General features: G+C 40.5%; 2 protein-coding genes and 1 pseudogene across 2 annotated transcripts in view; 2 read left to right on the top strand and 1 right to left on the bottom strand.

Annotated features, from left to right (window-relative positions):
- LOC113882891 (periphilin-1-like) overlaps positions 1-4728 on the bottom strand; it is an 8128-nt gene extending 3400 nt beyond the window's left edge. The window contains exon 1 of the mRNA XM_027526078.1: positions 4625-4728. The gene's annotated coding sequence lies outside the window, so the exon portion shown is untranslated. The remainder of the gene's footprint in view (positions 1-4624) is intronic.
- Positions 4729-18578: 13850 nt separating this feature from the next.
- LOC113882720 lies at positions 18579-19023 on the top strand (annotated as a pseudogene).
- A 33073-nt stretch (positions 19024-52096) lies between these two features.
- SERPINB2 (serpin family B member 2) lies at positions 52097-69470 on the top strand. Its single transcript, XM_027525876.1, has 8 exons — positions 52097-52160; positions 56627-56806; positions 61073-61192; positions 62838-62966; positions 63607-63724; positions 66735-66877; positions 67564-67728; positions 68268-69470. The coding sequence occupies exons 2-8, from the start codon at positions 56636-56638 to the stop codon at positions 68670-68672; spliced, it is 1251 nt and encodes a 416-aa protein (XP_027381677.1). The 5' UTR covers positions 52097-52160; positions 56627-56635; the 3' UTR covers positions 68673-69470.
- Positions 69471-72089: the final 2619 nt, after the last annotated feature.

The following is a 72089-nucleotide window of genomic DNA, read 5'->3' as shown; positions in this document are numbered from 1 at the left end:
AAATTTAGCAAAACATGTGAAGGTAAATGATGCAGAATTTGGCCAAAATAATTTCCGATAGCAATCTGCCAATCCTCATCAAACATTAGGAGAGCATCAAGTTGTTCTTTATTATACGGAATTACAATTTCTGCTGGTTCTTTACCAAACAATTCAATGCTACGTTTTCTCCCTTTCAATATCAGTGTAGCTATCAGTCCTGGATAAGAGGCCACTACTTTTTTAGCCTGGGCGGGGAGATGGACCCATTCTAGAGGGCCATTTTGCCATAAAACTCCCGTAGGTGCTGTTGGAGTAGCTAGGCAGAGGAATTGCCAATTTGTTTGTAAATTAACTCTTTTAACATAGCTATCAGATAAAGCTGCTTCCACTTTTTCTAAGGCCTCCTGAGCCTCAGCAGTTAATTGTCTCTTAGAAGTTGGATCGGGATCCCCACGTAAAATGTTAAAAAGAGGTTTTAATTCAGCAGTAGTTAATTTTAAATAAGGCCTGATCCAATTAATGTCGCCTAAAAGTTTTTGATAATCATTTAAAGTAACAAGGTGATCTTTTCTCAATTTTAATGGGGCATGAGTCACAGTTTCTGAATTGATAACCCGTCCTAAGTAAGTTATGGGCGGATTGACTTGAATTTTCTCTGGGGCAATTTTTAAGCCTCTGTCTGTTAAAGCCTGAGTCAGATCCTGGAGAACAGTTTGTAAATGAGCTCTATCAGGGTGAGCTATTAAAATATCATCCATATAGTGAATCATATACAGTTGTTCATATTTAGCCCTAATATCTTCTATAGCTGCATTAACAAATTTCTGACATAAAGTAGGGCTATTTTTCATTCCCTGGGGCAACACTTTCCATTGAAACCTTAAATAAGGCTGTTTAAAATTTTCTGCTGGTAAACTAAAGGCAAATCGCTTTTTATCCTCAGCATTTAAGGGGATGGTGAAAAAACAGTCTTGTAAATCAATTACAATAATATTATATCCTTCTGGGATGGCTACTGGGGAAGGAAGCCCAGGTTGTAAGGCTCCCATATCTTCCATAGTGGCATTAATAGCTCTTAAATCTTGTAAAAGTCGCCACTTGCCAGATTTTTTCTTAATAACAAAAATAGGAGTATTCCAGGGGCTATTGGAGGGCTCAATATGTCCCAATTCTAGTTGTTCAGAAATTAACGCTTTGGCTGCCAGTAGTTTTTCTTTAGTCAGAGGCCATTGTTCTACCCACACAGGGTCCTGAGATTTCCACGTAATGGGGTCGGCAGCAAAAACAATGGCCTCCATCAAAAATTTGGATACCCTAATCCAGCACGGAACTTTAGAGGAGCAGGGCAAATTGGCTCAGTTATTCCTGTCTGCTGTTTACCTAACCCTTTTGAAGGATCATAGCCCATTTGTAGCATTTGCAAAGTTACTTTATCATCAGGGCTAAAAAGTAACATGCCCATTTGAGACAGCACATCTCTCCCCCACAACGAGAAGGGCAGCGAAGGAATCATATACGGTTGGAATGTTCCACGGGTATCCTCAAATTGCCAGTCTAAAATTTTTGCACTTTGAGCTACTGTAGGAGCTCTCCCGATGCCCACTAAGTTATTTGCAGTAGTATGTGTGGGCCAGGAATTGGGCCAGTCTTTCCCAGAAATACAGGAAACATCTGCTCCTGTGTCTAATAGCCCTTCAATAGACTTGCCACTGACAAGAATAGATTTCATAGGACGCTTTTTAGTAATTTCTGTTACCCAAAAACCATGTCACTAGACCCAAATCCTTTGTCCTGTCTTTCATTTTGGGTGGCTGTTTGCCCAATTGCATTATGATAAGGCAAAAGTAAAAGTTGGGCTATTCTCTGTCCCTGATGTATTTGGAAAGTTTTAGTCGGGGGTGAAATCATTATCTGAATTTCTCCTGTATAATCTGAGTCAATTACTCCAGGAATAATTGTAAGACCTTGTATAGCTAAGGAACTTCTGCCTAGTATAATTCCTACCAGGCCTGTCGGTAATGGACCTTTAACTCCTGTAGGGATTTTTATAGTGGGGCTATCTGGTGTTAATATTGTTGAGGTGGTGGAACTGAGGTCCAGTCCTGCGCTGCCTGGGGTTGCTCTGATGAGCTCTGCGACGGGACGAAGGGAATGAATGGGTTCAGTGAGGCTGCCCCAATCGTTGTCGGGGCCTGGGGCTGGCCCCTCAACCCGTTTCCCGACTGCTGGTCGGGGCCTAAAAAGGCTCCATTTCTATGAAATCTTGACCTACAGTCCCTTGCCCAGTGATATCCTCTCTGGCAGCGAGGGCAAAGAGACCTAGGATTAATAGGCAGTGGGGCAGGGTTTTGCGGAGCAGCCACAGCCGGTTGGGCCGGATTAGGCAGATAAGAACCGGGTGGTCTTTGAGGGCACCCATGAAAAGTGTGTCCCGTCTGGCCACAAGAAAAACAAGTTCTAGGGAATGCATTCCTGCCCTGGTTATTGGGATCACCTTGTGATGGCTTGTTTTTGTTAGTAAAAAAGGATTGGACTGCCTGCTGATAAGAGTTTCCTTTTATCGCTGCAGCTATCGCAACACCCTGTAGCACTGATGGTCCTACATCTGCACACTGTTTCATATAATCAATTAGAGTTCCAGTTCTTCTAACAGGGCGCAATATAGCCTGGCAGGTAGAATCAGCATTTTCAAAGGCCAAGTGTTTTGTTAACAGTTTAGCTGCCTCAGAATCAGAAATTATTCTCTGGACAGCTTCTGAGAGTCGTGAGACAAAGTCTTCAAATGGCTCTTCTGACTTTTGTTTAATATCAGATAGAGCGGCACCTGATGCTTTACCATCGGGCAATGAGCGCCAGGCAGTAAAGGCACAATCAGCCACCTGTTGTATAGTAGTCCTATCTAATTTCATCTGTTCATCATACGAGGGGTAGTCGGCCTGACCAAGTAATATAGGTTCAGTGATATGTGTAAAGTCTCCATTTTGGTTAGAAAAAGCATATATACGAGCGAGATCATCATATTCAGATTTCCAAAGTATAAAATGTCCTCCGGACAGGCAGGCCCTAGCAATTGATTTCCATTCTCGAGGTGTTAAGCATTGACCTGCTAGATTTTCTACTAGCTGCATCGTATACGGGGCTTTAGGCCCATATGAAATACATGCATTTTTAAGTTCTTTTACCAATTGAAAAGAAACAGGCTCCCAGTCGATAGCCTTTTGTTCACTTTCATCATTGTCAAAAATTAAAGGGAAACAAGCCTGAAGCTGGGGATCGAATTTCTCGCCAGGGGCAGAAGAGGCCCGTCTCCGTGGGACTGATTTTGGAATTTTCCCACTTCGATAGGGAGGTGGCGGTAATAATGCGGGTTTAATAGGACCTGTACGGCGTGGTATGGGAGGTGGTATGGGGGGAGGTGGTATGGGAGGAGGTATGGGAGGTGGTGGCAATGGCATAGGTTCCACATTCTCTGCTCTGTACTCAGGAGCTCTTTGAACTGTTTGGTATCCAAAGCTTACATATGGATTAAGTGGGACGCTCTCTTGGGAGTCCCTGGGGGCATATGGCCTGATGGGAGACGTTTCCCTTAAGCTCTTTGGAGCGGATGGCCTGACAGGGGAAGCTTCTCTTAAGCCTTTTGGGGCATCTTTGTTTAAGAGATGCCGATCTCCATCAGGGTGATATTTAACTGTGATCTCGCCTAAATTCTCTTTTTCTTTTGGGGAAGGCTGATCTTGTTTTTCATCCCTATCTTTAAGTTGTTCCTGAGTAGTCATGGCTGCTAACATTTTTCTTAATTGCCGATAGTCGGGCGGGTCTTCGTTTTTCTCATTTTCCTCAGGTTTAACTACAGTTTCGACCTCATTTTCCTCTTTAAAAGTTACTCTTTTAGATTCAGGGGCAGGTTTAGCTACAGCATTTTCTTCACTGTCACTTTTAAGATGTACTTTTTCTGAATCAGGGGCAGGGTCTAAGACATCTCTAATGATATTCCATAAGGAAAAGGCGTCATTAGGCACCTTTTCTGAGCCGTGTTCGGCGTGGTAAGTTTTTAGCTGTTTTCCTACTTTTTCCCAGACATCTAAGTTAACAGAGCCTTCGTCTGGAAACCAGGGACAGTGCTCTTGTACAAATGAAAGAAATGATTGAATGGCAGATTTTTTAACTTTGATTCCACTTTTACCTAATAACTGTAAAATTACTCCTATAAAGAGCTGTCTTTCATTTGATTCAGTATTACCCATGTCAGAAAATTAAGTATAGTAAAAGATTTTGCTTTAAGCTATCAAAAGATCAGGCTTTTCTTTGGCCTTTTAACTTCAGAAACTGTTTTCTCTCTCTAAGTCTAACTCTTTAACACTTTCAACACTTCCCACTCCTCTCGCCCTGTCTATCCTACAGGGGGGTCCGCGGCACCCTTGAGTGGGGTCCTAGCCGTCCCGAACACTGGAAGAACAATAGGGCTGGTGACCCAGATTGTCCCGGGGGAGGAACAGTAGGCTGATGGCCCAAACTGTTCCAAGGGAGGAGCAGTAGGGCTGGTCACCCAAACTGCTCCGTGGGGGAACAAGAGGGCTGGTCACCCAGTTGTTCCGAGAACGGGGGGCAATAGGGCTGGTGACCCCAATTGCTGGGAGCTTACCTTCGAAAATCCTGTATCGGGCGCCACCTGCTGGGGACCAGCCCCAGCTGATCCAGGGTATTCGAAGGAGAGACGGCCTAGGCGACTATTTATATGCTAATTAGAGATATAGAGAACAATAGAATGAGGATAGCTCAGTAGGAAAATTCAGTGGAGAAAAGAAGCTGAGTAGCTTGGTTTACGCGGGAGACCAATAAAACTTCAAGACAAGAAGTTTGCACCACTGACGTAGGCCGCAGGCGCCCTCTCGAATAGCGGAAGGTGTCTCACCCTAGACACCTTCTCGAGTGGGTCTTAGAAGCCCAGGCATGATTAGTCAGCGTGGTGGGTTCCGCGCTCCAGATGGAGACTCAGCTGGAAGTTAAAGGGAAGAATGACATGGGGAGACCAAGCGCTGGTAAACAAGGCCCGTAGCTTTATTTTTAACAGGGGCTTTTATACCCTAAGTTACACATAGAGGATAATAGGGGATGCAAAGTCAGCAGTCTTTGGTTCTTATCAAAAACCAAGGTTTCTTTCCTGCAAATGTATCGTATACAAATGGTTTAGGTGATTTACATCATCTTCTGGCCAGAAGGCCTACTAACATTTTATGACTCTTGACAAGGACTTATCAACAAAGACTTACTTTCTCTAAGAGTAATTATTTCAAGGTTTGGCACCATCTTCCAAAGATAAAATTGCATTCCTATAGGGCGGATGTGTAATGGGTTTACAACAAAGAAAGAATTTATTACCTTAAGGGTCTAAAGTTACTAACACCAAGGCCACTACTTATTTTTTCTACATACCCACTATTAATTGATACATATTCAAGGATACAATTCAGGGGATGTGAAAACTTGGCAACAAGCATTGACTCATCAATGAAATCCTTTACTAGTTTATTCTGACAGTTTTTAACTCTCTGAGAGGCTCTAAGCTATTTGAATATCTTAAGCTTCCCATGCCTCTCGAGGCTAGGAGACTGTAAACAATCGTATGCATAGCTGCAGGAGTCCGGGTAAACTTGTCAGGCGAGTTAGAGAGCCATCAGAGGGGTTTGGATTTAAACACTCCTAATTGCCCAGGAACTTTATTAATTGGAGCTGTAAGTTAACTCTTTGACACACACAGAGAGAGATGGTGGTAGGGGACAGCCCCCAGTAAAGTCAGAGGTGAGAGCACAAAGCAATAAAGTAGGCAGACTCTGGTTTTTTGGGGGAAAATGCTCGAGAATATCCGGGGGGACTCCTGAGGCTCGATCCCGCCTTTGCGTATGCCGAGCCTCCTTCCTCATGACCTTTGTCACGAGTGGAATGCCTCACCGGCTCCCCGCATGTGTGAGTGACTTGCAGATGAGATATTCAGCTCCACATAGAAAGTCAGTTCAGACACTGTCTTGACCGAGGCCTTCCCAACAGGGTGATTCCTAAATGACAGAAACGTCTGTCTCCTCATTAGATGTTTGTTTACATAACGAATCGTTGCCTGAGATACTGAACCACCCTGAATCCTTGACATGCTGTTTTTATACAATATAGAAACTCGCAAGTGTTTTCTTATGTGACTGTACAAGCCATCTAAAATATTTTAGCAGGTTCAAGGCCACTTCTGCTTTCACCTGACTCATTCATTTTGGGGAGAGAGATCTGTTTTTAAGGTAGGGTTTTAATGGTACATGAGACCAGAGTCTCTTTTTTCTTTTTTTAAAAAATAAATTCTTGGAGTATAATTGCCTTACAATGTTTTGTTCATTTCTACTGTACAGCAAACATAAAAGTTTGCACATTTCCAAAAAAAAAAGAGGGGATTCAAAATAAAAAAAAGAGAGGATATAGTTATACATACAGCTGAATGTATATGTATAACTATATCCCCTCTTTGTTTGCATTTCAAGGGGGACAGAGGGGTGGGATGATTTGGGAGATTTGGATTGACATATATGCACTACTGATGCTAAGAATAAAATAGATAATTAATGAGAACCTACTGTACAATACAGAATCTTTTAAGTTTTTTTTCTTATTTATTTGTTTATGGCTGTGCTGGGTCTTCATTGCTGTGTGGGCTTTTCTTCTAGGTGTGGGGCATTGTGGCTTCTCTTGTCATGGTTCCCGGACTCCAGAGCCCCGGCTCAATAGTTGTGGCTTACTTGCTCTACAGCATGTGGGATCTTCCTGGACCAGGGATCGAACTCATGTCTCCTGCATTGGCAGGTGGCTTCTTTACCACTGAGCCACCAGAGAAGACCCCAGGATCACTCTAACACTCTTCTCTTGGCCTTTAACACACTCTGGCAATCAGATTGAGACACTGTTTAAATAAATTTAAGTTTCGTTTTCTTTGAGTAGGGGAAGTTGATACTGCTTCAAATATCTTCTGAAGTTAGGCTTTCAATTTCACATTCATATGTCCCAGGAGGTAGGCAGGACTTTCCAATATATGACAGTAAGGGTCAATCACACTTAAATTCATGCTTAATCATAACATGCTTACATTGTGGAAATTTGCATAAATTATTAATTACAGCTCATTAAAATTTTACAAATAGCAACCCACACCAGTATTCTTGCCTGGAGGGCTACAGTCCACAGGTTTACAAAGAGTCAAACACAACTAAGCGACTAACACTTTCACTTTCTCAACTTTTCTCAAGCCAAAAAGAAAAAAATTTAGTTGTCTTTTGTTCATACTCTCATAAATTCAGAGTGTCTTGTTAAGATCTGTTGGGACATACCTTGGTCTTCATGGTCTGAATTTTTGAGGCTTCTTCTCAAAATGCCTCCAGCTGTCACCAAAGCTACTCCTGGTCGCTACTCAAAAACTGCCCCCTCCACTTTTAGCAGGAGTGAGTATACATCTTTAAGTTAAAGGGTCCAGAGATCTCAAGCCAGGCCCCTCAAGAAGTTTATAGATGGTTTTGCAAGGGCCATAAACCTAACCCCAGAACACCAACCAAGATGACACATCCAGAAGACAACTTCTCCAGAAGACCCAGGAAGCAAGCTCCCAATATCAGAGGCAGTTTGTCCTCTTTCAGTCTGCTCTCCCAAGTTATCTCCCTGCATCCTCACTTTCTTCTGCATTTACTTAAGAATCTAGATTATTAACAGATACTCAAAGTTCTTATTTACAATGTGTATGTGTTTCTCATCTTTAATTTTTCTTGTGATGCTTTGAGTCACTCCTTTGTGTGTCTTTTGATTAAGATGCACATTCAGGATAATGTTTTTACTTGTGTTCCTTTGAATGATAACCAGCTGTCTTTGATGCTAGTTCATTGCAGTAAGAAAGGTAGTTTTCTGTGTAATTGGAATCAAGCAATAAGTGCTTTGTAAGTGACAAAACACTGGGTCAAGTGGCCAGAAAAATCAAACTCCCATCAAACCTAGACATGAAGATGTCTGCCTGAACAATAACAACACGTGGCAACTTTGTAGCCCGTGTTTCACAGAAATAGAGCTTGGACACCCTTAGCTCCTGCTGAATACAGGACTACAAACCCCAAGACATGCCTTTCTTCATATTATTCCATGTCGCTTTGCTCAGATCAGTCACCACCAAAGTCCGAAATACTGAGGAATGGACTTTGTCCCTTCAAGTGATCCAACAAGTGATCTTTGAGCAAAAGGAAATAGCAAATCTGACAGTAATAGATTCTGGAAAACTGCCAGCAGAGCCTTATCATACATGCCCAGCTCTCCAAAAAGCAGTGAAGATGGAAATCGCTTGTTTACAGACAATGGTGTTGCAGTTTCCAACCTGAGCTGACAAAGATGTCAAGGGGGAGGAGCTGGGAGCCTAAACCCATGTGGTTTTGGTTTTCCCCATGATTAGAAACTATGCATCCCCAAGATACATTCCTGTCACTATGTGAAGGCTGATGAAAATGAAAGACAGGGCAAGTCTGGCTCTGGGAAATACCTTGCCCTGGAATCAACTGTAAATCAGCAAAAGCACCTGAATTATCAAGACTGTTGAGCAAACCTGGCTCAGAACTTGGTCTCGTATGCACATGAGTATAAAGCTATTGTACCTCACACACTGCCGGGTCCCTAGGAGTTCCCCATCTCACAAGACTCATCTGAGAATCTGTCACCTAGTCAGACCCTGCAAACCCATCACTCCACTCTGCCTGTCTGGGCTGTCAAGATTCTGCCAAAGTATTTTCCAGGATGTTTTTGAGGGTGTTGTGCTAAAGCCTAAAGTTGACAAAAGCTATAAACACAAAATATTATAAGGTAATTAGCCTCCAATCAAAATAAATAAGTTTAAAAAATCAAGTTTATCTATAGGATAGCAAGCATGCCTAGAAATAGAATTGTGAAACAATCTTTCCATGATACATAGAGCAATAATAAAATGCTTATAAACAATGTCCACAAGAACGGCACAGGATCTATATAAATAAATCAATCGAGTCATTCTGAAAGAAGTAATGGAAAATGCCAACAAAATGGAAAAGTGGAAAAAGGATAAAGTATCACTTTCTCCCAAAGTATCATAAAATTCATAGTCTTAAAGGGCCACAATTAAACAACTAGCACCATTCTCAAACTGGTACTTTTAGATGAAATATGAGTGGAGTGTTACATCCATCATTTATTTTGGCAGGTAAACTATATTAAACTAGACAAGCATTAGTTTTATCTTTATAAAAATAAATAAGATTTAATTACATTTTCAAAAGCATTTATATTCAGCTTAGTTTAAGTCATTCTGATCTCTTTATATTGTTCATTCTAATTTATCTTTTAATTTTAAAGATAATGTTGAAGTAATATAATTTTGATTGAACAAATCGAGGTGATCTATTGAAGGGAAAGTAATGTTTAGATCGAAAAAATTGAGTCATATTTTGTAAACTTTTATTACCTTCATTTTAGCAAAATCACTGCTTTCAATTATTTATATAAATATCCCTTCTCTTCAACAGAACACGGAAGCTGTGCAGTGAGAGTCAGCACTCTTGGATATTTTGTCAAATTTCAGTCACATAGTGCTCATAATTTCACATATTTTAAAGTCTCGTCTTGAAGATTCACATACTATTTGATAGTTTATTGGCATTTGTAATTTTCTCTTTTAAAATGTAAGCACAGCACACACTCGCCTCACTTGCACCATTGCTTATAACTGTTCCGAGGGGCTGCAAGAGCGTTCCTGAATTCATCTGAAAAGCTGGCAGGAAGTGAGGAAGCGCGGCGTCCTGAGGATCTGGAGTTGGGCCGGGGCGCAGGTGGAGCCTGGAGGAGCTCTAGTCCAGAGAAACTACGGAGGGACTTGACCACGGTTCTTGACCGTGGTTCTTACTTATTTTATTCTTATTGTGGCATCTTTATGCTTTCATTTATACATTTTACTACTGTAATAGACCCAAAGGAAGACCAGTACTGGACAGTGGTAAATTCAACAATGTCATATCATTTAAGATCTATCTGGTCTTTGGTGAGGATTATTCTCAACATCATACTCTATGAAGCTATAGCATCGATTATTGTAAAACCCATCTTGCATACTGTATGAAAATACAGTATCACGAGTCTGAAATGTTTCTGAAACAATCTCATAAGAAATAAAAATTTTTATTTAATTTTTATTTATTTTTCTGCACCTGGTCTTGTTTGTGACATGTGGGATCTAGTTCCCTGACCAGAGATTGAACCCAAACTCCTTGCACTGGGAGAAGAATTTTTCCCACCTAATTTTTATTTAGTTGTTAGCTCTGAATATGGCAACTAAGGCTCTATATAGAAAGACTAGGACTGGATATGATAAAGAATTTAAGAATAGAAGACTTGGAGAGGAGTTTTGTTGTGGTAAATAAAGCAAAAGAGGGAAAAGGGCAAGTAACACTTGGCTTAAATGTGAGATAAGTGCAAGTTCAAAAAAAAGAAACATGGTGGAAAAGGCCACTCTAGTATTTATTGAGGAAATATTGTGTGGTGAGCCAGGCAGTTTCCCATCCCACGAACTGTACATTCTAGTGGGCAGATAGGACACCCCATTTTCTGAACCTCAAGCATGCCCTTGACGCGCTTGTACTAGACAGGGTTGTTGGACCTATTTGAGTCGTTGTGTAAAACAGCAGAATCCAGTGAGTCAGAAATGTGCAAGTTCTGAGGCCTCACAAATCTGCCAATTCAGGAGACACAGGTTTTAAGAAAAATTCTGAAAGAGATGGGAATACCAGACCACCTGACTTGCCTCCTGAGAAATCTGTATGCAGGTCAGGAAGCAACAGTTAGAACCAGACACGGAACAGACTGGTTCCAAATAGGAAAAGGAGTACATCAAGGCTGTATATTGTCACCCTGCTCATTTAACTTATATGTAGAGTATATCATCAGGAATGTTGGACCAGATGAAGCACAAGCTGGAATCAAGATTGCCAGGAGAAATACCAATAACCTCAGATATGCAGATGACACCACCCTTATGGCAGAAAGTGAAGAAGAACTAAAGAGCCTCTTGATGAACATGAAAATGAAAGAGGAGAGTGAAAATATTGGCTTAAAACTCAACAATCAGAAAACAAAGATCATGGCATCTGGTCCCATCACTTCATGGCAAAGAGATAGGGAAACAGTGGAAAGAGTGACAGACTTTATTTTGGGGGGCTCCAAAATCATTGCAGATGGTGACTGCAGCCATGAAATAAAAAGAAACTTGCTCCTTGGAAGAAAAGCTATGAAAAAACTAGACAGCATATTAAAAAGGAGAGAAATCACTTTGCCAGCAAAGGTCCATCTAGTCAAAGATATGGTTTTCCCAGTAGTTATGTATGGATGTGAGAGTTGGACTATAAAGAAAGCTGAGCACTGAAGAATTGATGCTTTTGAACTGTGGTGTTGGAGAAGACCTTTGAGAGTCTCTTGTGTTGCAAGGAGATCAAACCAGTCAATCCTGAAGGAAAGTAGTCTTGAATAGTCATTGTGTTAGGGGAAGCACACTGATTGAAACTGCCCATCCTGGCCAGGCACCATAGTAACCATTTGCATGAGTTGTTTTATGACAGGAGATCCTGATAAGAAACGGAACTAATAAGCCACCACCAACCGGAAGAGTCCAGGAAAGGTCGAAAGGAGACACCGCATGTCTGTCCACTTCCCAGAATCCCTCTCGCTAGCATCCATCTTGGCTGAGCAATGCGTGCGCCACAAGAAAGACTCTAAATTAGAATGATTGGCCAAAGACCACCCGGAAACTAATCCCATCACCATAAAACCCTATATTGAGAGCCATGCAGCAGAGCAGTTCTCCTGGGTTCCCTTACCCTACTGCTCCACACCCGGGTGCCCTTTCCCAATAAAATCTCTTGCTTTGTCCGTACATGTGTCTCCTTGGATAATTCATTTCCGAGTGTTAGATAAGAGCCCAGTTTCGGGCCCTGGAAGGGGTCCGCCTTCCTTCAACAAACGGCGACTCTGGCGGGGACTCTTCTTCACTGAGACTGACATCCTGACCACTCAGGGTACTCAGGGGCCAGCTTGCCTGCCAATGGACCAGACCCAGCAGCTGCAACTGGGACCCTTTTGTCCCTGGTCTCCTCCTGACGTGGACAACTGGCCAGAGTGCCCCGACCGGTAAGGAACAAGAGACTTTATTGACCCCTCTCCCCTTCCCTCTCTCTTTCCTCCCCTTAACCCTTCCTATCCTTCCCCGTTTTTCTAGTCCCCCGGTCCTGGACGCAAGAATCTGGTCGAACGGCCCTCAGCCTGAGCTGAGGATTGGAGATTGATCACCTCCTCTAGGCAGAGAATTCAAATTCTGGTTCTGGTCTGGTCTGATTTCTGGTAGGGCCAAGTTCCAGTCCTCCCTTCTCTGGAGGCCCAGGGAAAAGTCCCATAACGCCTGGGTATCTGTAGGTGGCAGGAGACATCTGTAAGGCCACCTCTTTTGCCCCCCCTCCTGCCTCCTCCCCCTTCTTCTTTCAACCTGGTTTCCTTTCCTCCCTTTGAAATCTTTGAAGATGTTAGTACTTGGATCTGAAGTTCTGTGTCTCTGTAGGAGGTTTTCTGAGAGACTGTATTCTTGTATTTAAGGGAGTGTCTGATGAGGACTTCCAGGTTTATATGTGTGTGTTTTAACTCTGTGTTCTGTGTTGTGGTTTTTGATGGCCATTTTGCTTTGTCTGGCCACCATTTGGTTTAGACCTGCTGCCATTTTGTTAGAACTTGATTTTCTTTCCATGTGCCTTGAGACAAGGGCTCTCAGGAACACTTATCTAGACCATCTCTAACTCCCTGAGACTGAGGGAAAAGGGGAAAAAGACTTTAAAATTTTTATATATTTCAACTGTTTTTTAAATAAACTAATAAATTTTATATTGTAATATCTAATTCACGACTAAACTTAGATAATGAAGCTAGATCTTGCACTGTGTCTGTCTAAATATGTCTTGGTATGTCTTTGTCTCTGGATAATATTTTTGAGGTTAATTTGTAGATGAGCTCTATTTAATTGGCTTAAAAAAAGGTAAGCACTTACAAATCAAATAATTTTAAATGAATAAATTCCAGGTTCATGTGAACTGGGAAATATTCAGTATTAAATACCTGATATTAATGTTTATTTGTTGACCTATCTAATATAGATATGTCTTAGAGTAATTAACACTAAGTAAAATATTTTCATTGTACCTAGGTTTCAGTTCAGTTCAGTTCAGTCGCTCAGTCGTGTCCGACTCTTCGAGACCCCATGAATCGCAGCACGCCAGGCCTCCCTGTCCATCACCAACTCCCAGAGTTCACTCAGACTCACGCCCATCGAGTCAGTGATGCCATCCAGCCATCTCATCCTCTGTTGTCCCCTTCTCCCCCTGCCCCCAACCCCTCCCAGCATCAGAGTCTTTTCCAATGAGTCAACTCTTCACATGAGGTTGCCAAAGTACTGGAGTTTCAGCTTTAGCATCAGTCCTTCCAAAGAAAGCCCAGGGCTGATCTCCTTCAGAATGGACTGGTTGGATCTCCTTGCAGTCCAAGGGACTCTCAAGAGTCTTCTCCAACGCCACAGTTCAAAAGCATCAGTTCTTCGGTGCTCAGCTTTCTTCACAGTCCAACTTTTACATCCATACATGACCACAGGAAAAACCATAGCCTTGACTAGACGAACCTTTGTTGGCAAAGTAATGTCTCTGCTTTTGAATATGCTATCTAGGTTGGTCATAACTTTCCTTCCAAGGAGTAAGCGTCTTTTAATTTCATGGCTGCAGTCACCATCTGCAGTGATTTTGGAGCCCAAAAAAAGAAAGTCTGATACTGTTTCCACTGTTTCCCCATCTATTTCCCATGAAGTGATGGGACCAGATGCCACGATCTTTGTTTTCTGAATGTTGAGCTTTAAGCCAACTTTTTCACTCTCTTCGTTCACTTTCATCAAGAGGTTCTTTAGTTCTTCTTCACCTTCTGCCATAAGGGTGGTGTCATCTGCATATCTGAGGTTATTGGTATTTCTCCTGGAAATCTTGATTCCAGCTTGTGCTTCTTCCAATAAAAGTTAAATATTGTCTGTTACAAGTTTGTCAACAAGGAAATTACCTCGAGTGAAGAAACTTCTAAAAAATGTAAATGATGTATGAGCTTTTATATAAACTCTATTAAAAATAATTATTCTCTAGAAATATGCCTAAAATAGTTTCTCCAGATTGGCGTAACTTAAATTTCTAAGAGTTGTGCCAAGTGTGTTTAGTGTTGGAAGTCTATTAAATAGTTAGGTCATTTCCAAATAAAATAAGATTTTGAAACATTTACTACTAAACACTAATTTGCTTTTACAGAGAAACTAAAGAGATTTGAGACTATAAATGGATAATGTTTGATGCCATCCTAAAATGTTCTAAGAAAGCAAGGATTTTAGAAATTATCACTGGTATTTATGCTCACCAATGTATGAAATGCTAATATAAAAGTTAATTCTTGGTTGCTAAAGGAAAGTAGGACGTGTGTTTTCAGTAAAAAAAAAAAAAAAAAAGGAAAAGAAAAGAAAAAGTTATTAAAAAAGGTATTAAAAAATACTAAAAAGAGTTATGAATGATCAGGATTTTCTAAAAGTAGATTACAGTTAGTTAGATAAATGGATTTTGTCAGAAATGACACAGCAATAAGAAAACTGGTTAGAGTCAACTAGGTCCAAGATGGCGGAGCTGACTTTCACTAGACCTTGAGCCTTGGTATTTAGGCCTATTATGACATATCAACAAGCTAAATGATACACCCATCAACATTGACTGCTGCTGCTGCTGCTAAGTCACTTCAGTCGTGTCCGACTCTGTGCGACCCCAGAGATGGCAGCCCACCAGGCTCCCCCGTCCCTGGGATTCTCCAGGCAAGAACACTGGAGTGGGTTGCCATTTCCTTCTCCAATGCATGAGAGTGAAAAGTGAAAGTGAAGTCGCTCAGTCGTGTCTGACTCCCAGTGACTCCATTGACTGCAGCCTACTAGGCTCCTCCGTCCATGGGATTTTCCAGGCAAGAGTACTGGAGTGGGGTGCCATTGCCTTCTCCCAACATTGACTAAATCTGACCAAATGTTCTAAACCCTTTTACTTGATCTTTTCGATAAAACTTCCTAAATAGAATTCTTTTGAAGTTTTTTTGACCTCTAGCTAACTTTGGGGTACTTCAGAGGGGCCCTGAAACATCTCAAAAAGAGATATTAAACTGTGTTTATTTGGTTGGTTAAATTACATTAAAAAGATTATCAAATGAGTAATAAATCCACTCATGTTATAATATATGGTAAAATTATTAATACAGATATCCTAGAAATTATATGGAGTTCTTAACATTCTGATATGTCCTGGTATTCTAATGGAAAACCTGATGCCTTCACAAAAGTTAACAAAAAGACTGCATGTACCAACAAATATGCTTATAACTTTTATGATTTCTATCTGAAAAATTACGGGTTTAAATCTTAGGTTTTCAGGGAATAGGGAAAACCGTCCTCTCAAACTAATTATGACAATACTTTGGTAAAATTAAACGTTATAAACAAAACAATTATATTTTCTCTCTATCTGACTCCTCTAAAAATTGGAAATTCTTAGGTTTCCAGTAAGTTTATCAAATGAGTTAAGAAGGTTATCTCATGGGTACAAAAATCTCAAGAAAGTTTTGAGACCTTAAAAAGGGAAAAATTCATCTATATTTGTTAGGCAAAATCTGTGATAAGCCTTTTGTGTGAGTTTCCCAGCCCTGTTTTATTTTAAAAGTTCAGTCTGAGACTCTATAAATCTTTCAGCAAAATAAAAAAGTCTATAATCAATTATGGTTATATAAATCATCAGACCAAAATTAGTGAGAACAGAACTATTTTGCTAGCAAATTAGCCTTATTTTGTTTATATTTGATAAAAATGAGGGTAACTGTAGGGAAAAAAAGATATTTCAAAAAAATATTAAATCCCAGTTTGTTAATGGAGGTCTGCATCTAGTAAGACTCATCTCTTAGATAATTCTTTGCTGTTATGTGATATTAATGTAAAATTTAATTAAATTCTTGGAGAACACCCTAAGTTTGTTTCTGAAGCTTATCTCAGTAATCTATCTTTGGATAAAGATCAGATGCCTCATGACCTGCAACCAGGACTGGAAAAAGACATAATTTAAGGGACTGTCTCCAACCTGGATGGAAGGACTTCTTTATCAGGTACTCTTAACTAGCTCATGCACAATGAAACTGAAGGGAAATTAACTCTTAGATTAATTCCCACTTCCAAAATCCCCTACACTGGATTGGTCTATAGAGAAGACAGCTGACCTGATCTCACCTTAAAATGATGCTCAAGCAAGAGAAACTACACTACACCAGAATGAGAAGATGACGACATCAGAGATAGACAGCTTACCCAAGATGCTGGACCTGATTTGTATGATCATTTATGTTTTCTTGACTTCTTAGACCTTTACATATAAATCAAATGCTTTTCCATCATAGGCCTGAGTCTATGCTAGTTTTAGAAATCAATTCAGTTGTTGGGTTTGTGGCCAATTACCTGTGTCTAGTTCTGGGTTACCTTGGTAAATTTCTCTACTACAAGACTCTAACTGGTTGGCCCTGAGAAAATTTACTTTAAAAAAAAAAATTATAGTCATATTCAGGTCACTGTGATATTACTAGATGGGATCCCCACACCCGGCCAATTAATAATGCCTGCTCTGACTCTGGCCATAAATTTGAGCTTTTTTCTATTACTCAAGCTCAATCAGAACAACAAAAAAGGTTTCAACAAAGGAGGAAAAAATCTCCCACAATTATGGGATAGATTTATATAGATAACACCAGGCTATGGTAATTTAGGTTTAAAGTCTCCTCTGTGTTGGAAACAATTAAATCATACTAAGCCCAATCAGTCTAGTAATACTAGAAAACTGGGCTATGTGCCTTATAGATGGTGCCAATATATAATTTCCTTGGAAAATAAAGATTCTACAAAGCAGACTAAGTCAGATGACCTGAGATCTACTGGGCTACGTCTAATGGAAGCTCTTAAGTCTTACTTGTGACTTTACTAATACTGCTGGGCTATGTTATTTGTATTTCACCTGTTTTACAAAATTGCTGTTTCTTATACTGTCAAATGTGTGTCTGAGGCCTCTAATAAAATAATATATAGTCCCATATGAGATAGATGATAATAACAGTAACTCTAGATATGGGAAGAAACAACAAGAAGAAATATTTTCCTGGACCAAGAGGCTAATAGACAGGTGGTCCAGAAAATTTTGGATACTGTTTTATGGCCTAGTCCAGTAACAGCACATTGAGTGGCCTGTCAACAAAACCTTTGCCAAACCTGAGAATGGACATTCTCAACACCATTGGATAAAATGGTCATGAAATGCCCCCCTCAAAATCATGGCCAAGTTTATGAGCAAAAAGGGGCTCTGCCAACTGAAGACTGACACTTGCCATCTACATCTACAAAGATTAAATCATGGCTGCTGCAACTGCTGACTTTCAACGCCCCTAAAAGGAGTTCAGGGTGATAAACAAGAATCAGACACTCTGTGCTCTGGAAAAAACTGACAGAACAGGTCTTCAGATAGTTAAATCTTTTCAAGAAAAGATGTTATGAGTCCCAATTCTTGCATCTTCTCATACCTAGAAAAACACTGATGTCATTAATGGTGAAATCTGCTTTGGCTATTAGAGTAGCTATGGTTCAGATATCCTGGGAAATAATTAGGTGTTGCTATAGGTGTACTTTCAGATTAGACCTTGTATTGCTAAACACTTGAGTTTTCTGAGTCATGTCAGGCTTGGATGCCACCATTCTCAAAACAATGTCTGCTGGAAGCAAGTAACTGCAACCTTACTTTTTATAAAAACTAGGCAACTGGCTACCTGGCTACAAGTCTCCCTGAAGTGCCAGGTCCAGACTGGGTTTCAGGCCTATTCTTCTTAAAAAAAAAAAAAAAATGAGATTTATTTTGTCTACTAAATTCCAGTTATCACTCCTCCAACTACTTCTAATTGGGTCTGTTACACCAAAATGGCAGACCAAGAGATTGAGATTTTAATCATACAAGACTCAGATCTAAAACTTAGAACTCAGAAATACTTCCAATTCAGTGTCTCTTCTCCAAGCTGAGGCAGTCCTATGCTCCATTTTGACAGGAAGTTATCACAGTCATAGTTGCCTAGTTCCCTAAATTAAAACTGAGTAAAACTCTGTGGGGTTCTGGAGTAGAGATCTGTTCTGTGTTCTCCATTTCTTGTCTGTAAGATATGGGCTTCATTCAACCTCCTTGACCTTCTCTGAGTTCCAAAGGGTGGATTCAGACAATTGCTTGCTGTTCTAGGGGACATTTGCAAGGACTGAATAGTCTTTTTATTTTGTTTTCTCATCTCCCCTCTCATTTCTGACCCATAAAAGACCCTGGCAATCAGGCCCTGACAAGATGGCTATTTCAAGGCACTAGCCTGCCATCTTCTTGGTCAGCCAACTCCTCTATTAAAGTCTCTTCCTGTCTCTTTCCGCCATCTTTCCGTGCCGCCAGAATGGTGCGCATGAATGTCCTGGCTGATGCTCTCAAGAGTATCAACAATGCCGAAAAGAGAGGCAAACGCCAGGTCCTTATTAGGCCATGCTCCAAAGTCATCATCAGGTTTCTAACAGTGATGATGAAACATGGTTATATTGGCGAATTTGAAATCATTGATGATCACAGGGCTGGGAAAATTGTTGTGAACCTCACAGGCAGGCTAAATAAGTGTGGAGTGATCAGCCCTAGATTTGATGTGCAACTCAAAGATCTAGAAAAATGGCAGAATAACCTGCTCTCATCCCGTCAGTTTGGTTTCATTGTACTGACAACCTCAGCTGGCATCATGGACCATGAAGAAGCAAGACGAAAACATACAGGAGGGAAAATCCTTGGATTCTTTTTCTAGGGATGTAATACAAATAAAATGCCTCAGAGGACTCTGATGCTTCCTTAAAAAAAAAAAAAAAAAGTCTCTTCCTTGCCTCAAGCGCTGGTGTCTCTCAAATTCTTTGGACTGTCTTGCAGTGAGCAGAGCGAGCCAGGACTAGGTAACAGAAGCAGTGCTGTAGTGTACCTTGGGTTCATGCACCTTTTCATCAGTGGTTTTCTCAGGATATAGGCCAAGGTGTGGGGATGTCAGATCCTCGTTTTGATCTCTCTGAGAGGTTTTTTTTTTTTTTTTTTTTCAGTCATTAAGAGACTTTCCATTACGCTGACTATTGCCAAAGAATGTTCCCACAGACCGCTTAGAGGCATTCTTTTTCCTCCAGGCTCCCGCCTGCATTTATTGTTTATAAATTTGTGATGATGGTGATTGTAACTGGTGGGATTTATTTCCCACCATCATTTTGATTGGCATTCCGGCAGGAATTTGGGATCCTTAGTTAGCATCTTGTCCTGTTGTGGAGGATTATTTTGTCTTCCCCCCCCCCCCCCCCCCCACCCTTAGAAAGTGTCAGGACACTTTAACTTTGAAAACTGGATTCCTGAAAGTCAGGTGTGCTTGGAATTTATTTCTCCAGTACGCACCCCAGGACATTTCCTGAGGGCATCTGTCATTAACAGAATCTCAGCCCTTGTGAACTGAGGTGCCAGTGACCACCAGAGATAAAGTTTTAGTTACAAGAACTGTCCTCAAGGTGTCACCAGTGTTCAGTCTTACCTTTAGTTTCTGAGATAGGTAGAACCTTCCCTTGTGGCTCAGCTAGTAAAAAATCCGCCTGCAATGTGGGAGACGTGGGTTCGATCCCTGGGTTGATCCCCTGGAGAAGGGAAAGGCTACCCTCCAGTATTCTGGCCTAGAGAATACCAGGGACTTTATAGGCCATGGAGTCACAAAGAGTCAGACCCAACTGAGCGACTTCCACTTTCACTTTAGGGAAAGTTGTGGCAGAAAGCAAAGAGGAATTACAGAGCCTCTTGATGAAAGTGAAAGAGAGTGAAAAAGCTGGCTTAAAACTCAACATTCAGAAAACTAAGATCATGGGATCCTGTCACATCACTTCATGGAAAAGATGGGGAAAAAATGGAAACCGTGACAGACTTTATTTTCTTGGGCTCCAAAATCACTGCAGATGGTGACTGCAGCCATGAAATTAAAAGACACTTGCTTCTTAGAAGAAAAGCTATGACCAACCTAGGCAGCATATTGAAAAGCAGAGACATTACTTTGCCAACAAAGGTCCATCTAGTCAAAGCTATGGTTTTTCCAGTGGTCATGTATGGATGTGAGAGTTGGACCATAAAGAAAGCTGAGTACCCAAGAATTGAGAGTCTCTTGAACTGCAAGGAGATCAAACCAGTCAATCCTAAAGGCAATCAACCATGAATACTCACTGGAAGGACTAATGCTGAAACGTCAATATTTTGGCCACCTGATGCAAAGAACAGATCCTCTGATGCTGGGAAAGATTGAAGGCAGGAGGAGAAGGGGACAACCGAGGATAAGATGGTTGGATGGTATCATCGACTCAATGGACACGAGCTTGAGTAAACTGCAGGAGTTGGTGATGGACAGGGAAGCCAGGCGGGCAGCAGTCCATGAGATTGCAAAGAGTCAGACATGACTGAGCAATTGAACTGAACAATAATAGAAGGATGCAATATTTTTACAGAATCTACTTTATTGAAATATTACCACACTGTAAGCTTTTTGTTGGTTTTGGAGATGAATTGCTTGTGGGTATCTTGGTTTACAAATAGTTCTTTGCATTCCAGGTTGCCTCCTTCATTCCTGAAGATTTCCTTTTTCGAACACCTGCTTTGAAATCATGTTTTCCTAGTTTTGGTTTATTTCTCATTGTCCTAGGAGATGGGCTCCTAAAGACCTTGCAATAAAGTCATCCAAACCCAAAAAGAACTTGTAGTTTATATCCTCACATGCCTTCCCTATATTTTCCTTGAGTTTCATAAAATCCCTCCTGACATTTGAATATTTATGATTTGGATTTCATTTTATATATGGTGTTAGAGTATTCTAACCTCATTCTTGTTTTGTTTGTTTTAATAAGCCTCCCATCAGTTCAGTTCAGTTCAGTCACTCAGTCGTGTCTGACTCTTTGCAACCCCATGAATCGCAGCACGCCAGGCCTCCCTGTCCATCACCAACTCCAGGAGTTCACTCAGACTCATGTCCATCGAGTCAGTGATGCCATCCAGCCATCTCATCCTCTGTCGTCCCCTTCTCCTCCTGCCCCAATCCCTCCCAGCATCAGAGTCTTTTCCAGTGAGTCAACTCTTCGCATGAGGTGGCCAAAGTACTGGAGTTTCAGCTTTAGCATCATTCCTTCCAAAGAAATCCCAGGGCTGATCTCCTTCAGAATGGACTGGTTGGATCTCCTTGCAGTCCAAGGGACTCTCAGGAGTCTTCTCCAACACCACAGTTCAAAAGCATCAATTCTTTGGCACTCAGCTTTCTTTATAGTCCAACTGTCACATCCATACATGACTACTGGACAAGGCATAGCTTTGACTAGATGGACCTTTGTTGACAAAGTAATGTCTCTGCTTTTTAATATGCTGTGTAGGTTGGTCCTAACTTTCCTTCCAAGGAGTAAGTGTCTTTTAATTTCCTGGCTACAATCACCATCCGCAGTGATTTTGGAGGCCCCTCGCCCCCCCGCCAAAAAAAGTCACAAAGAGTTGGACACGACTGAGCGACTTTACTTCTTCACTTCTTCAAAAAAAAAGTCAGCCACTGTTTCTACTGTTTCCCCATCTGTTTGCCATGAAATAATGGGACCAGATGCCATGATCTTAGTTTTCTGAATATTGAACTTTAAGTCAACTTTTTCACTCTCCTCGTTCACTTTCACCAAGAGGCTCTTTAGTTCTTCTTTACTTTCTACCATAAGGGTGGTGTCATCTGCATATCTGAGGTTATTGATATTTCTCCCAGCAATCTGGATTTCAGCTTGTGCTTCTTCCAGCCCAGCGTTTCTCATGATGTACTCTGCATATAAGTTAAATAAGCTGGGTGACAATATACAGCCTTGAGGTACTCCTTTTCCTGTTTGAAACCAGTCTGTTGTTCCATGTCCAGTTCTAACTGTTGCTTCCTGACCTGTATACAGGTTTCTTAAGAGGCAGGTCAGGTGGTCTGGTATTCCCATGTCTTTCAGAATTTTCCACACTTTATTGTGATCCATACAGTCAAAGGCTTTGGCATAGTCAATGAAGCAGAAATAGATGTTTTTCTGGAACTCTCTTGCTTTTTCGATGATCCAGTGGACGTTGGCAATTTGATCTCTGGTTCCTCTGCCTTTTCTAAAACATTTCAGTGTGATTTTATATTGGAATATAAGTGATTTCTGATTTTATGTGTATTTCAGTTGTACAGGAACCTGATACATTCATGAATGAACATTTATCTATTCTCTTTCAAGTTCTTGTTCCCATCTAGGTGATCACAGTGTGTTCAGTAAACTTCTACCTGCTAGTGAGTAGGTCGTTTTGGATCATCTATTGGATACATATATGTGTGTCTACGTTAATTCAAATCTCTTCATTTACTTCACCTGTACTGAAGATTGAGGGTTCCTGCAGAGGGCAAGAGACACTCCAGGAACGTTGTGGGGTCATATTGTCTGCCACATCCTTCCAGGACACTGCACCCCAAAGCAATCAATCCAGCCTGGGACTCAAGCCTACCCAGTCTCCAGAGATATGATACCAGCCAAGGTAACTATGGGATGAGGGGAATAGAGTCAGCATATGTTTCTATATTTATTGTGTTTATCTAGTTATTTGAACTTGAGTGTATAGGTGAATTACAAGCCTTTTTTTTTTTTTTTTTTAATTCATAGGCACTTGATTTACTCATATATTGATGTGTATATGCTGTATTTCAGGGACTGGTCCTGTATACATTATGACAGATAGTGGAGTATCATTCCTAGTGTTACCCAGTAGGTCCTTGGGGCTTATTTTCTAAACAGTAGTGTGCACGTTAGACAAGTAGCTTATTCCTATAGCACATTCCTATGTGCCTTTCTTCTCTGCTAACAGTAAGAGAGGTGAGTTTTTTCTAAGTCTGTGAACTGTTTATCTTGGCTCAAAGAGCTCCTATGTATCAGTTTTTAGATTCTACTTACAAGTGAGATTATGTTCTATTTGTTGCTCCATGTCTCTCTTACTTCACTTGCAATGATCATCTCTACCTTCTTGCCGGTGCCTGAACATGGCATTGTTTCATTCTTCCTGTTGGCTGATTCATATACCTTTGTGTGTATAGAACCCATTTTCTTTATTCATTTCTGTGTCCTTGTCCACTTAGGTTGCAGCCGTGGCCTTCCTTTGGAAATTGATCCAGAGGGGATGGCATGGGTACCCTTGTCTTCGAAAACCTTTCTTTTTCCTGACTGGATGACCAGGCACGCGATTGCTGTTTCCTCAGGCACGTCCATGTTTCATATTTTAAAGGTCCTCCATATTGTGCTTTCTGGTGGGTGAACCAATGGAGTTTTTTTAGTAATCCAATCCAAATTAATTTCTTGATGGGAGTTTCTATTCCTAAACTTTTCCCACTTTTATTTTTGCAAAGCTTCAGTCTTGATTATTTCTTGTGTTTGTAGCCATCCATCCACTCTTTCTTTTTCAATTGAGGTACAGTTGATTCACATTACTCTATTTGCTTTGGGGTACAGCATGATTCAATATTTTCATGGATATATACCACTTAAAGTTACTGCAAAATCATGGCTGTATTTCTCTCTGCTGCACATGATATTCTATTATTTTTCTTAAATTATACATAGTGATTTTTATTTCTTAATTTCTACTTCAGTCTGGCAAGACAGCACAACCAAATCCCCATAGGCATCTTTTGTGTGTGTGTATGTTAGTCACTTAGTCATGTCTGACTCTGTGACCCCATAGACTGTAGGCCACCAGGCTCCTCTGTCCCTGGGATTCTCCAGGAAAGAATACTGCAGTGGATTGTCATTTCCTTCTCCAGGGTATCTTCCTTACCCAGGGATTGAACCTGAATCTCCCACATTGCAGGCAGAATCTTTACCATCTGAGATATAAGGAAGTCCACACACAGCCATCTGTTTCTGGATTTATGAATCTCTTTCTCTTTCATGGATAAGTCCATCTGTGTCTTATTTTAGATGGAAATTAAATGTGATTTCCTATAGCAGTTTTCTCTGAGTTTCTGACAACTTCATAGACACTCCTGCCTCTTGCTGGGCCATGGGGGACCCTGGGGCACAGCCTTCTGCATGCCCCTTCAAGAGTAGGTACTCTGCCTCTTGCTGGGCCATGGGGGACCCTGGGGTCACTCCTCCCCCATGCCTCAGCAAGAGTAGTCAGTCATAATAATAATAATAATAAAAGCATAATTTGCAATTGTGTAAATTTAAAGGAATTTCCTGTTAGATCAGGTGCAAGACAATGATGTCCATTCTCACCATTTTGTTTCAGAATAGTTTTGGAAGTTCTAGTCATGGCAATCGGAGAAGAAAAAGGAATAAAAAGAGTCCAAAATGAAAAATAATAAGTAAAACTATCACTGTATGTAGATGACATGATATTATACATGTGTGTGTATTAGATTACTTCAGTCATGTCTGACTCTTTATGACCCTAGGGACTGTATCCTGCCAGTCTCCCACATCCATGGGATTCTCCAAGCAAGAATATTGGTGTGGATTACTGAATCCTTTTCCAAGGGATGTTGCCAACATAGGGACTGAACCATCTCTCTTACATCTCCTGCATTGGCAGGCAGGCTCTTTAGCACTAGCACCACATGGGAAACTTAACCTACATAGAAAATTACATTTAAAATTCTAAAGACACTTTCATAAAACTAAAAGAGCTGGTCAATGAATTTAGTAAAGTTTCAGGATACAGAATTAATACACAGATTTCTATTGCATTCATATCCACTAAAAATGAAAAATCTGAACAAAATTAAGGTAGCCATTCTATTTACTATCACATCCAAAAGAAAAAGAAAAAAAAAAAAAAACACCTAGGAAACCCTTACCTAATGAGGCAAAAGATCGATACTCAGAAAACTCTAAGATACTGATGAAAGAAATCAAAGATGATACAAATGGAGAAATATAACATGATTTTTAATTAGAAGAATCAATACTGTCAAAGTGACTGTACTACCCAAAGTAATCTACAGATTCAAAGAGATCTCTACAGAATTACTAATGAGATTTTTTTTCAAAACTAGAACAAATGGTTTTAACAATTTATTTTAAAACAGAAAAGACCCCAAATCAACAAATCAATATTGAGAGAGAAAAATGGGCTGAAGGAATCAAGCTTGCTGACTTCCAACTATGCTACAAAGCCAGAGTCATCAAAACTATATGACACTGGCACAAAAACAGACATACAGATCAATAACACAGGATGGGAACCCAGAAATAACCCCACATACTTATTGCCAATTAATCTATGACAAAGAAGGCAAGACTATACAATGGATAAAAGACAGTATCTTCAACAAGTGATGCTGGGAAAACTGGACAACTGTATGTAAAAGAAAAAAATTAGACTAGTCTCTAATATCATATATAAAAATAAATTCAAATTGGATCAAAGATCTATGTATAAGGCTATATACAATAAAGCTCTTAGAGTAAAACATAGGTAGAACATACATTGCAGCAATATCTACATTTATATATGTCTCCTAGAGTAATGAAAATAAAAGAAAAAAGAAAACAGACAATTGGGACCTAATTAAACTTTAAATCTTTTGCAAAGCAAAGGAAATCATAAATTGAAAAGACAAACCAGATAGTGCTAGAAAATATTTGCGAATAAAGTGATTGATAAGATATTAATTTCCAACACATACAAAGAGCACATATAGGGCAGAAAAGGACTGATGATCTAAATAAACATTACTCAAAATAAGACATACAGATGGCCACTAAAAATATGTAAAGATGCTCAACATCACTAATTTTTCAGCAGTTCAGTTGTTCAGTCATGTCCAACTCTTTGTGACCCTAGGGACTGCAGCAAGCCAGGCTTCCCTGTCCATCACCAACTCTCAAAGCTTGCTCAAACTCATGTCCTTCGAGGCAGTAATGCCATCCAACCATCTCATTCTCTGTCGTCCCCTTCTTCAGTCTTCAATCTTTCCCAACATCAAGTTCTCTTACAATGAGTCAGTTCTTCGCATCAGGTGGCCAAAGTACTGGAGCCTCAGCTTCAGCATCAGTCCTTCCCATGAATGTTCAGAGTTGATTTCCTTCAGGATTGACTTGTTTTATCTTGCAGTCCAAGGGACTCTCAGGAGTCTTCTCCAACATCACAGTTCAAAAGCATCAATTCTTCAACACTCAGCCTTCTTTATCATCCAGTTCTGACATCCACACATGACTACTGGTAAAAGCATAGCTTTGACTATATGAACCTTTATAAGCCATGTATGTCTTTGCTTTTTAATATGCTGTCTAGGTTTGTCAGAGCTTTTCTTTCAAGGAGCAAGTGTTCTTTTAAGTTTATGGCTGCAGTCAATACCTGCAGTGATTTCGGAGCCCAAGGAGATAAAGTCTGTCACTATTTCCATTGTTTCTGATTTGCCATGACGTGATGGGGTGGATGCCATGATCTTCATTTTTTGAATGTTAAGTTTTAAGCCAGATTTTTCACTCATCTCTTTCACCTTCATTAAGAGGCTCCTTAGTACCTCTTTACTTTTTGCCATAAGGGTGGTGTCATTTGCATATATGAGGTTATTGATATTTATCCCAGGAAAATTCTAGCATTGACTGTATGGACCTTTGTTGGCAAAGTGATGTCTCTGCTTTTTAATATGCTGTCTACATTCCTCATAGCTTTCCTCCTGGGAACATTTTTTAAATTTAATCTCAGCATTTTTAATGTCGTTAGGCTTTTAGCTGTTTCATTCCTTGTGGAGCTCAAAGTAATTCCCCTCTGCTCTTCCCAAGTAGAATATTGGACAGTATCTGATCTGAGGGGCTCGTCTTCCAGTGTCATGTGTTTTTGCTTTTTCATACTGTTTATAGGGTTCTGGCAGCAAGAATACTGGAGTGGTTTCCCATTTCCTCCTTCAGTGGACCACATTTTGCCAGAACATTTCAAATGACCTGTCCATTTTGGGTGGCCCTGCATAGCATGGCTCGTAGCTCCACTGAGTTATTTATGCAAGACCCATTTCCACGACAAGGCTGTGACCCATGAAGGAGCAGGAAGGTCTTAGAATTACTTTCTTTTTAATGCATTCTATTTATTCCCCTCAGCCTAATTTTAAGTGTAATTTGCCTTTTTATATTCATTGATATATTTTGCACATGTAGAATAGTGACTTTTATTTCTAAAATATTCACAATAATTCTTTATATATTGTCTTTTATACAATAATTATTTATTATATAAATAATTTTATGTTTATTTTATATATATATAGGTATTATAATTTATATTTATTATATAAATAAATAATTCTTTTATATATTGATATATTATGATATATCATGTCTTAATCATTATGACAGTGATGATTTTTTAATACTTTTCAGAATTCACAAAATGACAAATTATTTTACTGTAGAGTACTTGTAATTAAAAGAAATGTCTGCCAATTATGTTCTTTATGATCTCCTCAACTTTCTGTCTATGGGAATCCCAGAAAAGTGCAAAATTTTATCTCAGCATTTCGTATTACATTTCTTCCTTGTGTATAAGTCAATAATATGTGAACTCAGTCAACTACACAAACTGTTCAGTCATCCAAGTACTTATCAGGTGCCTGATACTGCAGTAGGCATAATGGGACACAACACATGTGCATCACACAGGGACACACTAAATATTTCTGACACACATTAAAGGAATGAATTGAAAAATACTGATATAAAGGAAATGGTAAATATGAAATTTATAAAAGATTCTGCATTATCAAATATAGATGTCAATTTCTATAAGCTCAACATATAAAAATGAAGAACAGTGGGCTACAGAGAGAAGAAATATATAAACATTAAAATCATCTAGTGAATGTTATCTGACATTATAAAAAAATACTTTCTGGGTACTAAAGCAATGCACTCACTTTTCATAAACTCCTAAAAATTAAAAGCTTAAACAGAATTGACAAAAGTTAAACCAGACTAATCAAAAAAGAAAGAAAAAAATGGAGGAGGGCCTATAGAATATAATCAGTAATGGAAAAGGAGAAGGTACACAGATTACACAGAAATTCAGTGGACTATAGAGATCACTGCAATCAACTACACACCAATCAAGTATAAAGTCTAGAAGAAATGGACAAATTCTTAGAAATGTACAATATCCCAGTAATAAGGCACTAAGAAATAGAAAACATGAACAGACAAATTACCAGTAAGGAAATTGAATCAATAATTTTAAAACTTACCCCCCAAAAAAAGTCCAAGGTAAGTTGGTTTTATAGGTGAATTCTACCAATTTAGAGAAGAGTTAATACCAATATTTCTGAAATGACTCCAAAAATATGCAGTGGAAGGGATACTTCCAAACTCAATCTAAATGCCACCATCACCTTGATATCAAAATTACAGAAGTCACCCCCCAAAAAAATTACAGTCCAATAACTGTGATGAACATAGACACAGAAACCTCAACATAATACTAGAAAACCAAATCCAATAATATATTAAAAGGACCAGACACCATGATCAAGTGGTCTTTATCTTAGGGACACAAGGCTTTTTCTCTACCTATAAATCAAACATTGTGATACAACACATTAACAAATTGAAGGATAAAAGCAGCGTGATTATCTGAGTAGGTGAGAAAAAAAGAGCTTTTTGACAAAATTCAGCAACCACTTAAGATAAAAACAAAACAGAACAAACTGCTCCAATAAGTGGACATAGATAGAACTTACCTAAACATGATTAAGCTCATATACAACAAACTCAAAGCAAGCATCATTCTCAATGGTGAAAAATAAAGGAATTTCCTTTAAGATCAGGAACAAGACAATGATGTCCAGTCTCACCATTTTTATTCAGCATAGTTTTGGAAGATCTAGTCATGGCAATCAGAGAAGAAAAAGAAATAAAAATAATCCAAACTGAAAAATCATAAATAAAACTATCACTGTTTGTAGATGATATGATTTTATACACGTGTGTGTACGAGGTCACTTCAGTTCAGTCGCTCAGTCATGTCTGACTCTTTGCGACCCCAGGGACTGCAGCAAGCCAGGCCTCCCTGTCCATCACCAACTCCCGGAGTTCACCCAAACTCATGTGCATCAAGCTGGTGATGCCATCCAGCCATCTCATCCTCTGTCATCCCCTGTCCTGCCCTCAATCCCTCCCAGCTTCAGGGTCTTTTCCAATGAGTCAGCTCTTCGCATGAGGTGGCCTAAGTATCGGAGTTTCAGCCTCAGCACCAGTCCTTCCAATGAACATCCAGGACTGGTCTCCTTTAGGATGGACTGGTTGGATCTCCTTGCAGTCCAAGGGACTCGCAAGAGTCTTCTCCAGCACCACAGTTCAAAAGCACCAATTCTTCAGCACTCAGCTTTCTTTATAGTCCAACTCTCACATCCATACATGACCACTGGAAATACCATAGCCTTGACTAGACAGACCTTTGTAATATCTCTGCTTTTTTAATATGCTATCTAGGTTGGTCATAACTTTTCTTCCAAGGAGCAAGCACCTTTTAATTTCCTGCCTGCAATCACCATCTCCAGTGATTTTGGAGTCCAAAAAAATAAAATAAAATAAAATAAAGTCTGACACTGTTTCCACTGTTTCCCCATCTATTTCCCATGAAGTGATGGGACTGGATGCCATGATCTTCATATTCTGAATGTTGAGCTTGAAGCCAACTTTTTCACTCTCCTCGTTCACTTTCATCAAGAGGCTTTTTAGTTGCTCTTCACTTTCTGCCATAAGGGTGGTGTCATCTGCATATCTGAGGTTATTGATATTGATTTCTCCCGGCAATCTTGATTCCAGCTTGTGCTTCTTCTAGCCCAGCGTTTCTCATGATGTACTCTGAATATAAATTAAATAAGCAAGGTGACAATATACAGCCTTGACGTACTCCCTATTTGGAACCAGTCTGTTGTTCCATGTCCAGTTCTAACTGTTGCTTCCTGACCTGAATATAGGTTTCTCAAGAGGCAGGTCAGGTGTTCTGGTATTCCCATCTCTTTCAGAATTTTCCACAGTTTATTGTGATCCACACAGTCAAAGGCTTTGGCATAGTCAATAAAGCAGAAATAGATGTTTTTCTGGAACTCTCTTGCTGTTTTGATGATCCAGTGGATGTTGGCAATTTGATCTCTGGTTCCTCTGCCTTTTCTAAAACTAGCTTGAATATCTGGAAGTTCAATTCACGTATTGCTGAAGCCTGGCTTGGAGAATTTTGAGCATTACTTTACTAGCGTGTGAGATGAGTGCAATTACGCAGTACGTCACTTCAGTCATGTCTAAAGCATTATAACCCTATGGACTTTAAATTGTATAATTTATTGTATACTTTAAATTAGATAATGCTTGCAAACTGCTTTGTACAGTGAATACATGTGGTAGATACTCAACAACTGTCACTATGGTGTTATTATTGTTGTTAATTGAACCAAACCTTGTGCTCTTTTTGCTTAAAAAAGTTACTGTCTGTACATAAGTACAAAACTAGGGGAGCACATATGAGGTGGTTACATTGGCCCAGCATTGATGGAAGAGGGCTGCAGGCATAGGGAGGAGGAAGGAAGAAATGAAACAGTTCCTGGAGGGTGCGCAGAGAAGATGCTCGAATGGGGTGCAAAAAATGTGAAGGATAGCTTTGGGTAGTTGGAGGGCTTGGGTCAGTATGTTGAAAAATAACTCCATGGAATTGAATTCACTCAGCATTCACTGAAGACCTGCTTAACTGAAAGCAAAGATAAATCTGATTTTACTGTAAGGTCATTTCCCAGAGAATAAGACAGACATGTATATTATACCTGTTTGAATTTGGAGTGAAGAATCCAGGTGTGTATGGTGAGGAATTAGGGGACATTCTCATCCCAGGAAGTGGTGTAAAATATCAAAAAGAAGCAGTGAGAAGAACTAGAAGTCAGGTGGGACAATCTGTATATATAAAATAAATAAATAAAACATTAAAAGTGAAATTTAAGAATTGCCAGAGCAAACAAAGGGTAAAAACAAGTATGAAAACTGGGATATGGAACCAGAAACTGGGAATGTGGGAGGTATAAATATGTTTAAACAAGTTGGGAGGAACTGGGCGGGGTAGGGTAGGGAGAGGCAAATATTTTGCACAGTTCTTTGTGCTCATGGAAGAACTTTATGACAAATAGCATCACATTTTTTAATTAACACAATGTACCTTTTCATTATAAGTTGACTTTTAAATTTATAATGTTTTTTATTGAATAAAGTGAATAAATTTGATGAAAGATTTATTACTGAATGATTGTTCACAATCTCCCACCCCTGCTTCCTTCTCTTTCTTTGCTTCTGTTATGTGGGGATGTTTCTTGCTTCTTGGAATGGCTTCCAGGTAGGGAAAGTTGACTAATGCATAGAGGGAAAGAGGAAATGACAAGAAGCCAGAGGGTAAATTAACTGATAACAATCAAGGGCTAAGAAAAGGGAGGGAGAGAGAAAGCAAGATGAATCTCAGAGTGAGGTGTTCCAAAGGTCTGAGAGGGGATGTGAGTAGAGAGAGATGGAGAACAGATGAGCAAAGTCCAGAGTGAGAGGGAAATGCTGGGGGTAGGGCCAGTGCTGAGAGAGTTGCAAAGGGATTGACAAGGCGGCGCTATGTGTTCCCAACTGGAAACCCTTTAGTGTTCTTCCAAGAGACAGAAGTAAAGTGTGGAATTGCCTTTTGATTATTTCTGGTTGCTGCCTATCTGGACAAAAATACACTGTAGGCTACATGTGTCTTTTATACATAGAGAACTCAGGTGGGCTTTATCTGCATGATACTGATAAATGGAATATTTCCTACCATGAGTTCAGTCACTCAGTTGTGTCCAGCTCTTTGCGACCCCATGGACTTCAGCACACCAGGCTTCCTTGTCCATCACCAATTCCCAGGGCTTGCTCAAAAGCTTGTCCATTGAGTTGGTGATGCCATCCAACCATCTCATATCAGTAACCAAAGAACAATCATCAATGATTGTAGCCACCAGGGAAGGTGAGCTGATGAGGCCTAATGAAACTCAGGAAGGAAAGAATACCTGCCATCTAGCAGTCATCAGATAGCAGCCACTCTCCACAGTGAGCCCTGAGGAAACTCAGGATGTGAGTGAAAACACAGGATCCTGGACCCAGATAGCTGAGACATATAACAAAGGAATGATTTCAGTGAGCCCAGGCTCTTGTATCTTCCCACACATAGTGAACCAGTGAAGTTGCTCAGTCCTGTCTGACTCTTTGAGATTCCATGGACTGTAGCCTACCAGGCTCCTCCATCCATGGAGCTTTCCAGGCAAAAGTACTGGAGTGGGTTGCCATTTCCTTCTTCAGGGGACCTTCCCGACCTGGGGATTGAACCCAGGTCTCCTACATTGCAAGCAGACGCTTTACCATCTGAGCTACCAGGGAAGCCCACACATAGAAAAGTGCTAAACTCCTTAACTTGGGATATCTGGTTTTCTTTAATTTACAGTAATCTTTTAGCATTCAAACTACCTGCCTTTTGTTGCAAAACCTCTATATAATCTGTCCCTCCCTCCCATGCCTCCTCAGAGCAATTCTTCCTGGGTTACTTAAGATGCTGACTCCCCGGCTCGAAGTCCTAAAAATTCCTGCCGAATAAAAAATAACTGTCAACTTTTATGTTGTAAATACTCTTTTAATTTCACAATACCATTCACTTTTACTTTCATTTCTTCTTTTGCTATGCAATCATTTAAAGGAACCATAAAAAAAAAAAAAAAAAAAAACAGATGTGTAAAACATTTTCTTCAAAATGGTCTGTGTCAAATAACTTTCCTTAGAATGAGTGTACTTCCTACCACGTACACATTCGCTGGGCCTGCATTCCAAAAATGTTGCAAGAATACGTGCACAGCTGGGTTGCCCCATGACACAGCAGCTGCATGATGTGTTGCCATTATGAATCTGCAGGAAATGGACTTTGCATGTGAAGGGGTCTTCCTGTCTTTCCTCATGAGCAGAAACATATCATTAGGGAGGAGCTGCTGGGTCAGCACTCAGGGTGGATGTGGTGATGACTAGAGGTTCTGGAGCTCTTTCCTGGAGCAGGGCTGGAGGGTGGGAGCAAAGGTACAGGGGCGCCAACAACCAAGTCTTCAGCACAGATCTCTGTTAAAAGAGTGGGGTCTGGGGACATGGTGCTGAGCCTTTTGTACCTCCAGAGATCCTCAACTAGCATTTGAGTGGTCAGAGGTGAGGAGCTAGAGGGCTAGCCCTGCCCAGGCAGATGTTCATATTAACAGGGAAGAGCCAATTCTGACTCCTTGTTCCATCTGTTTCTTTGACTTTAAACTTTGCTTTTTGTTGTTTTAGTTATTGTAATCATACATAATGGCCTGAAGCACCAAAGATTGATGCATTTAAACTGTGGTGCTAGAAAAGACTCTTGAGAATCCCTTGGACTGCAAGGAGATCAAACCAGTCAATCCTAAAGGAAATCAACCCTAAATATTTGTTGGAAGGACTGAATATTTTGGTTACCTGATGTGAAGAGCCAATGCATTGGAAAAGACCCTGAGGCTGGGGAAGATTGAGGGCAGGAGAGAAGGAGGCAACGGAGGATGAGATGGTTGGATGGCATCACCAACTCAATGGACATGAGGTGGGGCAAGCTATGGGAAATAGTGAAGATCAGAGAAGCCTGGTGTGCAGCAGTCTACAGGGTCACAAAGAGTCCGACATGACTTAGGGACTGAGCAACAACAAATAATGGCCTTTCTCAGGGAACCCTGCCCCTCTGCCTGACTGTGGCTTTGTTCAGCTCACACAAAGACAATCTCATTCTGTCCACCTGTGAATGACTGCAGGAAAGAAGACATTAACGCATCCTCTCCTAGTTTACAAAATAAACGGCCTTTATACTTTGTTTCCTCACCTCTCTCCCCATCCCATCTCTGTTCTATAAAAGAAACTGGCATCTAGACCCTAATAAGATGATTATTTTGACACATGGGTCTGCTGTCTTCTGGGTCTGCCAGCTTTCAGAATTATTCCAATAAGTCTGTAGACTCAATGGCCTGATGTATGATAAGCAGAGCAAACTTGGACTTGGTAACATTCAGGCATGCTGAGGAAGGGCTCAGGTTTTGCCCTGACTGCATCATCAAAAATTTAGGTAAGGTTTTTAGGGGCTTCCCTGGTGGCTCATTGGTAAAGAATCCACCTGCCAATGCAAGAGACATGGGTTCAATCCCTGATTCTGGAAGATCCCACATGCCATGGACCAACTAATCCTCAGTAGTCGTGTGCCATGACTACTGAGCCTGTTCTCTAGAGCCTGGGAGCTGCAACTACTGAGCTCACGTGCCCTAGAGCCTGTGCTCTGCAAGGGAGAAGGCCCTGTAATGAGAAGCCCACACACAGCAACCAGAGAGTAGCCCCTTGCTTGCAACTAAAGAAAAGTCCATGCAGCAGCAAAGACCCAACACAGCTGAAAATACATAAATCAATAAAATTATTTTTTAAAATTAGATTAGGTTTTTACATCAAGTCTATCAAGAAATTTGATTCAATCATCCTGTAAATGGAAGAGACAAGGTGAAAAACTGGGCTTTACCAGAGAGGAGGTTAGGGATCTCCTTATAAGGTAGCAGGTCCTATTTTCTAGAGAAAGGTGAGCCAGCTAAGGCTGAGCTGAAGGATGGTGGCTGGGTCTCTTAGTGTGAAATTTTCCTGCTATAATCCTTCTCTGCTTAGGTTTCATGAGAGTTTAAGAACTATGGAGAAAGCCACCTGCATTATTGATAGGTTGCATGCGTGCGTGCTAAGTCACTTCAATTGAGTCCAACTCTTTGCAACCCCATGGACTGTAGCCTGTCAGGTTCCTCTAGCCATGGGATTCTCCAGGCAAGAATACTGGAGTGGGTTTCTATGCCTTCCTCCAGGGGATCTTCCCATTCATTTCAGTTCAGTTCAGTTGCTCAGTTCAGTTTGAGACACCATGGACTACAGCACGCCAGGCCTCCCTGTCCATCACCAACTCCCAGAGTTTACTCAAACTCATGTCCGTTGAATCAGTGATGCCATCCAACCATCTCGTCCCCTGTTGTCCCCTCTCCTCCCACCTTCAATCTTTCCCACCATCAGGGTCTTTTAAAAGGAGTCAGTTCTTCACATCAGGTAGCCAAAGTATTGGAGTTTCAGCTTCAGCGTCAGTCCTACCAATGAATATTTAGGACTTATCTCCTTCAGAATGGAATGGTTGGATCTCCTTCCAGTCCAAGGGACTCTCAAGAATCTTCTCCAACATCACAGTTCAAAAACATCAATTCTTCAGCACTCAGCTTTCTTCACAGTCCAACTCTCACATCCATACATGACTACTGGAAAAGCCATAGCTTTGACTAGAGGGACATTTGTTGGCAAAGAAATGTCTCTCCTTTTTAATATACTCTCTAGGTTGGTCATAACTTTTCTTACAAGGAATAACCATCTTTTAATTTCCTGGCTGCAGTCATCATGTGCACTGATTTTGGAGCCCAAAAAATAAAGTCTGCCACAGTTTCCATTATTTCCCCATCTGTTTGCCATGAAGTGATGGGACCAGATGGCCTCATCTTAGTTTTCTGAATGTTGAGTTCTAAGCCAACTTTTTCACTCTCCTCTTTCACTTTCATCAAGAGGCTCTTTAGTTCTTCTTCACTTTCTGCCATAAGGGTGGTGTCATCTGCGTATCTGAGGTTATTGATATTTCTCCCGGCAATCTTGATTCCATCTTGTGCTTCATCCAGCCCAGCATTTCTCATGATATACTCTGTATATAAGTTAAATAATCAGGTGACAATATACAGCCTTGATGTATTCCTTTCCTGATTTTAAACCAGTCTGTTGTTCCAAGTCCAGTTCTAACTTTTCCTTCCTGACCTGCATTCAGATTTCTAGTCTAGTATTTCCATCTCTTTGGGAATTTTCCACTGTTTGTTGTGATCCACACAGTCAAAGGCTTTGGCATAGTCAATAAAGCAGAAGTAGGTGTTTATCTAGAACTCTCTTCCTTTTCTGATGTTGGCAATTTGACCTGTGATTCCTCTGCCTTTTTTAAATCCAGCTTGAACATGTGGAAGTTCACGGTTCATGTACTGGTGAAGCCTGGCTCAGAGAATTTTGAGCATTCATCTGCTAGCTTGTGAGATGAGTGTAATAGTGTGGTAGTTTGGGCATTCTTTGGCATTTCCGTTCTTTGGGATTGGAATGCAAACTGACCTTTTCCAGTCCTGTGACCACTGCTGAGTTTTCCAAATTTGTTGGCATATTGAGTGCAGCACTTTCACATCATCATCTTTTAGGATTGGAAATAGCTCAACTGGAATTCCATCATCTCCACTAGCTTTGTTTATTCATAGTGATGCTTTCTAAGGCCCACTTGACTTCACATTCCAGGATGTCTGGCTCTAGGTGAGTGATCACACCATCATGGTTATCTGTATCATGAAGATCTTTTTTGTATAGTTCATCTGTGTATTCTTGCCTGCCGAGGTCCAGCCCCGGCTGATCCAGGGTATTCTAAGGAGAGATGGCCTAGGCGACTATTTATATGCTAACTAGAGATATAAGAGTAATAGAATGAGGATAGCTCAGTAGGAAAATTAAGTGGAGAAAAGAGGCTGAGTAGCTTGGTTTACGCGAGAGACCAACAAAACTTCAAAACAGGAAGTTTGCACCACTTACGTAGGCCGCAGGCACCCTCTCGAATAGCGGAAGGTGCCCCACCCTAGACACCTTCTCGAGTGGGTCTTAGAAGCCCAGGCATAATTAGTAAGCATGGTGGGTTCCACACTCCAGATGGAGACTTCAGCCAGAATTTAAAGGGAAGAATGACATGGGGAAACCAAGCGTTGGTGAGCAAGGCCCGTAGCTTTATTTTCAACAGGGGCTTATATACCCTAAGTTACACATAGAGGATAATAGGGGATGCAAAGTCAGCAGTTTTTGATCCTTATCAAAAACCAGGGTTTCTTTCCTGCAAATTTATTGTATACAAATGGTTTAGGTGATTTACATCATCTTCTGGCCAGAAGGCCTACTAACATTTTATGACTCTTGACAAGGACTTATCAACAAAGACTTATTTTCACTAAGAGTAATTATTTTAAGGTTTGGCGCCATCTTCCGAAGATAAAATTGCATTCCTATAGGGCGGATGTGTAATGGGTTTACAACAAAGGAAAGAACTTATTACCTTAAGGGTCTAAAGTTACTAACACCAAGGCCACTACTTATTTTTTCTATATACCAACTATATTAATTAATACACATTCAAGGATACAATTCAGGGGATGTGAAGACTTGGCAACAAGCATTGGCTCATCAATGAAATCCTTTACTAGTTTATTCTGACAGTTTTTAACTCTCTGAGAGGTTCTAAGCTATTTGAATATCTTAAGCTTCCCGTGCCTCTCGAGGCTGGGAGACTGTAAACAATTCTATGCATAGCTGTAGGAGTCCGGGTAAACTTGTCAGGCGAGTTAGAGAGCCATCTGAGGGGTTTGGATTTAAACACTCCTAATTGCCCAGGAACTTTATTAATTGGAGCTGTAAGTTAACTCTTTGACAGAGAGAGCGAGATGGTGGTGGGGGACAGCCCCCAGTAAAGTCAGAGGTGAGAGCACAAAGCATTAAAGTAGGCAGACTCTGGTTTTTGGGGGGTAGATGCTCGAGAATATCCAGGGGGACTCCTGAGGCTCGATCCCACCTTTGCGTATGTGTATGACCTTTGTCACGAGTGGAATGCCTCACCGGCTCCCGGCACTTGCCTCCTCTTCTTAATATCTTCTGCTCTGTTTAGGTCCATACCATTTCTGTCCTTTATTGGGCCCATCTTTGCATGAAATGTTCCCTTGGTATCTCTAATTTTCTTGAAGAGATCTCTAGTCTTTCCCATTCTTTTGTTTTCCTCTATTTCTTTGCATTGATCACTGAGGAAGGCTTTCTTATCTCTCCTTGCTATTCTTTGGAACTCTGCTTTCAAATGGATATATCTTTCCTTTTCTCTTTTGCCTTTCACTTCTCTTCCTTTCACAGCCTCCTCAGACAACCATTTTGCCTTTTTGCATTTCTTTTTTGGGGGGATGGTCTTGATCATTGCCTCCTGTACCATGTCACAAACCTTCATCCATGGTTCTCAGGCACTCTGTCTGTCAGATCTGATTCCTTGAATCTATTTATCACTTTCATTGTATAATCATAAGGGATTTGATTTAGGTCATATCTGAGTGGTCTAGTGGTGTTTCCCTACTTTCTTCAATTTAAGTCTGAATTTGGCAGTAAGGAGTTCATGATCTGAGCCACAGTCAGCTCCCAGTCTTATTTTTGCTGACTGTATAGAGCTTCTCCATATTTGGCTGCAAAGAATATAGTCAGTCTGATTTCAGTATTAACCATCTGGTGATGTCCATGTGTAGAGTCTTCTCTTGTGTCATTGGAAGAGGATATTTGCTATGATTAGCACGTTCTGTTGGCAAAACTCTGTTAGCCTTTGACCTGTTTCCTTTTTTACTCCAAGGCCAAATTTGTCTGTTACTCCAGGAAGTTCTTTACTTCCTACTTTTGCATTCCAGTCCCCTATAATGAAGAAGACATCTTTTTTGGTTGTTAGTTCTAAAAGGTCTTCACAGAGCCCTTCAGTTTCTTCAGCATTACTGGTTGGGGCATAGACTTGGATTACTGTGATATTGAATGGTTTGCCTTGGAAATGAACAGAGATCATTCTGTAGTTTTTGAGATTGCATCCAAGTATTGCATTTTGGATTCTTTTGTTGACTATGAGGGCTACTCCATTTCTTCTAAGCGATTCTTGCCCATCGTAGTAGATATAATGGTCATCTGAGTTAAATTGACCCCTTCCAGTCCATTTTCATTCACTGATTCCTAGAATGTCGATGTTCTCTCTTACCACTACTGTTTGACCACTTCCAATTTGCCTTGATTCATGGACCTGATATTCCAGGTTCCTATGCAATATTGCTCTTTACAACATTGGACTTTACTTCCATCACCCATCACAACCACAACTGGGTGTTGTTTTTGCTTTGGCTCCATTTCTTCATTCTTTCTGGAGTTATTGCTCCACTCTTCTCTAGTAGCATATTGGGCACCTACTGACCTGGGGAGTTCATCTTTCAGTGTCATATCTTTTTTCCTTTTCACCCTGTTCATGGGGTTCTCAAGGCAAGAATACTGAAGTGGTTTGCCATTGCCTTCTCTAGTGGACCACATTTTGTCAGAACCCTCTGCCATGACCCATCCGTCTTGAGTGGCCCTACGTGGCATGGCTCGTAGTTTTATTGAGCTAGACCAGGCTGTGGTCCATGTGGTCAGTTTCATTAGTTTTCTGTGATTGTGGTTTTCATTCTGTCTGCCCTCTGATGGATAAGAATAAGAGGCTTATGGAAGTTTCCTGACAGCATCTAATGTAGAGCTACCCCAGCCATATGTAGGTTGGGATGGTAGACAATGCACTGCCAGAGGTCACTTACCCTGAGAATGTCCCATTTAGCCTATTGACTGAAGACTTCTCATTTGCTAATGACTTTGCCAGGCTCTGGGGAGGTCAAGAATGAATACCACATTGTCTGATGCTGGTGGTCCTGATAGCCCCTTAAATAATCACAGAAATATAGACTCATACATTTCAATAGTGTAAAGAGATTTGACCTAAAACATTTAGATTCAATTTAATGTTGACCATTCATTAACTGTGAGGCACACCCTTTGCTCTCTTATCCTGTTTCCTCAGCTGTAAAGCAATGATTTATCCTGGTTAAACAGTCACTGAACTTATTTAATAAGATAATGTGTATTAATGGGACTTCCCTGGTGGCTCAGATGATAAAGAATCTGCGTGTAATGTGGAGACCCAGGTTCTATCCCTGGATGGGGAAGTTTTCCTGGAGAAGGAAATGGCAATATCATTTCAGTATTCTTGCCAGGAGAGTTCCATGGACAGAGGAGCCTAGTGGGCTACAATCCATGGGGTTACAAAGAGTCAGACACAACTGAGCAATTAACACAATGTACATTAAAATATTTTATAATTTGTGTGGGATCCACAATGTGGAAGAGACAGCCTAAAATGACACAGCCAACTATTATCAGATGTCAATATAATGCTCAAGTGTTATAGTTAAGAGATAATTATATCTTAATTATATCTCTTAATATCTCGAGATAATTACTAATAATACTCTAATAATAATAATGTGATCAGTTGCAGCCAGCTCTTTGCAACCCCATGAACTGTAGCCCACCAGGCTCCTTTGTCCATGGAATTTTCCAGGAAAGAATATTGGAGTGGATTGCCATTTCCTTCTCCAATAATAAAAATATTGAGTGCTTATTATGATTAGACATTCTATTCATGCTTCACCTGCATAATTTCGTTTATAAGAACAGTAGTTTTGAATACAGAACATGCAACTATTTTCAAATTGCTCCTACTTTATAACTTTATCCAAAGCTGTTGGAACTCATGAGTATTATTATATTTTAGATAGCTGTATCAAACATTGGAAATGCAGGATATGTGTGAAAATTTTCACACTGATATAAGAAGGAAGAGGATCTTGTTTCAAGTTTATGATGCCATAAACCTATAATACTTAAATTATACTCATGAGTTCCGTATTAGAAAGTCATGCAAAATGATTTCAATATGAGTCATAGATTCAGGCTAAGAAGTCATGACTGTTAGGCAATTATGATGACCAAAGTTTCTTCCTTGATGGTGGAGTTCTCCAAAAACTTTTTACAATCCGCTTTGATTACAAACTCTTATTCCGTAACCCGTATCTGTTTGCCTGGGCAAGTCCAAGAATTGGTTATGGAATAAGAGTTTATAATCACTATAGAAAAGTTAAATTATTATACTCAATCTCATGTCCTGCCAACGTGTGGACAGATAAACCAACACTTTCATACAGGTTTGGCCAAGAATTTCTCTTGTGTTTTTCCATAACCCAAATGTACTTCTTAGCAAACCCAATATTAAGGCAACAAGCTTGTGGAGGCAAGTATGGAAATTACCAAAAAATAGGATTAAAATAGTGTTGGAAGGGTGATAAGAGCAAAATTCACTGAGACACAATATACTTTGTGTCTTCATTCACTTCATTCACTTCATTCCTTTGATTAAGACTTCAAATCAGCCAGAGCTCCAAAGGAATAGATTAAATAACTAGAAGCAAATGTCAGGGGGGGAAAAAAGTCATCACAAGTCCAGACCTGATGGAAATCTGAGATGTTCTGATCTTTGCATGATTTCATCAGCTTATTCACTTCAGTGCCATTCACATAAATCATTTATTTCTTTCAATGAGACTAATAGTCTTGCCAATCTCACATAATCTATAATGTAAAAAGTGGTGTTTAGAAGCATCTTTAAAAATGCCTTTTTCAGTTGAAAGTTTTACTCACTTCTATTTGGAGTCAAGTGTCCAATACAAAACTTGGAAAATGAAGGCGGATGGAGTAGTCTTCCCCTGTAAAGTCCACTTTCTGTGGCCTTGACCCTTATCATCTTTTAGTTCTTTGCCTCCTTCCTTAGTACTGATACTTACTCACTGCTTAGAACTCTTGGGGTCCCAGCTTCACTCAAACTCTGGAGTAGAGGAGATTACTCCCCTTCCACAGGCCTGATACCCTCCATGCTTGGTGTCCAAGATGAAGGGGTCTGTTCCTTTGCCTACCTGTCCCTGAATTTCCCTGAGCTCCTAGACCCAGGATCCCAGCATTCACCTCATATCCAGTTCATGGGACCCACTCTCAACTATTCTCTGTCCTGGAAGGTTGGGTTTTTGAGAAATGGAGTATTTGCTGCCATATAAGTTAAAAAAAAAAAAGGAGACGTCACAGTCATCAGAGATTGCAGTCATCACAGGTGGTGAGCTGGTGAGCCCTGAGGAAACTCATGAAGAAAGAGTATCGCCATCTAGCAGTGATCAGACTACACCCACTCCCCACAGTGAACCCTGAGGAAACTTGGGTTGTGAAAACAGAATCCTTGCCCCAGACAGCTGAGATACATACCAAAGGAATGATTTCAGTGAGCCCAGACTCTTGCATCTTCCCACATATTAAAAAGTGTTAAATTCCTTAACTTGGGATACTGATTTTCTTTAATTTACAATAATCTTTTGACATGCAGACTATCTCCCCTTTGTTGCCACATTTCTATATAACCTGGCTCTCCCCCATCACCTTGTTTGGAGCAGTTCTCTCGGGGTTACTTGCGATGCTGCCTCCTGGGTGTCAAGTCCTAAAAATTCCCACCAAATAAAATGCAACTCTCAACTTTTAGGTTGTGGGTTTTTTTTTTTTTTTTTTTTTTTAGTTGACATTTTCTATCCTCATAGAAAAGGGGAAAGAATTAAAAAATCACATTTTGGGTAATTCAGCAGTTCTACAGAAGATCAGCATTGAGACACAAAAGTTCACTTTCAGTTTAGGTCAAAAAACAGTAAGTAGGTATCCACAATGAGCACATATTATACCAAATTACGAAATGATACACCCAATTTCTGCCCTGAAAGAGTCTTACTGCAGAAACAAATATGCAAAGATAGCACTTTGATACAATTTCTAAGTATGTAATAGAGGTGATAGTAATCAATGAATGATTAATCAATGAATATGATAGTAATCATTAATTTTGAGTACTTACTATATGCCAGCTATTCGGTTGGCCAAAAAGTTTGTGTGGATTTTTCCATAATATGTTATCAGATCAGATCAGATCAGTTCAGTCACCCAGTCGTGTCTGACTCTTTGCGACCCCATGAATCACAGCACGCCAGGCCTCCCTGTTCATCACCAACTCCCGGAGTTCACTCAGACTCACGTCCATCGAATCAGTGATGCCATCCAGCCTATGTTATAGAAAATCCAAAAAACTTTTTGACCAACTCAATATTATGCTAAAAATGTATCTAGAGTCTTTAATGTGATTGGAGAGGAAGGCAGAGGCTAGATAATAAATGGTCTTGGACTCATGTAAACCCAGTTAGAACTTTACGTGTTTGCATGCTCAGTTGTGTTTGATTCTTTGTGACATTTTTGGACTGTAGACCACCAGATTCTTTTGTCTATGGGATTTCCCAGGCAAGAATGTTGGAGTGGGTTGCATCTCCTTCTTCAGGGGATCTTCCCAACTCATGGATCGAACCCATATGCCCTGTGTCTCCTGCATTTCAGGTATATTCTTTACCACCTGAGCCACCAGGGAAGCCTTACTTGACAGGTAGCATAATGGAGACTCATTGAAGAATTTGAAGAAGAGTCAAGGCTGGGTCAGTTTTACATTGTAAATACAACAAGCTGTGGCTTAAGGGATAAGACATGGAAGACAGGTCAGGGCAGAGATGATGAAGATCTGAGCCAGGGCAATAGTTTAAGAGAAAAAAAAAGAGAAGCTTGTCAACTCAAAATATCTTAAAACTAAAATTAGTGAGATCTATTAAATGATAGATGTGACAGTGGATAAAAATAAAGGCATCAAGGATGTGGCTTTGATTTTGGCTTACTAGTAGATGGGGAGTATATGAGGAGAAACATGTCTGGGAGAATGATGGGGAGATGACGTGTCCAGTTTTGGACACGCTGAAACCAGAGTGGCCATGGTCAAACAGTGGAGATGTCCATAACAAGTTGGATTTGGCATCTCAAGGTCTGGGGGAGGCAAAGGCTGGAGATAGAGTTGTAGAAGTCTGTGTTGTTTCCTTTCCCTCCTCCTTCCTAGTCATCCAGGCATCACACTCATAACCCCATATTGCTGTCGATACATTCCGTGAATTGTGACTAATGGACGAGAAGAACTGAGCAACAGTTTCTTCCCCCTCCTCTTCATTTGACACAAGCCTAAATAAGGCTATCATAATTTGAAGATAATGTGGATTCTCTGGTTCAGTCCTGTGATAAAACACATCCCTGCCTCACACTTCATCTAACTTTTCTCTGCCATGTCCTTCCTTCCCCCTAATCATTTAACATGAGATCAAATCTGAATCTGTATGTGAATCAGGCATGTAATTTAGTAGTGAGTGTCAATTGGTCTCAGGTCTTTTATCTACTCAAAGGAAAAAGAAATACAGAAATTCATAGAAGTGTAAAACAAAAGTAATTGATACCTCGATTTGGAGTAATGAATATGTGGTTATTTATCATCTATGTATGTTTTATGAAGGTTGAAACTAAAATGTGTTACTTTTACTGGGCATATGCCATTGACTGAGATGTAGTAGGAACACACTAGATAAGAGAAAGAGTAAATTAAGGCACGTTAAGTGATATAATGGGCTTCCCTAGTAGCTCAGACAGTAAAGCATCTGCCTACAATGCAAGATGGTTCAATCCCTGGGTCGGGAAGACCCCCTGGAGAAGAAAATGGCAACCCACTTTAGTACTCTTGCCTGGAAAATCCCATGGACTGAGGAGCCTGGTAGTACAACCCATGGGGTCACAAAGAGTCGGACATGACTGAGCAACTTCACTTCATACTTCAGGTGATATAATAATCCATTTATAGGAAAATGATCACAAGGATAATAGAGGGTTGAATGATGCATGCAACTGTGGTTACAGGAGTCCAAGAATATATCACTAGATCCTTGAAGGAAATTCATCACTGTAAGTGTAGAGTTTCACCTGGTGTGTATGGTGAGTGAATTCGTGATTCACGATGCATTCTGAGGCTGCTCTGAAAAAGGAGTCTCTTTGCATGCTTTTGTCATGACAAGTTTTAGGAAGGTTGTTGACTTTCTCAAACAGGTCAACCATAGAACCCTGGATATATGTTCCCACAGTCTTCCAACCACAGCATCCATGTTGGGTTTATCACTTGGCAACAAGATAAATATTCTGATGAGGTGTTACACTCCCTAACAAAGCTCGTTTCATGTACAAACTTTCTCACACTCGTGGCTAGCCCAGGGCAACATCTCAAAATAGACGAGGTTTGCTTTCTATTGTCCTGGATTCTAGAAGTGTCACTCTCTGTGGCCTAGCCTCAATCTCATTAAAAACCTTCTCATTCTCTTGCTTATCTTCTTCACACACCCCAAAACTCCTTCCCTGACCATGTCTCCATCCACTCCATCAAAATCCTCTCTGCAGGAATTTGAAAACATGTATTATCTCTCCAGGAGACATTAACATGCTAAATTTTATTTTTGTTGCTAATTGTAAAAGGAGATGTTTATTCTTTTGTAAAGATACTTCAAGGAATGTATGTTGGAGGGTGTTCTAGTCAAGGTGACCCCAAATTCACACTACAGGGCTAACTACTTCCATATACACTTGGTCCTGCTCCCAGCAACAACTATTTAAATTTCTAAAGTGAATCATGCTATTTAAACACACAGGTTAATTTGTTCTAATGATCTTTGTTATAAAAACAGTGTTGTAATATATTTAACTGAAAGTCTTTTATAAAATAAGATTACTATATGGAGTTTTGTTTTTTTAACAATTTATTCTCCTTAAATTGTTATGGGCTGTCTGGATTTTTTCTTTTTTCATTTTGTTCCAGTGATATTTGTTGGAATAATCTGACATTTGTTGGAAATGTCTGAGTTCAGCTGGTGTTCAAGTTGGGGTGTTCTCCATAGCTTTTCTCTCTCTGGATGATGTCTTATCTTTAAGGGCTGTTTTATTTTTTTGGCTATGCCTTGCATGAGGGATCTTATTTCCTGGACCAGGGATCAAGCCTGTGCCCCGTGAAGTTGAAGTTCAGAGTCCTAACCACTGGATAGCCAGGGAAGTCCCACTATATGGACTTTTGTGTCAAACAGGACTTCCTTTTTGACCTACATTTACATTATCCTTTGGATAACTTCATTAATGACATTACTGCTAGAGGAGATACAGCTTTCTAAATTGTACAGTCCCTAGTTACCAACAAATCACATGGAAAGGGTAATTAAGAAGAGTTAGCATTTGCTCTGGAGAAGGCAATGGCACCCCACTCCAGTACTCTTGCCTGGAAAATCCCATGGATGGAGGAGCCTGGTAGGCTGCAGTCCATGGGGTTACTAAGAGTCAGACACGACTAAGCGACGTCACTTTCACTTTCCACTTTCATGCATTGGAGAAGGAAATGGCAACCCACTCCAGTGTTCTTGCCTGGAGAATCCCAGGGACGGGGGAGCCTGGTGGGCTGCCGTCTACGGGGTTGCACAGAGTCAGACACGACTGAAGTGACTCAGCAGCAGCAGCAGTGTTTGCTCACTCAGCATGGAGAGAAAAGAAAGACATCACAGTGTGTTAAGGATGAATAAGTCACTTAACAAGCATTTAGTGGGAAACTATCTGAGCCAAGTGTCTATCCTGGCCATCAGGAAGATGATTATGGTTGTGGAACTCATGATGTTTACCCATTTGGCAGGAAGACAGACACTGAATAGTTAGCTGCAAGAGCTATTCAATCACAGTTGAATGTCTGTTTTGAAAAAAAGGACACTGTATGTCATCTCTAAATTAGAATATTAGAACCTTATTCATAAAGTTGTTTTCTAATTTTGGGTATTATTTCTATGTATTTTTCTAATTTATGCATAATTTATTGTAGTGCTACTGGAAAGAAAATGAACACTTCAATATACTTTGATAATATATTTCTGATTTTAAAATAAATGCATACCAATTATAGTACATGTGAACATTTCTAAAGTAAATGAAAAAAATTACAAATATCTATAAAGCTGTAACCCAGAGGGATCACTGTTTACATTTTGACATATTTCTTTCAAATCATATTTCTGCACATATTAAATATATATATAGTTGATGTCATACTGTATATTTAATTTTATATCCTTCCTTTTTCCACTTAAGATAATTGCATACACATTTCCTAGAAGATAAGCAAATAAGGTGAAAGATATTCTGCTCATTTTTTTCTTTACTTCTATAGAAATGATCTGTCCTACAACTTTTACATATACTATTTCAGGGTCACTAATCTTACCATAAAGCATTGGAGAAGGAAATGGCAACCCACTCCAGTGTTCTTGCCTGGAGAATCCCAGGGACGGGGGGAGCCTGGTGGGCTGCTGTCTATGGGGTCACATGAAGTCGGACACGACTGAAGCGACTTAGCAGCAGCAGCAGCAATATCACCATAAAACCTAATCAAACATATTTTACAACAGTAAGGAACACTTTGTAGAAGTTGTGCTTTTCAAACTGGTATCCTAAGATGTGTCTCATTCTTTGGGTTCTTTCTCTTCCAGACTTCTCAGATTTTTCTTGCTAAAACACCACTTTTTACAAGTTACTTCCCTTCTCCAGGGTATGCAGTAGGCTGCCTTTAGATTGGGTTTCCCTGGTGACTTAGTGGTAAAGAAACTGCCTGCCAATGCAAGACGCATAGGAGATGACGGTTTGATCCCTAGGTCTGGAAGATTCCCTGGAGAAGGAAACGGCAATCCACTCCAGTGTTCTTGCCTGGAAAATTCTGTGGACAGATGAGCATGGCGGACTATAGTCCATGGAGTTGCAAACAGTTGGACAAGACTTAGCAACTGAGCACCCAAGCACACCTTTAAATTAGCTCTCAACTCCATCTAGCTTTAGAGGGCCCTCTGTAAGATGCTGTCTTCTTTCCTCTCTCCAGCTCCTGTACACTGACTGCTCCAGGCAGACCTCAGCCACAGTCAGTCAGTGTGCTCCCCACTTTGTAATTTTAGTGTCTTTCTTTTTCTATCTCCATTTTTTAAAATTTATCTCAACTCTTTCCTTGAGGTCCTCAAACACAGTTTCAATGCTTTCCCCTCCTCCCTATAACATTTCCTACCTTTGGCCCTATTCAATTTAGCTCTGAATCATATATTGCCTTTTACAACTTTCTCTAATTGCTTGATTGGTGAATGTCGTTTTTTCGGATGCTGAGCTTATCAAATTGCTTTAATCTAGACAGGGCAGTGACTTCCACACCTGGACACCAGCAATCCCTGTTATACCAGCTAACACCATGGGGCACTTGCCATGTGAAGAATAATATGTTAAGTACTTGACAGACAGTAACTCATTCATTCTTCACAAAAGTCTGTGTCTTTTAGGAATGCTTTTGGCTGCTAATGAGGACCCGAGATGGCTCACAATGCCTAAACAATACAGATTTATTTATAATCTATTATGACAGTAACAACCAGAACAAAAACCGGATGTAGGTGGTTTCCAGCATTGGCTAGGAACTCTGATGTCAGGGTTCTGGTTTGGCATCTCTACAAGTCTTTCCGGCTTCCCGTGGTTGCGATATGGCTGTAGCATTTCCCCGTAAAACATCCTCACACAACCCTGCTCAAGGTCGGGCAGGAGGGGTGATGTAGGACAGGGGGTTCTCCTTGCATATCTCCCTCTTATCAGGAGAGAAAAATTTCCCCAGATTTTTCCCAGCAGACTTCTCCCACATCTCATTGACTAGAACTGGGTTATCTCTCCATCCTCTAGATAAGCAACTAGGTCCTTCTTCCCAAGATCAAGAAAGCTCTGAATACTGAAAATCGGGAAGAAAGATGTGAAAAATGAACTGCTCTTGCATTGGCAATGAACACTACCAGCTGTGGAGCATGTTAGGAAATGTAAGCTCAGAGAAGCTGAGGCATTTGCACAAGATTATCCACTCCAGTATTCTTGCCTGGAGAATCCCCACAGACAGAGGAGCCTGGTGGGCTACAGTCCGTGGAGTTGCAAAGAGTCGGACGCAACTGAGCGACTAAGCACGAGGACAGGACATACAACTAGTAAAGAGCATCTTCGTTGTTGTTTAGTCACTAAGTCGTGTCCGATTCTTTTGTAACCCCATGGACTGTAGTCCACCAGGCTCTTCCATCGATGGGATTTCCCAGGCAAGAATACTGGAGTGGGTTGCTATTTCTTACTCCAGGGGATCATCCTGATCCAGGAATCAAACCCGCTTCTCCTGCACAGGCAGGTGGATTCTTTACCGTCTGAGCCACCAGGGCTTCCCACTAAATGGCATGAAGATGTTTCAAATCAGACTTTTGGAGTCTCTCGAAATCCACGTCTTTGCTCACCACACTATAAGGTCTTTCTAGAGAGTTTTAGCATCTTATCAAGTCATCAAAAAATATTCAGTGTCCATTTGATGCTCAACACTGTTCTTACTGCTGAAAGGGAATGAAGTATATAACCTAGTTAGTGACAAAAGCTCAACCCAGATGAAACAGCTGGAACACACAAGGTTAATTAATTAAAATCATACATTTTTATGTTGCAAGTTCAACTTGAAGGGGTATGGTTCTATATCACAGGAGTTCACCAAGTTTTATAGAAGTCAGACTGGACACTATGTTCATAGTGTCCAATCATACATATTTGATTCTGTGGGAATAAATTGGCTTAGGAGACTGTTGCGCTGCCTATGTGTGGTTAAAAAACAGTTGAACAAATTGAAAAAGGAGAAGGACCTAGACCACGAAGCGATAGTACCCGCTGAACGTTCACTGAGTCAGAGAAGTGGCTGAGTGCCAAGGGAAGTGAAAATTTATAAAAGGGTCATTGGCTGTCTGCAAGGTTTCTGTGGTCTAATGGAGAAACCGAGGATTTGAAAGATCACTCTTGAAGTGAAATTTCAGCTCTTTTTTTTTATGTGACCTGAGATCTTCCAGAAATTAGTAAACTGAATAATTCGGCTTTTGATGGCCAGATACAGATTCTGAAGAACACACCTATCTCATTGTCCCTTTAATAATAATGAGGGGCTTGAGTTAAGTCTGGTCGTTCAAGTGGTAAAGAATCATCCTGCAGTGCAGGGAACCTGGGTTCAATCCCTGGGTGGGAAGATCCCCTGGAGAAGGGAATGGCTCTCCTCTCCAGTATTCTTGCCTGGAGAATCCCATGGACAGAGGAGCCTGGAGGTCTACAGTCCATAGGGTCACAAAGAGTCGGACACAACTGAGCGACGAACACTTTGGGTTAAGTCAGCCCACTCCTTTTTGACCAAAGACTCACATTAGCAAGAAGAGCTAAAGATAAGTCTGGCTCTGTGGACCACAGCCAAGCTAAAAAGCTCACACAGGGCTCAAAATCACAGGCTTGGTTTCAAGGACACCCCAGATTGTCAACTCAGCTCTTCAAGTGGAGACTTGCGGCTTGCCACACCAGCAGAGAAAAAGCATGGTGCTTTTACTTCTTTTCATCCCTATGGCTTTGGGGATTTCCTATGCATAAAAGTTAAGTGTGCAACTAGAGATTATCTTACTAGGCGAGGTAAGTCAGAAAGAGAAGGACAAATACTATATGATATCACTTATATGTGGAATCTAAAATGTGGAGTGAGTGAACATCTGTGGAACAGATTCGGACCTAGTGATCAGACTTGTGGTTGTCAAGGGGGAGAGAGGAGAGGAAATGGGACGGACTGGGATTTAGGGGCTGGTAGATGCAAACTATTACATTTAGAACAGGTTCAATGCACGATACTGGATGCTTGGGGCTGGTGCACTGGGATGACCCAGAGGGATGGTACGGGGAGGAAGGAGGGAGGAGGGTTCAGGATGGGGAACATGTGTATACCTGTGGCAGATTCATGTTGATATATGGCAAAACCAATACAATATTGTAAAGTTAAAAAATAAAATAAAAAAAAAAGAAATAAAATAAAATAGGTATATAACCAGGCCTTACTATATAGCACAGGGAAAGTATATCCAATCTCCTGGGATAAGCCATAATGGTGTTTGTGTACGCTCAGTCATTTCTGACTCTTTGTGGTCCTATGGACTGTAGCCCACCTGGTTCCTCTGTCCATAGGATTTTCCAGGCAAGAATACTGGAGTAGAGTGCAATTTCCTACTCCAGGGGATCTTTCTGATCCAGGGATCGAATCTGCCTCTCTTAGTCTCCTGCATTGGCAGGAGGATTCTTTACCTCTAGTGACACCTGGGAAGCTCATAATAGCAGAATATAAAAAATAAACAAAAAAACTATATGTGTGTAAAGCTGAGTCACTTTGCTGTGCAGTTTTAAATCAACTATGCTTCAATAAAGAAGCAAAGTGAAGAGAAGAAAAGCTATCTTCACAATGTGTTGGAAACACTTTTCAATAAGCTCTAACAATATGAACATTTTAAAACTCAGCTTCTCTTTCATTACACATATCTTTTATCTATTTTTACTCCTTGGATTCCTTTGGCTGTATCTAAAAATCTAGTGATTTTCAGAATCATATTTTTGACATCACAAATTCCAATTAACACCTATAATTTACCCTCTTAAAAGTTAAAGTACACAGTGGATTTTCACTGTTGAATTAAAGATAAGATTTATGTTCTAAAAAAGGACAAATGAAACATTCTTTGGGTGTGGTTTGTGACAGGAGATTAGGGTGGAACCCAGAATTATTTTGGAAATTATAGCTTGAGAAAATGTAAAAGGGTTTAAAATAGAGAAATTTATAAGGAAAAAAAGTGTTTGTTTTTTTTTCTTTCTCAAAGAATTGCTTGGGGGCTGTCTAGATTCAAAAGACAAAGGATTCCATTACTTTTAAGTATTGCAAGAAGCTCCCAGGCCATTCTTGGCAAAAGATAGAAGAGATATTGTAGAATTTCTTACGAGGAGAGCAAGTTATAGCAGGGAATGTTGAAACTAGGGCTGACAGATTTTAGTTAATTTTAAGAGGCATATGTAGGTATTGCCACATTCTTAGGTTTCTGAATGATGTCATCTTTCCAACAAATTTCTTCAATGATGCCTTAGCAAACAAGCATTTCTATTCTAATGATGTCTGAGTAAAATGTTGAATCACTCAAAGGATACAGATAGAGAGAAAAAAAAAATGCCATGTGGGAGGGGCAGAGCTTTATAAAACCAGTCATTGCCATGTCTGAACTCTAACAACGCTCAGAAGACCGTTTCCTGTCAGGCAGAGAAGAACCAGGTATTTCAGTCATTTCTTTGTCTCTATCTATGTAATAGGGTTTTATTTTGCATACTGGTATTATTAATATAATGAAAATTAAACTGTGGGATGTTTTCAGAGGATGAGTAAAAATTTCATGGTGTTTTCTTGTTTAGTTGCTTGTTTGAGAATATTTTGGTTCAAGATTTGAATTAAATTAAGTTAGACCTAATCTTAAATCTCAGAGACCAGCACATGCCTATGTAACATTCATCAAACCAAAATGTACATTCTAGTTGTGATGTCAGTTTTACCAAACAGCTCAGAATGTGTGTATCCTTTACTAGTTAGTGTTTGGCACTGAATTTAATGAAAATAGCCAGATCAATTAAAAAGGATTATTTTAGTAACTGAAAGTAATTTATAAATTGTGTATAAATATGAGAAAGACAAAAAGAGGACTCAGTTTTCATCTTAAACAACCAGAAATTAAGCAAAAAGCTGGGTGGTTCAATTCAATACCAGAATATACTTGTTGAATTTAGTTTGCTAATTGGTCAGTTTAGTGAAAGAGAAAGAAGAGCCCAGTTAGTTGCTGGATCGACTGAAGTAATAGTTCAATAAATAATTTAATATCCCATAAACAAATAACTTCATTATGAAAAGAATCAAGTGCAGAAAAGGTTTTTAATTTTGTGGGGGCAAAACTTGGTAATTTGGAATGGGAAATTTCCTTGAAGTATTGTTTTTTCTGTGTCATTAATTTTTCTGGTCAATTTCAAACAATTTACACTGTGTTGCTACAAAAAAATTCATCTAAAAATGCTACAGCACACTCAAATCTAACATTCGATGCCAGTGAGCAGGAGTGTGGCTATGGGTCTGAGCTCCTTGTCGCCTGTGCCAAGTTTCAGAGGCACATTAGTCAACTTGTGTTGCAGGAACTGACACAAACATCACAGAGACCAGCCCCACACGTGCTTTTCATCCGTTTGTTCCTCTAAAGATGATATTAAACGTTAGTTAGGAGTATGATATCTAGAAATTGTCGAAGTTGTGTAGCTCACTCTAGTGTTAAGAAATTCACAACAGGTGTTTCCTGTTCTGAGAGATTCTGATGTCACTCAGTGACTTCGATTTTACATGGTCTTAGGCAGACTCCCATTTAAATGCAAGGTGGACGTGTGGTAGAGTCAGAAGACACATACAAACACATTATATATATATGGAGAACCCAGGGACAGAGGAGCCTGGTGGGCTGCCATCTAATGGGGTCGCACAGAGTCAGACACGACTGAAGCGACTTAGCAGCAGCAGCAGCAGCATATAAAATATATTCATAGATTTCTACAAATATAAACTCCTCAAACCTTATTTGAAAGGTCTGTAGGAACAGCACTAGAGCTGGGATCAGAAGCTAGTGTAGGCTTTGAAACTAGCTGTGCTATGGACGTCTTCATATTCTCATTGGTATAACTTGAATTACTAGCTTTATCAGACAAGTAATTATGCAAGTTAAATAAAACAGTGAGGCTGAAGGAATTTGGTAACTGTGATATAGACATAACACATTATTTTTTATGTTAAATGCAGTTAATTGCACCTATCTGAAAGATAAACTTTAAATGTTTTTAAAACAAGTAAATACATCTGGGGTGATTTACTTTTGTCCTTACTCATTTTTTAAATTTTTTAAAAAAATAGTCACAGTCAACTGAAATTCTAATTTGGCATTAAAAGCCCTTACTGTTAGTTTGTCTTGACACTTAAATTTTGTTAGTGTCAAAGTGACTGACTATTCAGGTCATTATAAATAATTGGGTATAGGAGGGGCCTACATTAATTAATTAATTGGTCACACTGTGCAGACCGTGGGATCTTAGTTCACTGACCAGGGATTGAGCCCATGCCCTCAGCAATGAAAGTTCAGAGTCTTAGCCCCTGCACCACTAGGGAATTCCCAGGCTTAAGTTTATTTTTCTAGCTCTGATTCTTTATTTTTTCATACACAATAGAGAAATATTTATGCTATTAATTCTCTGTTTCTGAAATGTTTTTGAGATAATTTGCAAAAAAGGATCTACCCAGGAATAATTCATTATAAAGATGATTTTAAAATGTAGAAGGAAGAGGAAACAAATTTCTGTCACCCAGGTTAATCTGATCTCAGTGATGAAGCAAGCAAAAAAGAAACTGACTTTTAAAAACCTTAATAAACCTTATAGAAGTATCAAAAACTGGCTTCCTTGCTCTTTTTATTTCCTCTTTCTAGCATTTCTCAAACCAGTAGCTGGGTGAAACTCTTACACATAGTAATTCACCATCAGCAAGTAAAGTGTAAGTGACATTGGACAGAGCAGGTTTCTGAAGCTTGAATCCCTGCACCATTACATACAAACTCTGTGACCTTTTATAAGTTACTTAACCTCTCTAGCGGAGAAGGCAATCACACCCACTCCAGTACTCTTGCCTGGAAAATCCCATGGATGGAGGAGCCTGGTAGGCTGCAGTCCATGGGGTCGCTGAGTCGGACACGACTGAGCGACTTCACTTTCACTTTTCACTTTCACGCATTGGAGAAGGAAATGGCAACCCACCCCAGTGTTCTTGCCTGGAGAATCCCAGGGACAGGGGAGCCTGGTGGGCTGCCGTCTACGGGGTCGCACAGAGTCAGACACGACTGAAGCGACTTAGCAGCAGCAGTAGCAGTAACCTCTCTAGGCATCAGGATGTAACCTCTATATACCTCACGCTGATCCTGTTGAATATCAAATATTAAAGGCGACAAGAAGACATGAGAGAGTTTCAGGGACAAATTTTATTGAATTTACTACTTTGTCTTGATAAAATACAATTGGGTGGTAACTCACGTGAGAAATTTTGATACAAATGCAATCACTTTCTTCACAAGAAATGTTCATGAACCGAATGTTCACATAAGACACCCATGGACTAGGGAGCCATGAGCCTGGAGACCCTGCTGAGGGAGTCCATGGCTATAGAGCGCCTCCTCCAGGGCCGCCCCCAGTGGCTCTGCAGCCACAGTCCCCAGAAGGCTTCCTGTGGAGTGATGAGTGTCAGCATTGCTTGGTATATTTATAGATTTTGGTAAGTGCAGGGTGTGTTTGAAGCCATTATGAAAACATAAGATACAATCTGTTGGCTAGAAACAGCAGGTACCCACCCACACCCAGGTGTGTCCAAGCATTTGGCTGCTTGTGAGTCTTAGGTCACGGAAATGTGTCTGTTATTTATCTTCAGATGGTGGATGATGTGTGTGTGTGAGCTCCATATATCCAGGACCACCCCTGCAGGGGGACCTGGTGTTGATTGCCCTGCTAGGGGTGTTGGGAGGAGGGGGCCTTTCCAGCACTCCCAGTAACAAACTGCTCAGCACAGGGGAGCTTTGGAAGAAAGGCTGTGGTGTGTGAGTCAGTGGAGGGGGCCTAGGAATGGGAGATAGGGCGATGTGAAACACCCACTCTTGAAAGGTGAGTCTAGGTCACTTTTAGAAAGGAGTTTGACCATCTCCACTGGGGCCAACAAGAGTATGTGTGCAGGCGGCATGCATTTGAATATCTGTGCATTTGCCTCTAGTGTGTACGATGGTGATGGTTTAGTCACTAAGTCGTGTCCATGGACTCTTGTGACTCTGTGGACTGTAGTCTACCAGGCTCCTCTGTCCATGAGATTTCCCAGGCAAGAACACTGGAGTGGGTTGCCATTTCCTTCTCCAGGGGATCTTCCCAACCTGGGCATTGAATCTGAGTTTTCTGCGTTGCAGATGGTCTCCTGCATTTCAGGTGGATTCTTTACTCACTGAGCCACCAGGGAAGGCCCCTGTGTGTGTATCTGTGTGTCTGTATGTGTGATGTGTGTTTGTAGGTACAACACTGAAGTTGAGAGTATGACCCTGGAGGTACCCACCAACCTGGCTTCAATTTCCAGTCCTGTTCCTTATAGTTGAGTGACATGGGTCACTTTTCTGATTCTCTCTGGGCAGTAGGTTTTTCCTTTGTAAGCACAAGAATAGCAGTGTCTTTCTCACAGGGCTTGTGTAAGGATTACCTGGTTAGTACAGGTAAAATGTTGAACACAGCATCTGTTGTACAGTTAAGAATTTAATCAGGGCTATTTATTGTTATTGCTGTTATTATCATTATTATGAGGTGGAGGGTCACCACACATCATAGGACTGTTCTCTGTATCTCAGGATCAGTTGTGTAATTTGCAGGATCCAGTGCAAAAGGGAAATGCAGGCAAGACCCCTTGTATAAAATCATTAAGGAACTGCCGTGTTGTGACAGCAGCGCATTGCACCGAGAGTGGAACCTTTTGTGGCTGCACAGGTCCCAGGGTCACAATGCTGCTGACCCTGTTCAGTGAAGGGAGAACAGAGAGGGAACCCCTGCCCTGTCAAGGGTACAGCCTGTACTATGCCGCTGACATCCTCAAAATGTTGAGTCATCTCGTAGAGCTGTTGCTTTTCCTCATTTTCCTTCCAGATTGAGACAATGGAAGAACTTAATGTGGCAAATACAATCTTTGCCCTCAATTTCTTCAAGCATCTTGCAAATACAAGCGCCAACACCCAGAATATCTTCTTCTGTCCCTGGAGCATCTCCTCCACCGTGGCCATGGTCTACCTGGGCGCCCGGGGCAATACTGCAGACCAGATAGCCCAAGTAAGTTTCTGTTTAAGTTCCCAATTGGGACTGAAGGATTCCTGAACTGAATTGAAGAACTGATCTGATTACATGCTTGTGGTATCTGGACTATAACAAAGTCAGCGGCTTGTGGAATCTTAGTTCCCCCACCAGGTATTGAATCCGTGTCCTCAGCAATCATCACAAACCATTACAGCATGTGTTACTTAGATTCAAATCTATAAAAGAGCCAAACCACAGAAACCCTCAATGGTTGATATAGCAGGAGGATTATCAGAGTTTCTTGTCCTACAATGTTAGAAATAGTTAATAGTGACCATATCTGACATCTGATAATGTTTATATTTTTCAAAGGATTTGTGTGCTTTACCTCTTATGGGTTTTAAAACAAGTGTCACTGACGTATGGGCAGTGGGACTAAAGCACCTATCCCAGGGGTTCCTCTGGTTTCTGTCCTCTCATCTCAGGCTCCTTCCATTTATGTAAAGAATTCCTCTTAGTGGTTTTGAGAGTGCTATGAAGAGAAAAAAAAAAACTGTCCCAGAGCTCGGTCTCTGCACTCTAGGGGAGGCACAGAGAGCACCATGACTTCAGAGGGCCTCAGCCAACATTCTCCACCCCGTGAGCTCATGTCAACAAAATGGGGCTGACGGGATGGCCAATCCTCAATGTCAAGGTGGTCAGGAGTGGCACAGCACTGTGGGGGATTTCTGTCAGGGCCACTGGCCTCCTTCCTTGGTGAATGGACACCAAGTCAGTCAAGGGACCCTTTCATTAAGTCTGGGTCTATGGAAGTACGTTGAACTAGTTTGCCTATACACAGCAATCAACCTATGGGATGAATGCAGCGCTATTAAAATTCACATGATCCTTCATGTCAATGTAGGGCAAAAGCCACTACAATATTCTAAAGTAATTAGCCTTCAATTAAAATAAATTAATTAATTAAAAAAATTCACAGGATCCTGTCTTCCCTGGGTCCGAGACAAGACAAGGTAATTATACCATTAAAATTCTTTCCTAGTCCCATTTATATAGACATTAGCATTGAATGCTATGAGTACAAGCTCTGGTTTCCCACAAGCATCGAGGCTGCTGTCAGTCACACCAGAATGCCGCTGGCTACTGTTGAGTTTCTTGTAAGAATCACACCTGAGTGTGTGAATACAGATAGATGGATACAGTCTTCGAGGTACACGGTGACCCATTTAAGACAGGACTTGTTCGGAGTGGCTCACACAGAGTGTTAGCCAATCTCACCGCAGGAGGAAATAGGATGGGAGCTTCGCTCTCTGTGTTTGTGAGAGTTTAAACGTGAAGACTTACGACAAAGCCCCGTTGCTCAACTCCCTGATACCAGCCACATTTTGCAAAACTCCTTCCCCTTTATTTTCTTTGCCTTGAAAAAATAAATAAATAAAGGCAGTGAACTCCATTAAAAACTTTAGAAAACATCAAGGACTTCATTTTTTTTTTTTTATTTAGTTTTTGGCCATGCTATGAGGCATGTGGAATGTTAGTTCCCTGCCCAGGGCTCGAACCCATGCCCCCTGCATTGGAAGCATGGAGTCTTAACCAGTGGACTACCAGGGAAATCTTTTTAAATGTAAAGGAATCAGAACTTTTTTTTTTTTTTTTTTTAAGACAAATGCCAAACAAAGTGCTCTAGGTGCTAAAAGTAAAAACCTTGACTTTGATACTAGAGGAAAAGTAACTTATTGGTCACTCGGGGTACAACAGTTTTTCTGTGTTTGGAAGGTATTTTCTCCACATGGGACAAGGATTTTATATACAGTAGTTTTCTTGTAACTCTGCTACATGGGGAGATTCTAAAATTCAAAGGCAAATTGGCTTAATTCTCTACCAAAAAAGAGGAGACACTCTTTGGTTTGGAGGTGAAAGCCTGGACTTTGGGGACAGACCCTGCCTGTCTTTGGTTGATGGCTATGCCACTTACTAGGTGTGTAAGTGGAGACATTTAATGCTCTGAGCCTCAGCTTTCTTATTTTTTTATTTTACTTTTTAAGAACAGCTTTGCTGATTTATAATTCACATTTCATAAATTTCACCCATTTAAAGTTTATAATTCAGTAGTTCTTAGTATATTCACAAGAATTGTGCAGCCATCACCACAATCTAACTTTGGAATATCTTCATCTCCCCTAAAAGAAACTCTGTATGGTCTATGCCTATACCTCCCTGAACCCTCCCGATCTTGGAAGCTAAACAGGGCTGGACCTGGTTAGTACTTGGATGGGAGACATTCTGTACCCATGAACTATATTAATCTGATCATATGTAATGTGGATTGCTAACCACATATTTTGTACATTAGTTGCAGACCTCTTAAACACCATTTGATAACTCAAAAGAGTCTAGTGGTAACTGTCTTATTTTAAAAATGTGAATGGAAATATGTATCTGGCAAGATGGGTATGAAAATTACAGTTAACTGGAGAGGTACATGGTAGAACTAATTGTTTTCTTAGCTGATACATACAATGCCCCATCCAGGCATCTGAATGTTTTAGGAATTTATCCACAGAAAACAAAATCCTATGAGGTAGGTGCTCTGATTACCATACTCACTTTACAGATGAGAAAATCAGGGCAGGAAGAGGCCACACACAGTTGGGAACAGGTGTAGCTGGTAAAGCTAGAACAGTTGTAGTGGAAAAAAGGGTAAACAGAATAAATATATACTCTCTTACAGAGCACAGACAATTTGAGATTTGCAGGAGTATTTTTACCCAGCTCTTATCTTTAGGATAAGGCCACAGACCGGCCCAGGGCAGGCTGCCTCTCTGGGCAGGGTACCTGCCCCAGCCTGGCTCAGGGTCATTTCACATGCCCCACACTTGCAAGGACTCTTGCCATGACTCAAAAGGGCTTCAGTGCTGCCCAGAGACCCTGACTTATGGGTCAACTTCCTTAAAAGGTAGGACAACCAGAGAAGCTCTTACACAAAATAGTCCATAGTCCCCCTTGCGTAGCGGCAGTCAGACCGCTTCTTTTCAGAGAGTATTAGGTAGGAACTTATAATATATGATCTGAAGAGCAGAGAAAGATCCCAGAAATCCTAACACCTCTCCTTCTAGCCTAGAAATTCACCATCTGCTGGACAAACTTGCATTCCTTCCCTTGTCAGAACCTCCTCCATCAACGCATTAACCAATAAGCTCCTCCCTGCCTGGGGCCCTATGGGGCTGGGACCCAAGAGATGCTTGAGGTGGGGGTGGGTGGGTGGTAGCAGGGCCAAGCTGAGGGGTCTACGATATTGGAGAGGGGACCTGAACACCTTCCAGGGCAAATCTTTACCTGCCAGCTTCACTGTTAGCTGGATCTGCCACTTAGAATGTAAAGAAATTCACATTGGGACTTCCTGGTGATCCAGGGGCTAAGACTCTGTGCTCCCAATGCAAGAGGGCTTGGGTTTGATCCCTGGTCGGGGAACATGTGGAAACTAAAGATCCTGCATGCCTCAGCTAAAGATGCTGCCTGCCTCAACGGGGGCAGCTAAATAAATCCATAAATGAAAATGTTTTTAAAAAGAAATTCATATTGTCTTCTGACTCCTGCCATCTGCCCCCAACATGGACAGAAGTGGGGGATTTCTTCATGTGTAAATAACATTTGTGGAAATGTTTTAGATGACCCCTGGTAATACTGAGCAACTTGTTTTTGTGCTTAAGATAGCTGTGGCTGCTAATTTTTGACAGATTAGAAGGGTATAAAGGGCTCCCCTTGTAGCTAAGTCAGTAAAGAATTTGCCTGAAATGCAGGAGACCCTGGTTCGATCCCTGGGTTGGAAAGATCCTCTGAAGAAGGAAATGGCAACCCACTCCAGTATTCTTGCCTGGAGAATCCCATGGACAAAGGAGCCTGGAAGGCTACACTCCATGGGGTTGCAAGAGTCGGACACGACTTAGCGTCTAAACCATCACAGAAGGGTATATCATGTAAGGCCACTGGATAGAGAGAATAAAGGTCAGGAGTTAACCTTGCTACTTCTTTCAAGGCAATTTATGAGTTGAGTGATAATTTAATTAAAATGTTATAAATCATCTCATAATAAAGAAAAATATTGTCAAAATAGCCAGTATTTGAATTAGTATAAAATAACTCATGCTAATTCCTATGAAGGGAATCTCACTGACTTGTTGCCCAGATACAAAGGCAGGGAACTAGACGTAGGACCACCAAGAGGTACCTGACAGCCATTGATTTAAAAGCTAAATAATGCAGCAGAAAAATGTACCCAGTTTTCTCGAATTCCAATTGTAGGTGCTTCAGTTTAACCAAGTTGGAGTCCACAAAGGCACCCCAGTGACCCCACAGAGCCTCACCAGTTGTGATTTCACGCAGCAGATCCAGAGGGACACCTTTCCTGATGCTATTTTGCAGGTATCTGACTCATCTGTTCCTAGTTCTTTTGTATTTTGCTTCCAGAAACTTGTTATAAAGTCACAATATTTATGAAGAAACCTAGTACAATGTCCACCTTTTACAGTAGAAAACTAAGACTCACAGTCCTTGAGTGAATATCTTACGGTCACTCTGATAAGGAAGGGCAGAGCTGGGGTAGAATCCAGGTTTTATGACTTCCAGGTCAAGACTGTTTCTAAATTCTGTCACATCACTCTGCCATTAGTTGGGTATGTATAATGTATTCTAAAGCCATTGTAGAGACTCCTAGAATATACGTGTGAATGCAGATTTCCAGAGTCAAGGGTGACAACTAATTGAATAATGGAGATGGCCAGGCTTGTTGACTTCGGGAGACGTCTCTGACCTTCACATATCCTTTATCTCCTCTCTATCTATCCAGGGCTTCCCCAATGGCTTAGTGGTAAAGAATCCGCCTGCAGTGCCGGAGACACAGGACATGTGGGTTCAGTCCCTGGGTGGGAAGATCCCCTGGAGCAGGAAATGGCAATCCACTGCAGTCTTCTTGCTAGAAAAATCCCATAGTCAGAGGAGCCTGGTGGGATACAGTCCAAAGAGTCTCGAAGAGCTGCATACAACCAAGCAACTGAGCATGAGCACACATCTATCTATCTATTGTCATCATTATGATCATCATCTACTATCTATCAGTATCTATCTCCCTATCTGCCAATCTATCATCATCATAATTAGCAACTGAACAGTAACAATCTATCTACCTATTTATCGTCATTATCATGATCATCATCTACTATCTATCTATCATCCATTCATCTAGTCTATCTCAGATTAATAATATCTTTTCCCAGTAATTCACTTCCGTAAACACCAGCCATCCAGCTACATTATAAGAGGCTGGTATAGGTGGGCTTCTGTTGGTAAACAATTTCCACTATCACACCCCTGAGTTAGGTCATGGGGAGATACCTCTCACAGGTTCCTTCCTGGGAATGCTGATGCTCCACCTGCCTGTCACCCAGGGAATTACAGACTCAGGATAGAGAGAGGGCCTCTTCAATATGGCGATTCTGCCAGGTCTGGGTGGACAGCAGGTGGTCCATCTTCAGGGCTCTGACCTTGGCTTCACCCAGCTGTTTCTGTGACTAAGCCCTGTGTCTGTCATCATGCTTGCAAACTTCAGGTTGAGGATTGGAATTCCCCTCAATTTTATGTTTTCTAAACTCCAGATTTTCCATTCCACAGACTACCCCTTAATTATGCCATGGGACTTGTTGAAGTTAAATAAATATTTAAAGAACATTTCTAAGGTGACATTTTAATATAATAAAAATTGCTTAGTGACTTTATAGTTTAGCTAAAGTATCGAAGGAACCTGACTTTTTCTAGGATCTCAGTTCTGTCACAGTTAAATCCAATCCATAGGCAGAGCAAAATCTGAAACAAGTAAAAACTTATCTGATAAATTTTAATGTACTACATCTATACCAACAGTATTTCCTCAGAGTTACCTTCAAAGTGACAGAAAAAAGTATATTTTAATACAGCATTTTATTGATATCCTAGAAAAAAATACTATTGCTTCAGAAATATCTTGTTTAGGAGTCCTGAGTTATATAAAATGAATCCCTCCTTTCCTTTTAAGGCACAAGCTGCGGGGAAAATCCATTCATCCTTCCATTCTCTCAGCAATGCCATCAACGCGTCCACGGGGGAGTATTTATTGGAAAGTGCCAATATGCTGTTTGGAGAGAAGTCTGCAAGATTCAAGGAAGTGAGTGAAACCTGCGATTTAAATGTCAGGGCCCCAAACTTGCAATGAGGTCACTTTCAAAGCTGTTTTCTCTGATTCATTCCCAGTGGGTCAGAATTCCACTCGGGCTCGCTAAGGCTCTGCGAGTCCATGGGACAAGATCCAATGCAGTTATGCTTACGCTCCCTCCGTGGGTGCTTCCTCTTTCTACTGTAAAAACCGTACGTGTAAAATCACAAGTCAGGAGGCGGACACAGCTATTCCCAGAACCGCTAACCCCACGCCCAACCTCTCCTTCTGTACTCTGTTCATAATGCACAGTAGGCAGGAGAACAAGTGCAGTAGGGACTGGATTGGGGTGGGGGGGCGGTCAAAAGAGCGCATAATCAGCGCCCCAGCCACCCCGCTACCCATTCTTCAGGCTCCCCAATCTTGACAGGAAACCTGTAATTTACAATTACACCATTGCTTGTGGGGTATCCAGGAGAAGGGCATGGCAACCCATTCTAGTATTCCTGCCTGGAGAAGTCCATGAACAGACGGAGCCTGGTGGTCCACAGTCCATGGAGTCACAGAGTCCGAGGCGACTGAGCAAGTAACACTTTCACTTGCTGGGTGTATAGTCTATGTAACCTTTGTCATTATTGTTTTCACTTTAAAGGAATACATGCAACTCTCCAAGAAATATTACTCTACAGAACCCCAGGCGGTGGACTTCCTAGAACGTGCAGAAGACACCAGAAAAAAGATTAATTCCTGGGTCAAGACCCAAACTAAAGGTAAACCCAAGGAAATAGTTTCTGCTCTTCTTTCCAGATAGAAAACTCTGATTTTTTTTTTTTTTTTTTAAGTCCTTAAACTTAACTCTTAATCCCAACCTTAGTTATTTTGGCTAATGTAACTTGATACCTGTGGAGCTTAGTGGTGTTTTAAGTGAGAAAAAAAAATAACGGAGGCATCCTAATAGAAGATATATATTCAGAATTTCAATAATCTGGTTTTGGATTATTACCTTAGAATAGAATGTAAGAAGAGGCAGATCTTTTCTAACATAGGAAATATCAGTACTGAAATAATTGTGACTTTATGTTCACTATGAACAAACGTAAAGAACAAAGGCACAGTTGTCAACTGAGTAATTGGTGTGAGAATATCAGCAATGGAAAAAGGAGAGACCATAAAATCTTAACTCTTTCTTCTATTGCACCATTCAGAGTCAGTATGTTGTCAATTTCTTTCAGTCCCTGCTTCATCTGTCATTGATCATCTAAGCTATTTCTACCTTGGTTACACATGTCCTTGGTTCTTAACTGACTCATCTAAGATGCCACTATCGGTTAGTGGTACATCTGGGGTTCCCGCTTCTTCTGAGCTTTAGTCTAATTCTGGAATTCTTCAATTTAATGCTCAAAGAGTTTGATATCTTAATGCATAAAACATATTTTCACTTATCTCCCATGTTTATTTATTTACTTTTAAATACATTTTTATTTGGCTGTGTTGGGTCGCAGTTGTGGCATGTGAAATCTAGTTCCCTCAACCAGGGATTGAATCTGGGCCCTTGGCATTGGGAGCATGGAATATTAGCCACTGGACTACTAGGGAAATCCCTACATCCTATGTTTAAAACATTATTTCAAGTCATAGTATGCTATCCTGCTTTCTTAGCTACCATAATAGAAAAAAACACTTGTATTAAGTTCTGTAGAATTGAAAAAAGTATTATTTCTCTAAAAATAGTTGACCTACTTCAGTTCTTCATTTCTAGATTTTTAAATTACTGCTTTAAAAGACTGAAACACCACTGACAAAAAGAAAGCAGAGAAAGTGAAGATTTAACAGAAATGAAAGTCAAAGCAGATTGCAAAATTAAAGAGACACATGAAAGCTTTGCTTTTTTGAGAACAGCAAGAATTTCTCTTCTTTCTAAGCATTTGTGGTGAATGGCTATAAATCAATGAGTGGAATTGCAAAAATGCCAAATAGTCATTTGGAATGATTTTTATAATAATTTGAGAAAATATTTCTTTTTTCCTTGTTATGATCAAATACTATGTGTCACAAAGTTAAATAAAGTCCCAGCAGATTTCCAAGTGAAGTGAAGTGAAGTCGCTCAGTCATGTTCAACTTTTTGTGACCCCATGGACTGTAGCCCACCAGGCTCCTTCATCCATGGAATTTTCTAAGCAAGAGTACTGACCTTTTCACTTGAGTCTCATATCTGTCAGTAGAAATGGAAGATGGTGGAATTCTGACCGGTTCTCAAGCATTGTGACCTTGGAAAGGTTACTAATATCTCACTATAGTGTCCATTTGCATTGTTGTTCTGTTGCTAAGTCTTGTCCGACTCTGACACCCCATGAATTGCAGGATGCCAGGCTTCCCTGTCCTTCACTATCTCCTGTAGTTTGCTCAAACTGATGTCCATTGAGCCAGTGATGCCATCTTACCATCTTATCCTCTGTTGCCACCTTCTCCTCTTGCTGTCAGTCTTTCCAGCATCAGCGTCTTTCCGAATGAGTCAACTCTTCCCATCAGGTGGCCAAAGTATTGGAGCTTCAGTTTCAGTATCAGTCCTTCCAATGAAGGGTTGATTTCCTTCTTGTGTAAAATGACACCAATAATACTTCCCTTACTAGAGTGGTTGTGAGGTTAAATAAAATAATGTGGTTGAAATACTACAGAGCAGGTATTCACTATAAATGGGCTGTTTCTTAAATTAACTTAAAAAAAATCACACTCAGATATTATTATTTCTGGGAACTTTTTTGGGCTCAATCATTCACTCCCTTCTCTGTGTTGTCACAGTTCTCTGCATTATTCAGCTCTCTTACAGAACTAATTGCACTTTTTTTCCTAAATGATTTAGAATGTCGCTCCAGTATTCTAAGCCTCCCCAGGACAATTCTTCCTTTATTACTTAATGGAATCTGTGCTGTTCCTTATGTAGGTCTATCACAACTTCCAAAACATTGTTTTTGGGTGAATCAGTAGATCCATGGGCTGTCAAGACCAGATCTAGAAGAAGCCCTAGTGACTTACTGGGGAAATGCATTATTATATTCCTTGTTAGTGTTAGTCACTAAATTGTGTCCATCTCTTTGCGATCCCATGGACTGCAGCCCACCAGGCTCCTCTGCCCATAAAATTCTCCAGGCAAGAATACTGGAGTGGGTTGCCATTCTCTTCTCCAGGGGATCTTCACCACCCAGGAACCGAACTTGGGTCTCCTGTATTGCTGGCATATTCTTTACCATCTGAGCCACCAGGGAAGCCCATTATATTCCTTGAGTCCCTTTTTCACTCCCATCTGAATGAACTAACTTCATATAACTACAAAACTTTGAGAAAACAGTATAAAAGGAATTTAAAATTTTCTGGGACTTTTCTGGTGGTCCAGGGGTTAAGACTCTGCACTCTCAAAGCAAGGGATGCAGGTTCAATTCATGGTCAGGGAAATAAAATCCTGTATGCAGCACAGTGTGGCCAAAGGAAATAAATTTAAAAAAGAAACTTTAAAAAAATATTCCAAGTCTGATAGTAATTCTAAATCATAATTATATTACTTCTTTATTTTCTCTTGAAGTTTGGAAACCTGAAAAATTTGGTCTGGGTTTTACTTATGATTTAAATAAATTAAGAGAAAAATTTGAAAGTGACTATCAGCATCTCTTCAGAGTATGATAAATGTGGATGCTGAGCTTGATGGTGACTCAAAAGACTCAAGAAATCATAATGACTTTATAATTGTTAATCATAAAACCTAAACATATATCATATTTTCTGTAGGCAAAATCCCAAACTTGCTACCTGAAGGTTCTGTTGATGTAGACACCAAGATGGTCCTGGTGAATGCTGTCTACTTCAAAGGAAGGTGGAAGACTCCATTTCAGAAGAAATTAAAAGGACTTTATCCTTTCCGTGTGAACTCGGTATGAAACAATAACAACAAATTGAATTTTCTTAACATAGAGTTTAGGGCCTTTGACAAAATAGAGAAAGAATAATTAGGGACCACTCATTGATATCCATGCATGATTTGCTATTAATAGTTATATGTTATGCGCACTGGATAGTTTATTGACTCTTTTAGTTTACTGAATAGCACTCAGTAATTTTCTGAGAGGCCTTATGAGTAGTGGTGAAGACCATGGGCTTTATAATTACACAATTCTGGACTCACATTTAGGCTCTACCGCTGACCAGCTATGATGTTACTTCTGGTTCATGCATTCCATTTTTTGATTTGTGAAACTAGTATGATAATTTCCAACCTAAAAGGTTGTTATAAAGATTCAATGAGATTTTGCAGAGTTCTTGACCCCTAGTAAGTACTGAACAAATGTTTTAGTATTATTATAACTGTCCGTCTTATTACTAATGGGTACTATCTTGAAAATAACGAAATAGATCAGAATCACTGTGAGAATATGCAAATAATAAATTTTATTTTTTAAATATATTTTGTCATTTCTAAACAAATTTCAAAACAAATTTATAATTTTTGAAAAACATATTTCTATAGCATGAAAGCATAACCCATTCTCTTTTATGTCTGATTGTAAATCTTTTGACATCTTACTATCAACTTTCATATTTTACTTTTTAATTACTTTAGACTCAGCGCAAATCAGTAGAGATGATGTTCCTGAATGAAAAGCTAAACATTGGATACATAGCAGATCTGAAGGTCCAGATTCTAGAACTCCCATATGCTGGCGATGTCAGTATGTTCCTGCTGCTCCCAGATGGAATTGCTGAATCCTCTACGGGCTTGGAGATGGTAAGAATTCCAACTTCCATTGTTTTAAACTGCTGGGGCTAAACTCACCCTTGCACACGTCTGCTGTTGTTGTTGCTATTTAGTCCCTAAGTCAGGCCCAACACTTTGAGACCCCCTGGACTGTAGCCCACCATGCTCCTCTGTCCATGGGGTTTCCCAGGCAAGATTACTGAAGTCGGTTGCCATTTCCTTCTCCAGGGGATCTTCCCCATTCAATAATCAAACCCACGTCCCCTGCATTGGCAGGTGGATTCTTTATCACTGAGCCATCTGGGAAACCCTTGAATATACCTACCCCTGAGGAAATGGTGTGCAGTTTGAATTCGTGAACTGGTTTGAGAGGAACTGTGCCAGATTTCCCATTGTCATTCATAAGTCTTAAACACATGTCATACATGCTATCTTCTTGCAAAATTTTTACCAAACTATTAAATTTTAATATCACCTACAATATCGTGAAGTCATTGGTTGTCAACATTAGAGGTTGTTGTCCTTCTCTGCTAAGCATTCATTGTTTTTTTTATGTTTTGGATTCATAGCTAGAAAGTGAAATCACCTATGACAAACTCAACAAGTGGCTCAGCAAAGACACCATGGCAGAGGATGACGTGGTGGTGTACATCCCCGAGTTCAAATTAGAAGAGCATTATGAACTCAAGACCATTCTCACAAGCATGGGCATGGGTGATGCCTTCAGCCAGGGCCGAGCCAATTTCTCAGGCATGTCGGGAAAGAATGACCTGTTTCTGTCTGAAGTATTCCATCAGGCTTCGGTGGAAGTGAACGAGGAGGGCACTGAGGCTGCTGCCGGCACTGGGGCCATCATGACAGGGAGAACAGGCCATGGAGGCCCGCAGTTTGTGGCAGACCATCCTTTCCTCTTCTTTATCATGCACAAGATAACCAAGAGCATCCTCTTTTGGGGCAGATTTGCCTCACCCTAAATTGAAAGTTTCTATTTCTGCACAGGAATTTGTAAAATGAGTGTAAGCCTCAGGATTTCTCCAAGTGCCAAAACTTCTCTGCATGTTTCTGTTTTTCTGAAATACTTTTATTACACACTAACTAGAAACACAGACATAGCGTGACATCTGTGAATCATAACATTACCCCCCTATTAATCATTTGGCCTTCTAAAATGGGATGATATCTCATTTAGTTCTTTCTTACTCTCGGTTTATTTTATAGCATTAACTTTTACTGTATTATTTATTATTTTATATACTGTTTTTTTTTTTATTATGGTCGCTGTCTAGTATAGGTGATACATTTACAGAAGCCAGGTATCACTTATTTTTCTTTCTAAGGAAAAATATGTATTTGTGGGCTTCCCTGGTGGCTCAGAGGATGGAGAATCCACCTGCAATGCAGGATACCTGAGTTCGATCCCTGGGTCAGGTAGATCCCCTGGAGAAGGAAATGGCTACCCACTTCAGTGTTCTTGCCTGGAGAATTCCATTGACAGAGGAGCCTAGCAGGCTACAGTCCATGGGGTTACAATAAGTCAAACATGACTTAGTCACTAAGCATGCATGCATATGTATTTGTTCTTATAATGAAGGATAAGTAGGCGGCTTTCCATGACCTTTTGTAATAGAAGCCTAGAAGAAAGCATTGAACAACAGGGAAATACATATTGTGTGCATTTCTAAACAAATGTCTAGCATTATGTATCACATACATGTGGCTGTAACTTATGTAAGGTTGCAAAAATATAGAAATAAACCTATTTTCACAAACCATTTGCTTGTTTACATTCTACTAGGTCTTTAGGTTATAAGACCTGCTTATCTTGTTTCTCAGAAATCAGGCATCACAGGTCATTTGTGAGACCCAAGCAAACAGAATAAAGGAGCCAAGGGAATAACCAACTGCTTTGCAAGGGGCCCCAGTGTTGGGGGTGGGGAGGAGTTGGGTGAAAGATTGATTAGAACTGCCTTCTCACAGCAGAAAAACGTCTAGAAATTCAAAATGATAGTTTGGGTCAGAGTCCTTTGGGGACCCCTGTATTCAAATCAGAACATCAGGAATAAACACCGAGTCTAGTGGTTGCAGACATAGCATCAAGGTCATAATCACTGAGTGAGTTGACAGAGAGTTCAGAGGGGTAGAGATGAGCTGGGCACAAGGGTGGAAAACACCCTTGTTTTCTTATTTTAAGTGTGTTGCTTCAAATAGCAATGAACACTTTTGAGTGGATCAGCAGCAGAGAAGAACATAATTTAAGTCTTGAGAACTAAAGAAGATCTGAGGATTAGGGAGTTTGACCTGGCTGCAGAAGTGTGGCTGGATCCTGAAAATGCATTCCAGGCATTGACCTCTTTATGATGAAAGCCATGGATGGGTGACCCACTGGAGCATGGTGGCTAAAGAGGTAGCCTCATGACTTTGACTTCAGTTCAGTTCAATTCAGTCGCTCAGTCGTGTCCGACTCTTTGCGACCCCATGAATCGCAGCACGCCAGGCCTCCATGTCCATCACCAACTCCCAGAATTCACTCAGACTCACGTCCATCGAGTCAGTGATGCCATCCAGCCATCTCATCCTCTGTCGTCCCCTTCTCCTCCTGCCCCCAATCCCTCCCAGCATCAGAGTCTTTTCCAATGAGTCAGCTCTTCGCATGAGGTGGCCAAAGTACTGCAGTTTCAGCTTCAGCATCATTCCCTCCAAAGAAATCCCAGGGCTGATCTCCTTTAGAATGGACTGGTTGGATCTCCTTGCACTCCAAGGGACTCTCAAGAGTCTTCTCCAACACCACAGTTCAAAAGCATCAATTCTTCAGCACTCAGCCTTCTTCACAGTCCAACTCTCACATCCATACATGACCACAGGAAAAACCACAGCCTTGACTAGATGGACCTTTGTTGGCAAAGTAATGTCTCTGCTTTTGAATATGCTATCTAGGTTGGTCATAACTTTCCTTCCAAGGAGTAAGCATCTTTTAATTTCATGGCTGCAGTCACCATCTGCAGTCATTTTGGAGCCCCGAAAAATAAAGTCTGACACTGTTTCCACTGTTTCCCCATCTATTTCCCATGAAGTGATGGGACCGGATGCCATGATCTTCGTTTTCTGAATGTTGAGCTTTAAGCCAACTTTTTCACTCTCCACTTTCACTTTCATTAAGAGGCTTTTTAGTTCCTCTTCATTTTCTGCCATAAGGGTGGTGTCATCTGCATATATGAGGTTATTGATATTTCTCCCAGCAATCTTGATTCCAGTTTGTACTTCTTCCAGTCCAGCGTTTCTCATGATGTACTCTGCATACAAGTTAAATAAGCAGGTGACAATATACAACCTTGACGTACTCCTTTTCCTATTTGGAACCAGTCTGTTGTTCCATGTCCAGTTCTAACTGTTGTTTTCTGACCTGAATATAGGCTCCTCTGGAGGCAGGTCAGGTGGTCTGGTATTCCCATTTCTTTCAGAACTGTCCACAGTTTATTGTGATCCACACAGTCAAAGGCTTTGGCATAGTCAATAAAGCAGAAGTAGATGTTTTTCTGGAACTCTCTTGCTTTTTCCATGATCCAGCGGATGTTGGCAATTTGATCTCTGGTTCCTCTGCCTTTTCTAAAACCAGCTTGAACATCAGGAAGTTCACGGTTCATGTATTGCTGAAGCCTGGCTTGGAGAATTTTGAGCATGACTTTACTAGCATGTGAGATGAGTACAATTGTGCGGTAGTTTGAGCATTCTTTGGCATTGCCTTTCTTTGGATTGGAATGAAAACTGACCTTTTCCCAACTTAGTGAAGTGAAGTCGCTCAGTCATGTCGGACTCTTTGCGACCCCATGGGCAGTAGCCTGGTACCAGGCTCCTGCATCCATGGGATTTTCTAGGCAAGTGTACTGGAGTGGGTTGCCATTTCCTTCTCCAGGGAATCTTCCCGACACAGGGATCAAACTCAGGTCTCCAGGATTGTAGACAGATGCTTTACCATCTGAGCCACTTAAGTGCACCCAAATCCCGGTTCAAATACTTATGAGTCCTCTTAATTATAAGCTGGGAATGATGCTTCTTCATGCTTCAGTTTTCTTACATTGTAAACTAGGGAAAACAGTGTTTTTCTCATAAGGTTGCTCTGATGGTGGAATGAATTCATATCTAACAAGAAATTAAACAAATGCTTAGCATATAAATACTAGTGATTACAGTTATTTTCTTAGTTGGAAATAAAACTCACTGTCAGCTGATCAAGCATAGCATCCCAGAAAATTATTTAGTTAATTTTTTAAGGCTTGAATTATGTTTTATTACCTCAAAATCAGATATTCTTAAAAATTATAGGTTCTTCCTTTTATTCTCCTACTTACTTTTAGATTCATTTAAAAAATGTATTTTGTCAATTCATTCAGCAA

The sequence above is a fragment of the Bos indicus x Bos taurus genome, chromosome 24, assembly GCF_003369695.1.
Source record: "Bos indicus x Bos taurus breed Angus x Brahman F1 hybrid chromosome 24, Bos_hybrid_MaternalHap_v2.0, whole genome shotgun sequence".
NCBI classification, from domain to species: Eukaryota; Metazoa; Chordata; class Mammalia; order Artiodactyla; family Bovidae; genus Bos; species Bos indicus x Bos taurus.
This window is presented reverse-complemented; position numbering and strand designations above follow the sequence as displayed.

What these genes read in the sequence shown, in the direction of transcription:
- SERPINB2 (XM_027525876.1), top strand. Translation starts at nt 56,636, where the DNA reads ATGGAAGAACTTAATGTGGCAAATACAATCTTTGCCCTCAATTTCTTC. An exon ending in CTGCAGACCAGATAGCCCAA is followed by an intron (nt 56,807 to 61,072) that starts GTAAGTTTCTGT and finishes TTCCAATTGTAG; the next exon opens with GTGCTTCAGTTTAACCAAGT. An exon ending in ATCCTTTCCGTGTGAACTCG is followed by an intron (nt 66,878 to 67,563) that starts GTATGAAACAAT and finishes TAATTACTTTAG; the next exon opens with ACTCAGCGCAAATCAGTAGA.